Source organism: Scyliorhinus canicula, chromosome 19, assembly GCF_902713615.1.
Source record: "Scyliorhinus canicula chromosome 19, sScyCan1.1, whole genome shotgun sequence".
NCBI classification, from domain to species: Eukaryota; Metazoa; Chordata; class Chondrichthyes; order Carcharhiniformes; family Scyliorhinidae; genus Scyliorhinus; species Scyliorhinus canicula.
Genome location: NC_052164.1, coordinates 3,654,026 through 3,725,488, shown reverse-complemented (window position 1 = coordinate 3,725,488; position 71,463 = coordinate 3,654,026). Strand labels below are relative to the sequence as shown.

Here is a 71,463-nt window from a genome sequence, read left to right as displayed (position 1 = left end):
ATCCCTCAACCAACCTCACTAAAAATATTATCTGGTCATTAACACATTGCTGTTCATGGTGATTTACTGTGAGTAAATTGGTTGCTGTGTTTCCTCCATTACAGCAGTGACTGACCTTAAGTGGCTGCAAAACACTTAGACTGTCCTGAGGCTGTGAACAATTCTATAAAGATGCACATTCTTTTCCTTCACACTTTGTTGGGCAGATTGGGTGATGTCAAGGTTAGCCGTCATGGTCTGGTCTGGTCATTGGAGCAGGATGATTAACCCTGGGTCCAGTGCTCCTGAACTGGAGAGGGAGACCTTTCTGCTCTTGAGATGGTTGTCTCCTCACCTGTTTGCCTGGGTATTGGTGAGGATAGTCGCTATGATTCCCTCCTTGGTTGAACAGCCTGCCATCATTCACTGCTCACCACATGGGCAATGGCCAAATTGTGATATAGCAAACGATATCAGAACTTCAGCTCCAAGAAAAGTCAAGAGATGGGGGTAGTCATGAACAGTATCACCCTCAACAACACCAACTTGCATTTGTATAGCACCTTTAATTTTTAAAAATAAATTTAGAGTACCCAATTCATTTTTTTACAATTAAGGGGCAATTTATTGTGGCCAATCCACCTAGCCTGCACATCTTTGTGTTGTGGGGGCGAAACCCACTCAAACACAGGGCGAATGTGCAAACTCCACACGGACAGTGACCCAGAATCGAACCTGGGACCTCGGCGGCATGAGGCAGCAGTGCTAACCACTGTGCCACCGTGCTGCCCCCCCTATAGCACCTTTAATGTAGTAAAGCATCCCACAGGAGCAGTATTGAACAAATATTTGACACGTTACAAGGTAATAGGACCTGTGGCCAAAACCTTGGTCAAAGAGACAGATTTTCAGGATCATCAAGGGGGAGAGGGAGGCAGTGGGATTAAGAGATGGAATTTCAGTTTAGTCCCTTGAGCTGCAGGTGCAATGATAGCAATGTGGAAAAGGCAAGATATCATCATGTGAACCTTGATCCCTATCATGAGTGTGCTTTGTGGGGTGGGGTGGAGGAAGGGCAGAGTTTTGTCTTTCAATCCAACCTCTTTCTTATTGGGGGAAATCACAGCTGCAGGATGAACTCTGCTCTTTCATTAACGAGAGATTTCCAGAGTTTTTCCAGGATCTTCCCTTTCTGTTTTCCAGCTCCTATTTTTGCTTTCTTGCTCTTCCTTCTCATTCAGAATAATTCTCAGGACTCTGGGAGCTCCGAAGATAAAACTGGGAATGTGGAGAGTTATTTAAAGTTGATTGTGAGTTTAAAGGAAGATACAATTATTAGACAGAGTGACCAACTTAAGTTTTGATTCACCTGATTTGACAATCTTTTACCAGTTTCTCGACTTCAATGAAGATGTAATTTTAGAGTTTTAAAAATATATATATAATTTTTACGGGATGTGGGCTCGGCCTGCATTTATTGTCCATCCCTAATTGCCCTTGAGAAGGTGGTGGTGAGCTGTCGTCTTGAACTGTTGCAACCTATGTGGTGTAGGTACACCCATAGTGCTGTTAGGGAGGGCTTTCCACGATTTTGACCAGGAACAGTGAAAGAGCGGCCGATATATTTCCAAGACAGGATAGTGAAGGACATGCTGGGGAATTTCCAGGTGGTGGGGTTCCCATGTGGCTGCAGCCCTTGTCCTTCTAGATGGTAGTGATCGTGGGTTTGGAAAGCGCTGCGTAAGGAGTCTTGGTGAGTTCTTGCCATGCATCTTGTGGATGGTACACACGGCTGGTGTGATGTGAGAAGAAACGCTTTGTCCTTATGTGCTTTCCCAGGGATCAGTTACGGGTTATTTCCTAGTCATGATTGTAACCTCTTTTCTGACTTCTTATTTCATAAGAGACCAGAACTTGGGAATGAAATGAAATGAAAATGAAAATTGCTTATTGTCACAAGTAGGCTTCAAATGAAGTTACTGTGAAAAGCCCCTAGTCGCCACATTCTGGCGCCTGTTCGGGGAGGCTGGCACAGGAATTGAACCGTGCTGCTGGCCTGCCTTGGTCTGCTTTCAAAGCCAGCTATTTAGCCCTGTGCTAAACCAGCCCCCGAAGAATGGTCTTCGGTTCAGTGAAGAAAACGATTTTTGCACTATTGGCATTTGCCTTCATTACCTCATCCCGAGCTGAGCTGTTTCCTGAGTTTGGCTGACTCTCTCTTTCTTGCTGTTGCTTCTTCAGCACCTTATCTGTGATTAGCCTGATTCCTGGCTCACAGCACTCAGATTATTAAATGCATTAATTACAAAGAACACCATGATCCCTATTCTTTCCTGTTGCTTCTTTTCTCTTAGTTTCTGCCCAGACATGGTTTACAAAATACACGGCCGTTTGATTTTACTTGTGTGAAAAACAATACATTCATTTTAATAGCATTGTACTGTTTTATGACACAAACACACACACAGATAAACACACATTAATATACACTGAATCAGACACAGAGACAAGAAACAATATGTTTAAATGTAGGGAACCAGACCTTTAATGTGAAACATCCTGAGATGTTTACTCACAATGCAAATGTTTGCTCATTAATAATAATCGCTTATTGTCCAAGTAGGCTTCAATTAAGTTACTGTGAAAAGCCCCTATGTACTGATCGTTTATTGAGGGAACTGGCAAGATTTAAGATCTTGTTGCCACCCTGTTCCCTACCTCCTGCAACGGGTCACTTTTGTTCCCCTAGCAGTCAAGTTGGGTGGAAAGGAGGCAGGAGCTGAGATCGGGAGATATCGCCCCTGGTTAGATAGACTTGGCAGTAATTCATTTCCACCTAAATCTCCTCCCTTTACCCCAGTTTTCTCCGCTTGTCGCCTGAAGCTGGCAACACTGATATCTTCAGAAATTCTTCCCAAATGACCATCTTTTGTCCATGAGCATTCGACAGTGAGTGTTGGCAAGGCACTTGACCCTAGGTGAAAAATTGTCAGAGGAAAGATTGATACCAAACCACACAGAAATATTAGGTTAGGTGATTAAAAGCCAAATGCTAATTGTTAAGCAGCTTATTTTAAAGCGGGAATGGGGGGTGGGGTAGAGAAGTGGAGAGGTTTAGGGAAGGAATTCCAGAGTTTACAGACCATGCAGCTGAAGGCATGGCTGTTGATGAAGGTGCAATGAAAATTGGAGGCTGACAAGAAGCCGGAACCAAAAGAACACAGAGATGATGGAGGGTTGGATTGGAGAGATGGGGAGGGGATGAGGCCATGGAGAGATTGAACACAACAATGAGAATTTTAAAAGCGGAGCTATGATGGACCAGGAAGTTATGTAGGTCAGTGTGTACAAGGTGAGTGAATGGGTCTTGGTGGGAGTGAGGATGCAAGCAACAGAGTTTGAACGATGTTACAAAATATATCTAAATACCCGCTCCACACATTGCCTACTTTAATATACTTCTTCCAATTACAATTCACCAAATCTGTTAGCTTAATAACCAGTCCTGACAGACTGTCGCAAAGGTCAAAAACAGGGTGCTTTATATTCAGGGTAGCAAGTACTTTAATTTAATTGAAAATTGATTGTCGGGGGGAAGTTATTAAGGGTGATTACTGTCTTGAGAGTGTGGTGATTGGATTTATGCAAATGAGTGAGTTCTCCAGGTCTATACTGCACAGTAGAGAGACCTGTGTAATTAGGCAGTAGGTATAACCAGTTACCTTGGTTACTTTGTAATTTAATGTTGCACATTGCAGTATAACACTGCTGGGAAACATTAACTGTTGGGGATGTCAGAATGAGTTTTACTACTTTGAACTCAGGTGGCTGTGAATTTCTTCTTTATTAATTATGATTGTGGTCGGAGCATTTTGGTTTAAGATTTTGGAATGTTATTCCAGGCAGCAACACATTTCTGAGGACCTGGGTGGGTGTTCGGGGGTGGGTGGGTTGCTGTATCAATGCAATTTAATTTTGCATAAGCCTCCAATCTGATGGTCAGTGCTTACCCAGGGAGTAAGTCTGACAGCGCAGGAAGATCCCCCCAGGTTCAATCCCCTCGATCTGAGTTAGTTCATTACATACCAGCTCACAATGCCGGCAGCTCCATTTGGCTTCAGTAGATGGTAGAAAGAAAGTCTCACATTTCTACAGCACCTTTCTAAATTGTGCACAGCAAGATCTAACAACCAGCAATGTAATTAATCACCAAAACATTAGTTCTGATGTTGGTTTAATGTTAACTATCAGCTGGAACTCCCCTGCTCTTGACAAAGCGCCACAAGATATTTTACATCCTTATAGAATGGGCGGGGCCTCAGGTTAACATCACATTCTTACATTCCCGTAACAGCCTGCCAGAACAGGCGCCGGAATGTGGCGACTAGGGGCTTTTCACAGTAACTTCATTTGAAGCCTACTCGTGACAATAAGCGATTTTCACTTCACATCCCTTTTGCAATGCTGCACTCACTCATGTGGCCACTGGGAGTGTCTGCCTGCTTTCTGCTCACGTTTCTGGAAGGGAGTTGCTGAATCAGATCTGAGAGTCCATTGACTAATGCACAGCTGATAACTGATAATAACAGCAACAGTGATGCCCCTGGAGTGGAATAGGCTCACACATCAGGAACTGGGCGGGATTCTCTGATCCTGCGGCTAAGTGTTGACGCCATCGTAAACGCCATTGCGTTTCCCGACGGCGTCAACATGGCCTCAGGATCAGCAATTCTGGATGGGGGCCTACAGGGGGCCAGCACGGGCACTGGAGCGACCCACGCAGCTCCAGCTGCTGATCCCGGCGTCAATTGGGCAGTGACACCGGCTCCAACGCGCGCATGCGCAGTGGCTCCCTTCCCTGCGCCGGCCCCGAACATGGCGCAGGGCTACAGGGGCCACATGGAAGAAAGGAGGCTCCCAGCCCGAGAGGCCGGCCCGCCGATCAGTAGGCCCCGATCGCTGGCCAGGCCACAGCGGAAGCCTCCCCCCCCGGTGTGGCCCCCCCCCCCCCCCCCCACCTCCCACCCCACCAGGCTGCCCTCAGATACATTCATGCCGGAAGTCCTTCCAGCTAAGAGCAGGTGTCAATGCCGGTGGAACTTGGCTGTTTTAGCGTGGCCGCTCAGCCCATCCCGGACCGAGAATCGCCAGGGGGCCCCATAGAGCGGCTCCAGCAGCGTGGCACGATTCGCGCCGATCCCGCCGATTCACTGGCCTGGCCCCGGGGTGAGTGAATCCCACCCAGGGATTTGGGCTCAGTACCGTTGGCTGCTTCTTGACAGACTGAGGCAGCAAGGTGGGTAAACCTGGAATCAGATTATGCGCGAATCTCATGCATTCCTGTCCACTTGTTTTATCTTCCATTTCACAAACAACGCCTCACACACAGCCAGAATACGTCAACAGACATTTTACCTCTCAACACCCTGAGCAAATTCCTGAAACTCTGTCAATCGCGGCCAGACTTGATCAAACAAATATTGAGCGCAATGACCAAGCTGATACTCCAACACAGCACCAATGGTCCACTGCACTGTCAGAGGGTCAGTACTGAGGGAGTGCTGCACTGTCAGAGGGTCAGTACTGAGGGAGTGCCGCACTGTCAGAGGGTCAGTACTGAGGGAGTGCTGCACTGTCACAGGGTCAGTATTGAGGGAGTGCCGCACTGTCAGAGGGTCAGTACTGAGGGAGTGCTGCGCTGTCAGAGGGTCAGTACTGAGGGAGTGCCGCACTGTCAGAGGGTCAGTACTGAGGGAGTACCGCACTGTCAGAGGGTCAGTACTGAGGGAGTGCTGCACTGTCAGAGGGTCAGTACTAAGGGTGCGCCGCACTGTCAGAGGGCCAGTACTGAGGGAGTGCTGCACTGTCAGAGGGTCAGTACTGAGGGAGTGCCACACTGTCAGAGGGTCAGTACTGAGGGAGTGCTGCACTGTGGGAGGGTCAGTACTGAGGGAGTGCTGCACTGTCAGAGGGTCAGTACTGAGGGAGTGCTGCACTGTCAGAGGGTCAGTACTGAGGGAGTGCTGCACTGTCAGAGGGTCAGTACTGAGGGAGTGCCGCACTGTCAGAGGGTCAGTACTGAGGGAGTGCTGCACTGTCACAGGGTCAGTATTGAGGGAGTGCCGCACTGTCAGAGGGTCAGTACTGAGGGAGTGCTGCGCTGTCAGAGGGTCAGTACTGAGGGAGTGCCGCACTGTCAGAGGGTCAGTACTGAGGGAGTACCGCACTGTCAGAGGGTCAGTACTGAGGGAGTGCTGCACTGTCAGAGGGTCAGTACTAAGGGTGCGCCGCACTGTCAGAGGGTCAGTACTGAGGGAGTGCTGCACTGTCAGAGGGTCAGTACTGAGGGAGTGCCGCACTGTCAGAGGGTCAGTACTAAGGGAGCGCCGCACTGTCAGAGGGTCAGTACTGAGGGAGTGCTGCACTGTCAGAGGGTCAGTACTGAGGGAGTGCCGCACTGTCAGAGGGTCAGTACTAAGGGAGCGCCGCACTGTCAGAGGGTCAGTACTGAGGGAATGCTGCGCTGTCACAGGGTCAATACTGAGGGAGTGCTGCACTGTCAGAGGGTCAGTACTAAGGGAGCGCCGCACTGTCAGAGGGTCAGTACTGAGGGAGTGCCGCACTGTCAGAGGGTCAGTACTGAGGGAGTGCTGCACTGTCAGAGGGTCAGTACTGAGGGAATGCTGCGCTGTCACAGGGTCAATACTGAGGGAGTGCTGCACTGTCAGAGGGTCAGTACTAAGGGAGCGCCGCACTGTCAGAGGGTCAGTACTGAGGGAGTGCCGCACTGTCAGAGGGTCAGTACTGAGGGAGTGCCGCACTGTCAGAGGGTCAGTACTGAGGGAGTGCTGCACTGTCAAGGGGTCAGTACTGAGGGAGTGCTGCACTGTCACAGGGTCAGTACTGAGGGAGTGCCGCACTGTCAGAGGGCCAATACTGAGGGAGTGCTGCACTGTCAGAGGGTCAGTACTGAGGGAGTGCCGCACTGTCAGAGGGTCAGTACTGAGGGAATGCTGCGCTGTCACAGGGTCAATACTGAGGGAGTGCCGCACTGTCAGAGGGTCAGTACTGAGGGAGTGCTGCACTGTCAAAGGGTCAGTACTGAGGGAGTGCTGCACTGTCAGAGGGTCAGTACTGAGGGAGTGCTGCACTGTCAGAGGGTCAGTACTGAGGGAGTGCTGCACTGTCAGAGGGTCAGTACTGAGGGAGTGCCGCACTGTCAGAGGGTCAGTACTGAGGGAGTGCTGCACTGTCAGAGGGTCAGTACTGAGGGAGTGCCGCACTGTCAGAGGGCCAGTACTGAGGGAGTGCTGCACTGTCAGAGGGTCAGTACTGAGGGAGTGCTGCACTGTCAGAGGGTCAGTACTGAGGGAGTGCCGCACTGTCAGAGGGTCAGTACTGAGGGAGTGCTGCTCTGTCAGAGGGTCAGTACTGAGGGAGTGCTGCACTGTCAGAGGGTCAGTACTGAGGGAGTGCCGCACTGTCAGAGGGTCAGTACTGAGGGAGTGCTGCACTGTCACAGGGTCAGTATTGAGAGAGTGCCGCACTGTCAGAGGGTCAGTACTGAGGGAGTGCTGCGCTGTCAGAGGGTCAGTATTGAGGGAGTGCCGCACTGTCAGAGGGTCAGTACTGAGGGAGTGCTGCGCTGTCAGAGGGTCAGTACTGAGGGAGTGCCGCACTGTCAGAGGGTCAGTACTGAGGGAGTGCCGCACTGTCAGAGGGTCAGTACTGAGGGAGTGCTGCACTGTCAGAGGGTCAGTACTGAGGGAGTGCTGCACTGTCAGAGGGTCAGTACTGAGGGAGTGCCGCACTGTCAGAGGGTCAGTACTGAGGGAGTGCTGCACTGTCAGGGGGTCAGTACTGAGGGAGTGCTGCACTGTCACAGGGTCAGTACTGAGGGAGTGCCGCACTGTCAGAGGGCCAATACTGAGGGAGTGCTGCGCTGTCAGAGGGTCAGTACTGAGGGAGTGCCGCACTGTAAGAGGGTCAGTACTGAGGGAATGCTGCGCTGTCACAGGGTCAATACTGAGGGAGTGCCGCACTGTCAGAGGGTCAGTACTGAGGGAGTGCTGCACTGTCAAAGGGTCAGTACTGAGGGAGTGCTGCACTGTCTGAGGGTCAGTACTGAGGGAGTACTGCACTGTCAGAGGGTCAGTACTGAGGGAGTGCTGCACTGTCAGAGGGTCAGTACTGAGGGAGTGCTGCACTGTCAGAGGGTCAGTACTGAGGGAGTGCCGCACTGTCAGAGGGTCAGTTCTGAGGGAGTGCTGCACTGTCAGAGGGTCAGTACTGAGGGAGTTCCGCACAGTCAGAGGGTCAGTACTGAGGGAGCTGTCACCACCTGGAATGGGTAACCGCACAGTAACTTCATTGCAGTGTTAATGTAAGTCTACTTGTGACAATGAAGATTATTATTATGAAAGTTGTTAAAGGCGATTCAATGGTAATTGAGTAAATACTTGAAAGGGAAACATTTTGCAGGGTTGTGGGGAAAGTGGGGGTAACCTGGTGAATCTCCCAAAGCAGCAGCACAGGATCAATGAGCCGAATAGATTCCCTCTGCTGGATCATTCTATGAAGTCCCATATGTAGAGCTGGGTGGGGTGTGTGAGGGGAGGACAATTCCGGCCTCCTGGAAACCATTCCTTAGCAACAAGCTTTGGAGAGGTACAGCCCAAAGAAACCGACATGATGAAGGTGGGGAGATTGAATTGTTACAGGACATGGTAAGATGACAAGTGTTGTAGCCCAGAGACACAGAATGACAAGGTCTTTGTTACAATGTATGAATGGGTTCAACCTTTAACTGGGAAAAGGAACACACTGTAACTTCCACTGTCAATGCATGGTGCTGAGGCTGACAGCAGTGATTCCCTGAAAGGGATGTAACTCTCAGGATTGCAGAGTCTCACATTCCTTAGCTGTTGCCATGCCAGCCTGCAGTGCATTTAGCAGCTAGTGAGTTAAAGTATTTGTTGAGACAGAATCACAGTGGCCTCACCCTGTGAGGGTTGAAGCTATACACAGTGACCTCAGAATCAATCCACGATGAAAGGAAACCAACTCTTCCCCTGTTCAATTGCTGAATCTATCTCAGTCAACATGCCCTGGTCAGTGATAAGACTCAATAAAAACTCCCAATAGGCAAATAATATTATTTAAATATTAGAGTAACAACTTCATTCAATGAGGTAGAAAGGATTTGCATTTCTGTAGCACCTTTCATCAGCTCAGGATACCCAACGTGCTTTTCAGCAAAGTGAGTACTTTTTGAAGGGTACGCTTTTATTGTAATGGGGGGCAGGGAGGGGGGACATGACAGCCAATTTTGGGATCAGCAAGATCCCACAAACAGCAACGTTGTAAATGTAGGAGTGGCCCTCTGATATTGCAGCATCTCAGCACAGTGTAGATTCGATAAATACGCAACCTTCAGACCAGAAGAAGTGTTTTCTGATAAATGCCAACTTTTGACTCATTGCTAAGCACTGAGAACAAACATATGAGCAATGAGCAGGCCATTCAGCCCCTCGAGCGTGTTCTGTTATTAAATAAGATCATGGCTAATCTGATAGTAACTTCAGATCTGCATCCCGCCTACCCCCCAATAACCTTTCACTCTGCTTCCACTGCCTTTTCAGGAAGAGGTCCCACCCTTGAAGGGAAAAAATCTGCCTCGTGTCTGTTTTTAATGGGTGACTCCTTATTTTAAACACTAACCCCCGAATTCTAGATTCTCCCACAAGCGGAAACATCCTGTCCACGCCCACCCTTTCAATACTCCTCAGGATCTTCTAAGTTTCAATGAAGTCGCCTCTTACTCCTCTAAACTCACGGTTATTAACTATGGGCTCTTACTGTGCAGCAGTGCTCATGTGTTCGTATGAGTCATATTTTAAGCTATCAATGTTCAAAATACAGGCCGCCGTTTTCTTCTGGCTCGTTGCCAACACTGATTGGGCTTTTCCCTGGAGGTTTCATCACAGGGTCTCCTGCTTCAAACCGCTCCCTCCCACCCCCTCGCCTTCCTCCCGCTCACCCCCCCACCCCACCCCCTCACCTTCCCCTCCCCTCACCTTTCCCCCTCACCCCCCCACCTCACCTTCCCCTCCCCTCACCTTTCCCCCTCACCCCCCACCTCACCTTCCACCCCCACCTTCCACCCCCCATCTCACCTTCCACCCCCATCTCACCTTCCACCCCCCACCTCACCTTCCACCCCCACCTTCCACCCCCCCATCTCACCTTCCACCCCCATCTCACCTTCCACCCCCCACCTCACCTTCCACCCCACCTCACCTTCCACCCCCACCTCACCTTCCACTCCCCACCTCACCTTCCACTCCCCCCACCTCACCTTCCACTGCCCCACCTCACCTTCCACCCCCCACCTCACTTTCCACTCCCCCCACCTCACCTTCCACCCCCCACCTCACTTTCCACTCCCCCCCACCTCACCTTCCCCTCCCCTCACCTTCCACCCCCCACCTCAACTTCCACCCCCCACCTCACCTTCCACTCCCCACCTCACCTTCCACTCCCCCCCTCACCTTCCACTCCCCCCACCTCACCTTCCACTCCCCCCACCTCACCTTCCACCCCCCACCTCACCTTCCACCCCCCACCTCACCTTCCACTCCCCCCACCTCACCTTCCCCTCCCCTCACCTTCCACTCCCCCCGCCTCACCTTCCACTCCCCCCACCTCACCTTCCCCTCCCCTCACCTTCCACTCCCCCCCTCACCTTCCACTCCCCCCCTCACCTTCCACTCCCCCCCTCACCTTCCACTCCCCCCCTCACCTTCCACTCCCCCCACCTCACCTTCCACTCCCCCCACCTCACCTTCCACCCCCCACCTCACCTTCCACCCCCCACCTCACCTTCCACTCCCCCCACCTCACCTTCCCCTCCCCTCACCTTCCACTCCCCCCACCTCACCTTCCACTCCCCCCACCTCACCTTCCACTCCCCCCACCTCACCTTCCCCTCCCCTCACCTTCCCCTCCCTCACCTTCCACCCCCTACCCCATCTTCCACCCCCCACCTCACCTTCCACTCCCCCCACCTCACCTTCCCCTCCCCTCACCTTCCACTCCCCACCTCACCTTCCACTCCCCCCACCTCACCTTCCCCTCCCCTCACCTTCCACCCCCCACCCCACCTTCCACCCCCCCACCTCACCTTCCACTCCCCCACCTCACCTTCCACTCCCCCACCTCACCTTCCACTCCCCCCACCCCACCTTCCACCCCCCCCACCTCACTGCCCCTCACCCCACTCATCTTTCCCCCTTACCCCACCCCACTCCTCACCTCTCCCCCCCCCCCCCCCCACCCACCACCCAAACAGCAAATTATTTAAACAGAGAATCACATAACTCTCCAGTGGGGAGGTAATCTGATGTCTCAGTTACTGTTTGGGCTGTAGGTGCTGCAAGAGATTAGGATGGTTGCAAGGAGGAGAGTATAAAAGTTGGCACGTTTAGTTACAATTGTATAGGGTGTTGAGGCCACTTCTGGAAAACTGTTAAAAGGTTTTGTATCCTTACTTAACGATATAATTAGAAGCAGCTCCAGGAAGGCTCACGTGACTGATGAAGGGGTTATCATGAGGAAAGGTTGAAGCAGTTTGGGTCTAAAATCTTTGGAGTTCAGGAGGAGTAACCTCATTGAAACATGTAAGAGTCTGAGGGGATTTGACAAGGTGGATAGCAGAGTGGCGGGCGGGTGGGTGGGGGGGGGTGATGTTCCTGAGTTATAAAAATAGAGGTCGCCCATTTAGGACCAAAATAAGGTGAAACCCTTTTTCTCAGTAGGTCATTAATCTGTGGAATTCCCTTTCCCGAAAGCAATGGAGGCTCTGAAGGGAGTGGAGGGTTCTGGGGGGGGGCAGACAGGAAAGGGGAGGCCACATTCAGGTCAGCCACCACCTTACCGATTGGCAGCGCTGGCTCACGGGGTCTCATTCCTATCTGTTCATATCCTAACCAACATTAAAACTAATTCTCTAAGCACTGATGCTCACTGGCCTACACTTCTTACGGAAGGGCACTGGCTCCAGATCTGACTGTGCAGCATGGTGGTGCAGTGGTTAGCACAACTGCCTCACGGCGCTGAGGACCCAGGTTCGATCCCGGCTCTGGGTCACTGTCCGTGTGGAGTTTGCACATTCTCCCCGTGTCTGCGTGGGTTTCACCCCCACAACCCAAAGATGTGCAGGGTGGGTGGATTGGCCACGCTAAATTGCCCCTTAATTGGAAAAAATTATTGGGTAATCTAAATATTAAAAAAATAAAGATTCTCATCCTTAGATGTTTCCATGCCTCGTTCTCTCCCCAGCTCTCTAACCTCCTCCAGCTTTATAAGTCTTCAAAACACCTACACTCCTCTCCATCTGGCCCCGCTTAAGTTTCCCTGATTTTAATCCATTAGCAGCCTTGACCCGAAACTCTGGGAATCCTCTGCAAACCTCTTCTCCTTTAAACTTTGCATACAGTGTACCTCACTGTCCTAATACCGCCTTTCAGCCAGCTCAGTGTCAAAACTGTTTTTATTGACAATACTCACATTAAACACGTTTGAGTTTTGCTATGTTAAAGGTCTTATTTAAACACAAGTTGTAGTATGCCTTTGAGCACAAAAGATTAAAGGTGATCTAACTGGTGTTTAAGAATGATGTTTAGAAGATTACGTAAGTGGTCGGGAAATTATTGGAGAGAATTCTTCGAGACAGGATCTACTCCCATTTGGAAGCAAATGGACGTATTAGTGAGAGGCAGCATGGTTTTGTGAAGGGGAGGTCGTGTCTCACTAACTTGATAGAGATTTTCAAAGCGGTCACAAAGATGATTGATGCAGGTAGGGCAGTGGATGTTGTCTATATGGACTTCAGTAAGGCCTTTGACAAGGTCCCTCATGGCAGACTGGTACAAAAGGTGAAGTCACACGGGATCAGGGGTGAGCTGGCAAGGTGGATACAGAACTGGCTAGGTCATAGAAGGCAGAGAGTAGCAATGGAAGGGTGCTTTTCTAATTGGAGGGCTGTGACTAGTGGTGTTCCGCACGGATCAGTGCTGGGACCTTTGCTGTTCGTAGTATATATAAATGATTTGGAGGAAAATGTAACTGGTCTGATTAGTAAGTTTGCAGACCACACAAAGGTTGGTGGAATTGCGGATAGTGATGAGGACTGTCAGAGGATACAGCAGGATTTAGATTGTTTGGAGACTTGGGTGGAGAGATGGCAGATGGAGTTTAATCCGGACAAATGTGAGGTAATGCATTTTGGAAGGTCTAATGCAGGTAGGGAATATACAGTGAATGGTAGAACCCTCAAGAGTATTGAAAGTCAGAGAGAGCTAGGTGTACAGGTCCACAGGTCACTGAAAGGGGCAACATAGGTGGAGAAGGTAGTCAAGAAGGCATACGGCATGCTTGCCTTCATTGGCCGGGGCATTGAGTGTAAGAATTGGCAAGTCATGTTGCAGCCGTATAGAACCTTAGTTAGGCCACACTTGGAGTATCGTGTTCAATTCTGGTCGCCACACTACCAGAAGGATGAGGAGGCTTTAGAGAGGGTGCAGAAGAGATTTACCAGGATGTTGCCTGGTATGGAGGGCATTAGCTATGAGGAGCGGTTGAATAAACTCGGTTTGTTCTCACTGGAACGACGGAGATTGAGGGGCCACCTGATAGAGGTCTACAAAATTATGAGGGGCATAGACAGGGTGGATAGTCAGAGGCTTTTCCCCAGGGTAGAGGGGTCAATTACTAGGGGGCATAGGTTTAAATTGCGAGGGGCAGGGTTTAGAGATGTACCAGGCAAGTTTTTTTTATACAGAGGGTAGTGGGTGCCTGGAACTCGCTGCCGGAGGAGGTGGTGGAAGCAGGGACGATAGTGACATTTAAGGGGCATCTTGACAAATACATGAATACGATGGGAATAGAGGGATACAGACCCAGGAAATGTAGAAGATTTTAGTTTAGTCGGGCAGCATGGTCGGCACGGGCTTGGAGGGCCGAAGGGCCTGTTCCTGTGCTGTACTTTTCTTTGTTCTTTGATTTGATAAGCAGAGGCAGCAGGAGGGGTTGGCGTTGCCGAACTTGCTTCATTATTATTGGGCGGTGAATGTGGACAAGGTGAGCGGTGTTGGGAAGGAGAAGGGATAGAGTGGGTTAGGGAGGAGGAGGAATCTTGTAAACGGTCTAGTTTGAGGGCTATGGTGACGGCAATGTTGCCAATGGCTCCGGGTAGGTATTCAGGGAGCCCAGTGGTGCAGTCCACGGTGAAGATATGGAATCAGCTGAGGAGGCATTTTAGCGTGGAAGGGATGTTGGTGCTAATAAGAATCATGGGTTTGAGCTGGGGGGGATGGATAGTGTATACAGGAGGTGGAGGGAAGTGGGGCTGGTCCAGGTGATGCATCTGTATTTGGAGGAGGGGTTTGTCAGTCTGGAGGAGCTAAGGGAGAGGGTAGAGCTACCGAGGGGTAGTGAGTTCAGGTATCTGCAGGTTGGGGACAAAAGTCTGGAGGGGGTTACCTAGGTTGCAGGGATACACCCTGCTGGAGTGACTGCTGCTTCCGGATGTGGAAGGGGAGGGAAGAATTGGGGATATATATAAGTGGCTGGGGGAGCAGGGAGGTGAGCGGGTGGTGAAGATCAAGGAGAAATGGGAAGCGGAGTTGGGAATGGAGATCAATTGCGGAGTATGGAGTGAGGCACTGCGAAGGGTAAACGGGACCTCCTCGGGCGAGAATGAATGGGTTCTTTCAGGAGGTAGCAGATGAGCGTGAGGTGTGGGTGGGGCCAATGAATCATGCGCACATGTTTTGGGGTTGTGAAAAATTGGGAAGATTCTGGGCGGGAGTGTTCACGGTCTGAGCCAGGATTGTGGAGGAGGGTGTGGACCCGGACCCTTTGGTGGCGATATTTGGGGTTTCAGAGAAGCCGGAGCTCATGGAGAGGAGGAAGGCCGATGTCTTGGACTTCGCCTCTCTGACTGCATGGCGGCGAATTCTGCTGGAGTGGCGGTCGGCATCACCATCGGGGGTAGCAACTTGGTTGGGTGACCTGTACGACTTCCTGCAGTTGAAGAAGATAAAGTATGAGTTAAGGGGCTCAGCAGGGAGGGGGGGTGTGTGTGTGTGTGTGTGTGTGAGAAAAGGTGGGGGATGTTTGTGACCGTGTTTGAGGAGCTGTTCGCGCGTGGGGGTGGGGGCGTGAAAAAGGGATTTGTATAGTTGATTGTTGGGAATATGTTCCCCGAGGTGTTTATTTGCCGTAACCTGTTTTGATACACATTTGTAATAAAATAAAAAATTTTTAAAAAGAGATTTGATAGGGTAGGGAGAAGTTATTTCCTATACATGGGCGGGGGTGGTTCCAGAATAGTGTGGGGTGACCTTAAAATTCGAACTCTGCCTTTGAGGGGCAATTTCAGGAAGCATCTATACAGCAGATCACAAGAGGGGAGAGACAGAGAAACCAAAGGCCACATCCGTCACTAAACCAGCTTTGCCCTCTCTTAACTAATATCCTCTGCTGTATACACCATCAGCTGTGAATACACAATCCTCTGCTGTATACACCATCAGCTGTGAATACACAATCCTCTGCTGTATACACCATCAGCTGTGAATACACAATCCTCTGCTGTATACACCCTCAGCTGTGAATACACAATCCTCTGCTGTATACACCATCAGCTGTGAATACACAATCCTCTGCTGTATACACCATCAGCTGTGAATACACAATCCTCTGCTGTATACACCATCAGCTGTGAATACACAATCCTCTGCTGTATACACCCTCAGCTGTGAATACACAATCCTCTTCTGTATACACCATCAGCTGTGAATACACAATCCTCTGCTGTATGCACCATCAGATGTGAATACACAATCTGTTTACGAGCACATGATGCTGGCATGATGTTGACTTGGTGAAAGATCAACCTGAAGTCAGTCGATTCTAATATTTGCATAAGACTATAAAACGGAGGAACAGAGGCAAAGTCACTGGGCCCTTTGAGTCTGCCCACCATCAGTGAGATCACGGCTGATCTGATATAATCATCAATCCACTTTCCTGCCGTACCTCCATAACCCTCGATTCCCTTACTGATTAAAAATCTGTCTATCTCAGCCTTGAACATGAACTGTGTAATTGTTCAATCATCCCCTCAAATTGCCCTTTACAATGACTGACCTATGAGACCTGTACTGTATTCTGATGGCACACACAATTCTCCCAATGGACAAAGCACAGGTTTGCTGACTGCGTTCACAGTTTACGAGATGTGGTGCAAACATGTCACTTACAGGCATGTGGAATCACTGAGACATCAATGAACCCTGTATGGAAAGCATTGCATCATCTGATGCACCATAAGCAGGAAGTATGCTCACTGTGTGCATTTACCACTGATGCACATCTTGTACCCACCACACAAGATGATATGTACACAAGATGCAGTAACAATGAGGGAGGAGTTGGCACAATGTAAATATTTTACTGTTGGGTTTAATAATTAGGGATTTTGCCTGTGTGAGGCAGAGTACAGAACAACAAAAAACTCTACCACATGTGTCCCTGAACATGTGTGACTGCTTGTGCATGTCAGTAGTCAGCATGCAACTGTTTCTGCATGTGTGTGAGTAAAATCCACATATGTTGACTGCGTATCCGGGTACAAACAGCTTCACATTGTTAACTGTGGAATGAGGCATTCAGATGTGTCCCAATTGGGTTTAATTTTTCTAACACGAGTCGAGGCCTGAGTTAAGTATTGACTAGTGATAGTCGTTGGAATCTGCAGCTTTACTCAGTAACCCACTCAGTCAAACAGTTCGTCCTCATGGGGTAGAAAATACAATTTATTTAGTTATAAAATGTTAACAGATTGCCCCCCCCAGTGGTTTCAAGAGTTGCTGTCTGCACAGATGGGGGTCACAAAGCAAATTCAAGAGATTTGAGCCTCCATTCTATTCTTCTTCTGTTAAACCCTTGACAAAACCATCCGTCTTCAGGGTGAACTTCTTGTGGACTGGTGTGTGCAGTGGGGTGGGTCAGATATGCCAGGGCACTGAACCACTGAACAGCGAGTCAGACGATGACACCCATCAGATTTACCCGGCGGTTCTGATACCGTTTGGAGATATCGGCCTCGATCTGAAAGAGGTAACGGAGCAAAATGAACTTTTTACATGCCTGCCACACTTTGTTTCAGACACCAATGGTCACATGCTCATACTCGAGCACCAATCCTGGAGTACAGTCAGAAAACGACCTGCGTTTATATAGAATCTTAAAATGACCAGATGCCCCACGGCCAATTAAATGCTTTCAAAGGGTAGTCACGGTGTTAAATGTAAGAAATTTGCAGCCCATTTATGCACAGCAAGCTCCCACAAATTGCAATGTGACGATGATCAGACAATCTGTTTTGGTGATATGGACTGAGGGTTAAATATTGGTCAGGACACTGGGGAGAACTCCCCTGGGTTCTTCTTCCAAATAGTGTTGTGGGATCTTTTACATGGTCCTCAAAAGGGCAGGCAAAAGCTTTGACATCCGATCGCAAAGACAGCACCTCTGGCCGTACAGCCCTCCTCCAGACCTGGCACTGGGGGTTTCAGACTGAAGGTGTGCTCAAGTCCCGAGGTGGGGCTTAATGCACAATCTTGTAACTCAGAGGCAGCAACACGGAGCCATCACTGACACACCGTATAATAATAATAATCTTTATTATTGTCACAAGTAGGCTTACATTAACACTGCAATGAAGTTACTGTGAAAAGTGACTTTCTCACTCGTAAGTGCAGTCTGCAGTCAGTTTCGACTGTCAGGGTTACTGGGCACTGCAGCCGCTGAACCTCTATAAAGAACATAATGAGGTGTTCCCTGGGTCCTCTTTGTCAATAATTCCACACAATTTCCCAATTTCTCATCTGGGATACCCATGTATTGAACACATGTAATCCAAAGGGAAAACTGGGAAAAACAACATTCATATCTGCACTCTCAGAGGGAGGACTGAGAGGTTCAGGACCAGTCAGTCATGTGCAGCCTGCAAGCATAAACAGGGGAGCAGATGGAGTAAGAAAATCAGAACAGGGGCCGGTTTTGGTTGTAAACATGTTAATTATGCATCAAGTTGTTTCTATCTAATGAGTGAGAAATATTAAATATCCTCTCTTAAACACTCTCGGATTGGAACAGTCACAATATTTAAAATTTGCCACACTCTGCATCACTCACAGTGGAAAGAAAAACTTACATTTATATAGAACCTTTCAGGTTCGCAGGATGCCCCAAAGTGTTTTATACTTTAGTGAAGTACTTTTTAAACTGTAGTCAATCTTGTAATGTAAGAAATGCAATAGCCAAAAGCAAGCTCCCACAAACAATGTGATAATGAACAGAGAATCTGTGCTAATGATGTTGATTGAAGGTTAATAATTGGCCAGGACATGGGGTAACTCTACTAGTTTTCTTCGAAACGGAGCCATGGGATCTTTTACTGAAGCACGAGGGGGCACTGGTTTAACAGCCCATCCAGAAGACAGCAGATTGTTGTTTGTGTGGGTAGCATTCTCTCAGCTCAGGGTCAGAAGCCTGCGGTTTGAAATCCCACTCCAGAGACTCCAACACACAACCCAAGCTGATACTCCCAGTGTAGGACTGAGGGGGGCCGGTTAGCTCAGTTGGCTGGTTGATGATGTGGAGCAAGGCCAACAGCATTGATTCAATTCCCGTGCCGGCTGAAGGCTCTGCCTTCTCAACCTTGTACCTCGCTTGGGGAGTGGTGACCCTCAGGTTAAATCACCACCATTCAGCTCGCTCTCTCTCTCTCTCTGTCACACACAAAGCGAAAGCAGCTTATGGTCCTCAGACTAAGGGAGCACTTCACTGTTTAAGGAAGGTGCCATGTTTTCGACGAAACATTAAACCAAGGCCCCATCTGTCCTCTCAGATGGCAAGAGCACTACTGCATGAAGAACAGGAGATTTCTTCGCAATCTCTCCCAGTCAACAGCATTAGAATAGGTTATCTGACCTGTTATGTATTGTATGTTTTGTCTTGATTGCCATACTTTGCAACCAGTGCATTGCGCGATCACAGGATAGATGTTTACTCATTAGTTTGACTGAGACAGCAATAATGAGCAGTTACGACGTTGCTCCCCTCCTGCGTGTACATCTGTGTTGATGGATCTTGAAAGATACCAGCACCAGGGCAGCACGGTGGCGCAGTGGTTAGCATTGCTGCCTCACGGCCCCGAGGTCCCAGGGCAGCACAGTGGCGCAGTGGGTTAGCCCTGCTGCCTCACGGCGCCGAGGTCCCAGGGCAGCACGGTGACGCAGTGGTTAGCCCTGCTGCCTCACGGCGCCGAGGTCCCAGGGCAGCACGGTGACGCAGTGGGTTAGCCCTGCTGCCTCACGGCGCTGAGGGTCCCAGGTTCGGTCCCGGCTCTGGGTCACTGTCCGTGTGGAGTTTGCACATTCTTCCCGTGTTTGCGTGGGTTTCACCCCCACAACCCAAAGATGTGCAGGTAGGTGGATTGGCCACGCTAAATTGCCCCTTAATTGGAAAAAATGAATTGGGTACTCTAAATTTATTTTATTTTTTAAAAAAAGATACCAGCACCAAAATCAGAACACGACCATTTTCACTTTGCTACTTCAGGGAGCTTGCTGTGTGCAAATTGCCTGCTGCATTTCCTACGTTGGAACAGTGACTACACATCATTGGCGATAAAGCACTTTGGGACATCCGGAGGCTTTGCATACAGAAATACAAATCTGCTCCTCGTTGATGACACCCAATGGTAGGAATAGGGACTGCAACAGAAAAGTTCATTTCTAATTTGAAACCTGCTCATTGAAATTTCTAATAACTTTAAGCCTGCACATGTACCAAAATAAGTAACTTGCCAGCTTCCGAAGCTCTTTGGTTCTCTGAATTAGAAGGTCTAGTTTGGGTTCGAGGGCAGCCTGTTCGTCCAGAGACTGCTGTTGTTTCTTCACCATCAGGTGCTTCTTTTCTCCCACTGCTTCTGCCTGCTTCAGCTTCTGTTGCAGGAGCTCAGTCACACGGTCTATGTATCTGAGACAGTGAAACAACTGCATCATTAAATGTGTCCTCATTTTTACCAAGTGTGATTTCCCATCTCCTCCCCCCCCCCCCCAGAAAGTGTGATTGGCAGTGGGGCGGTGTGGGGAGGGGTGAATGGTCGATTCACAATGTCAAGACTGAATTCTAGAACTTTCAAAGATTATGGAACCCAAACACAGATCTAACTGAATAGAAGAGCCGGTTTAAGGAGCTGAATTGCCTCCTCCTGCACCTACGCAAACCTCAGAGGGAGCAAACTAAAATTGCCAAGATGAAATTCAATTGATAAGACATAATAGGTCTGCACAGTAGCACAGTGGTTAGCAGGGTTGCTTCACAGCTCCAGGGTCCCAGGTTCAATTCCCAGCTTGGGTCACTGTCTGTGCGGAGTCTGCACGTTCTCTCCGTGTCTGCGTGGGTTTCCTCTGGGTGCTCCGGTTTCCTCCCACAGTCCAAAGATGTGCGGGTTAGGTGGATTGGCCATGATAAATTGCCCTTAGTGTCCAAAAGGTTAGGTGGGGTTACTGGGTTACAGGGATAGGGTGGCGGTGTGGGCTTGGGCAGGGTGCTCTTTCCAAAAGCCGGTGCAGACTCGATGGGCCGAATGGCCTTCTGCACTGTAAATTCTTTAATTCTATGATAATTAGCATCAAACCTGGGAGAGGCATGGATCATGAACAAATGCCTCATCTTCACGTTGGTCAATCTCTGGACGAGGTCCCTGACGACAGACATCATGGTGACAACTTTAGCTACATCCTGACTCTGGACAATGGCCGGGGCTGTTTGAAATTGGTTGATGGAGAGGATGTCTGCCTCCTCCTTCATCTCGGTGAGTCGCTGGCTCAGGAAGTCCTGTAACTGGAAGGGATGATAAAAATATTTCAATTGGGAAATCAGCCGCCAACCATGTCTATGTATTTACATTGTGTATTTATCGTATGTCCTCGGTTTTTCATGTATGGAGCAATCTGCCTGGGCTGTACGCAGAACAATACTTTTCACGGTACCTCGGTACACATGAACAATAAATCTAAATGGCAACAAACAAGGTCACTAACAGTCTCAGAACATAAAGTCAGCCAGATGTTTGCCCAACAGTGACTTTTGGAAATGTTCGATGATACATCACGGGGTTGGGGTTTGCTCCTCAGATTCGCCGACAGGTCAAGCGTTTCCCAAACAGAAGCAATAACCAATTAGATTATCCGCGCGATGGCCTCCTTCTGCACTGTCAATTCTATAATTCAATGCTCCTCAATAGGATGAATTAAATTGTGCCTCTTGGCGACTGTGCAAGGACTGGGTGAGCCAAGCTTTCAAACATCATTTCAGACTTTGCTAGGATTGGCTCGGAAAGCTGAATTGTATCTCAGAACAGGCTCGTGGGCCTGCAGGGAACACTAAACCAGTGTGTCAAGCTCATCAGCTGCAGTGATACTGGGCCAGGAAATGAAGACAGTCGGCATAGGGGCACAGACAGAGTGGATAGTCAGAGACTTTCCCCCGGGGTAGAGGGGTCAATTACTCGGGGGTATAGGTTTAAGGTGCAAGAGACAAGGATTAGAGTAGATGTACGAGGCAAGTTTTTTTTTTTTTTACACAGAGGGTAGTGGGTGCCTGGAACCCGCTGCTGGAGGAGGTGGTGGAAGCAGGGACGATAGTGATGTTTAAGGGGCATCTTGACAAATACATGAATAGGATGGGAATACAGGGATACGGACCCCGGAAGTGTAGAAGATTTTAGTTTAGACGGGCAGCATGGTCGGCACAGGCTTGGAGGGCCGAAAGGCCTGTTCCTGTGTTGTACTTTTCTTTGTTCTTTGTTTGTTCTTTGGCAGCCTCTCTCCCTGCTCTGTGCCGCGCAGTCAATTCTGCAGGTGATGTGTTGGAATCTTTGGCTCAGAATGAGAACAAACCTCAATCAGTCAAGGCCTCCTCCTCCCCTCCTGAGCCCTTGCTGTGAAGTATAGAAAAGTTATATTGAAATTCATGCTTATAGTGTTTGAAGTGTTACACCCACTTATGGCCACATGTTGATTCAGTACAAGCAGCTCCACAGGATATCTGACAAGGGGCAACATGGGAGAAAGTGGGGGTGGGCTGGAGAAAAGACAGATATAGTAACTTTGAAAAGTAATTTACTCTGGAACCCCTCAAGATTGCCTGCGTCACATTGTAACTGCAGGCACTCACTTACCCCTATGTGAACAAACGGTCAGCAGACCATTTAGCCCCTCATATCTGTTGTCATTCAGTCAGGTCGTAACTGAACTGTATACGCTGCAGGAAAGGATGTCCCGAAGCGTGGTACATTGGCGAGACCATGCAAACGCTGCGACAACGGATGAACGAACATCGCGCGACAATCGCCAGGCAGGAATGTTCCCTTCCAGTCGGGGAACACCAGCAGTCGAGGGCATTCAGCTTCTGATCTCCGGGTAAGCGTTCTCCAAGGCGGCCTTCAGGACGCACGACAACGCAGAATCGCTGAGCAGAAACTTATAGCCAAGTTCCGCACACGAGTACGGCCTCAACCGGGACCTTGGATTCATGTCGCATTACATTCACCCCCCCACCATCTGGTCTGGGCTTGCAAAATCCTACCAACTGTCCCGGCTTGAGACAATTCACACCTCTTTAACCTGGGGTTACCCCTATCTCTGGATCTGTAAAAGATGTAATTACCTGCAAATGCTCGTATTCAAAGCACTGTCTTGCATCTTTGACTTTGTCTATATATATGTTTATGGAACATACCTCTTCATTCACCTGAGGAAGGAGCTGCACTCCGAAAGCTAGTGTTTGAAACAAACTTGTTGGACTTTAACCTGGTGTTGGAAGACTTCTTACTGAACTTTATACCAACAATGTATTTGCTCACTGGCACCACACTGTGGCCGGCAGTTGCTCGTGCACCCTACTAAAGTTCAGCAAACACCACAGCCATACATTTCATTTCTGATCGGCGTATTTTGAGCATTTTCCCAGTCTTTTTATATTTCTAGCTGAAAAGTACCTCCATGAGCTCATTCACAAACTGGTTTCTGGTTTCTGTATTCTCCAGGATTGTCAGAGCATCGTTCTCCTTTGCCACTCCGTCATCACCTAAAATCACAAAAGAGACTTTCACCGAACAGAGAATGAGTCAGCCTGTGATTGTAAAGTCATTGATCAGCAATGGATTTGATTAGCCTGTCTGAATCCAAACATTTTATTCAGACGTCTCCAAAATATAACATTCATATATTTGATATTTTGGAATGGAGACTCAGAAAATGAATACAGGTCAGTGATCTCGTCACCAAGAAACTTCCTTTCACAAATAACCCAAATAGCATGAATCGTGCACGCAGAGGGAGTGAGTGGGAAAGTCACGGTGTAAACTGCAGTACAGATTCCCACCGAAGCACAATTCCATGAGCAACACTGCCACCTACTGTCCAAAGAGTAAATGCTTCCTATTTAAAAAGAGATTGTTCTTTTCAACACAATCCCATATTTATATTGCACTATTTTGCTGTTGGAGCACTTCTCGCTTCCTCAGGATTCCACACAATGCTTCATAGCCACACACAGCAATAAACGACCGGTTGATCTGTTTTTAGATGTCGATTAAGGGACATCGATGTCGATCAGGATACTGGGAAGAACTCACCGGCTCCTCTTTGAAACTGTGTCACGGAACCTTTTATATCTATCCAAGGAGAAAGACTGAGCCTCAGTTTAACATCTCCACTGATAGGCAGGGGCTGGTTTAGCACAGGGATAAATAGCTGGCTTTTAAAGCAGATCAGCAGCGCGGGTTCAGTTCCCGTACCAGCCTCCCCGAACAGGTGCCGGAATGTAGGGAATCGGGGCTTTTCACAGTAACTTCATTTGAAGCCTACTTGTGACAACAAGCGATTTTCATTTCATTTGATTTTTCATTTCACCGCCGGCAGTGCGAGTGTCAGCCTAGCTGGGGTGGGACTTGAACCCACAACCGTCTGACCCTGAGGCCAACGTGTTGCTTACTGAGACTGACAACCTATCGAGAGAACCAAAGCCAGGTTGAGAGATGTACTGGTAGATTATGTGTTGAAGTTGACTAAGGATTTATCACCAAATATCACCGGACAGGTAATTTTGCAATTTTTTGCATCAACAGGTATTGAGTATCAAAATTATTGAAACCATCCAAACTAATATTGATCCCAGGGTACCCATTACCGTACATCCATCAGAATCATTATATTAAAGAGTTTAAACTTTACAAGACAGCAAGGTGCCCATGTGTGAGTTACAGGCTGCAATCTACTCAAAGGTTTGGGTGGGGTTTACACATAAAATAAGATACCTGGAGCGAGTTGCAAGCTAGACTCTATCAAGCTAACCTCAAAGACCTTTCAAATCCACAAGATTAGATGAGCAAACTACAGCTCAATCCCATTCTCATATATGTCCCCTGATCAGTAGCAGGTATGTAAAAGACTACCTTGAGCCCCAGACTCTAACACATTGATTTCCACTGCAGCACTTGTGTTATCTCCCCAGTCAATCACATCGGCTCCTTGTTTCTCGCCATTCACCTTGGAGAAAATACAAAGTAAAATGACCAAAAACCGCAGAAAGCAATATCAGGACAGGAGAATGTGAAAGTTGAACATTAAGTGGGTTTGGTGATATACCTCGGTACTTTCTTCCACTGTGATTCCCCAATCAATCCCACCGGACTGGTCTATTCCAGCCGTGGCATCATCTCCCCAGTCAATCTGGAACACAGATTAAAATGCACGGAGTTAACTGAAAAAGTCCAGAAAATGCAGCAAAGAACAGCTTAGGCACTCAAACCCCTTAACTGGTTCGGACAAGTCAGGGTGTAGCCAAGACACGATGTGCAGTGTGACGAATGGAGGATTTTAGAAATATAGACTTCTAAATATTGGGACAATTTAAGGGTTAAAAGCCTGGTGTTGTAGTGTGTTTGACTGCAGTGGTCATGTTTTTTTAGAAAAGGATTTTGTTTTGCTTCTGGGAAATAGCGGGTGAAATTGACCAGAGGAATGTGTTTTGACTGGGGGAGTCCCTGGGAAGTTATTGTGCTTTTGCAGGCTGCAGGGTTTGGGGAGTTGAGGGCATTGCTGGGTGGAGCCCGGGAATGCAGAGAGGCAGTTTAGTTTTTGGAGAAGCTTTGGGAGAGAGAAGAGGTGAATTCCGATCTGCTTGAAACTGAGTCCACAATTCTCTCATAGTCAGATAGTAGTAAATTAGTAATAACATGTAAAGCAGAGCAGTCTTGCCTGGGGACAAGGAAGAAGCTGGGGACAAGGTGAGTCAGCCTGCTGAAGATATTCAGCCAGTCTGAAAGGGTTCTAACAGGCTTCAAATCTGTTTCATAAAGCATGCATTGCTCCAGGCCCTGCTGATTTTAAGGTAGATTGAGAGCTCTCTGTTTCTTTTCTTATTGTTTAAGGGGTAATTGTAAGCAGTTCTTTTTGGGTGTGAAGTTAAAAAAGTTTAATATCATATTCATAATAAAGTTTTGTTTTAGAATAGCAAAGCTCTATTTTTTCATGCAATCACTCATGGAGCGAATCTATATTTCCGCAGTCTTACAAATAAACTGAAATATTGGGGTTTTGGCCCAGTATCCAAGCCATTGTGGGGGTCAGGTCTGATGGAGTGCATCTTGGACCCTGACAAACACCTGGCATGTGCCCCCCACAGCACCAAATGGCCAGGAAGTAAAGCAAGCTCCTATTCAATCTCAGTGATGTTGGCTCTCCAGCACCATCTGAACTAAATCTCGAGCAAGATTGATGGTGCACACTCCAGAGCTTTGCATTACAGGGTAAAGTAGTCTCACGATTACAGGAAAACCGCGCACATTCGGCAGCTCCCGCTGAAAACGGACTTTGGGGCTCTTTTCAGGGCCCCCAACGGAGCTGTGTCGGCAAATCCCGACGTGGGAAGAGGACAGGAGTCGACCCCAATGGTCCTATGGTCCAGACCAGGAGTGGGGTAAGGAGAAAACCGGAGAAAGCACCCCTGAAAAAGCGGGGGAAGGAAGACAAAATGGCGGCCGGCGGAGGCCTTGAGGAGCTGAGGCAGTGGGTTCAGGAGCAGCAGCCGACTCTGCTGCGCTGCTTCCAGGAGCTTAAGTTGGAGCTGCTGGAGTCCATCAAGGTAACCAACAGGGAACTGATGGAGACCCAGACAGCCCAGGGGGCTGCGATCCGGGAGCTGCAGCAGCAGGCCTCCGAAAGGGAGGACGAGGTCGCGGCCGTGGTCGGGAAGGTGGAGATGCACTAGGCGCTCCATAAAAGATGGCAGGAGCGGTTCGAGGAGCTGGATAACCGGTCGAGGAGGAAGAATTTGCGGATCCTGGGCCTCACGGAGGGGCTGGAGGGGTCGGACCTAGCGGCCTACGTGGCGGTTATGTTAAACTCGCTGATGGGGGCTGGGTCCTTCCAGGGGCCCCTGAAGTTAGAGGGGGCCCACAGAATTCTGGCTAGGAGGCCCAAGCCGAACGGGCCACCGCGGTTTCATCGGTTCGTGGATCGTGAGTGTGTGCTCCGGTAGGCCAAGAAGGAGCGGAGCAGCAAGTGGGAGAACACGGAGGTGCGGATCTTCCAGGACTAGAGTGCGGAGGTGGCGAAGCGGAGGGCCGGGTTTAACCGGACGAAGGCGGTGCTCCATAGACGAAGTGTGAAGTTTGGCATGTTGCAGCCGGCGCGTCTGTGGGTCACCTATAAGGATCGGCACCACTACTTTGAGTCCCCGGAGGAGGCGTGGGCCTTTGTGCAGGCCGAGAAATTGGACTCAAACTGAGGGTCTAAGATGGGGAATGCTGTATAATACTGTATTTGTATTTGCTTGGTTTAATGTAAGATGTGGGTTGGCCTTAGGGTGGGTGGGGTGATGTCGATTTGTCTTTTCTATATGGATTTTTCTGCAGGGGTCGGGTGGACGAGTTCGGGCAAGGGGGTAAACAGGGAGTTTGGGGAGCTGGTGGGGGGTCTGACAATGGGAGTGGCCCTGGAGGGGGCGGGGCCGGGTAGGGCGAAAGCGCAGGCTTTTCTCGGGTTTCCCGCGCTGGGAGATGGTGGGGGCGGGGTCGGGGCTGAGAAGCGCGGGTCGTTGCTGGAAGTTTTCTTTTCCTTTTCCAAGAGCGGGGGGGGGGGGGGGGGGGGGGATGGGCAGTCCCACGTGGGGAGGAGTCGGAGGTAGGGCGGGAGTCGCCGGGGTCAGCAGAAGTTAGCTGGCTCACGGGAGTGCTATAGAGGGAGGGGCGCGGTTAGGAGGGGTCCTAGCCTGGGGAGGGGGTGGGGGGGGGCGGGGTACCGGGTTGCTGCTGAAACGGTCAGGAAGGAGCTGGAGGACGCAGGGGGTGCTGGAGGGGGGGGGGGGGAGATGCCGCCGTGGGGAACAGGCAGAGCGTGGGACGCTGGCCGGTGGTGGGCAAGGGATGGGGTATGGCTAATCGGCAGGGGAAGGGGGCAGGGAGCCCTCGGATCCGGCTGATAACCTGGAATGTGAGGGGGCTGAATGGGCCGGTCAAACGGGCCCGGGTAGTTGCGCACCTGAAGGCGGATGTGGCCATGCTCCAGGAGACACCCCTGAGAGTGGTGGACCAGGTCCGGCTGAGAAAGGGGTGGGTGGGCCAAGTATTCCACTCAGGGCTGGATGAGAAGAGTAGGGGGGTGGCGATCCTGGTGGGGAAGAAGGTATCGTTTGAGGCGTTAAATGTGGTGGCTGACAGTGGCGGGAGATAGGGTGATGGTGAGTGGTAAGCTGCAGGGGGAGCGGGTGGTGTTGGTGAATGTTTACGCCCCAAATTGGGACGATGCGGGGTTTATGCGGCGTATGTTGGGCCGCATTCTGGACCTGGAGGTGGGGGGCCTGATCATGGGGGGGGACTTCAACACGGTACTGGATCCCCCATTGGATCGATCCAAGTCCCGGACGGGTAGGAGGCCGGCGGCGGCTAAGGTGTTGAGGGGATTTATGGACCAGATGGGGGGGGAGGGGGGGGGGGGGGGGGGGATGGATCCCTGGAGGTTTGCGAGGCCAAGGGCCAGGGAATACTCGTTTTTCTCCCACGTGCATAAGGCTTACTCAAGGATTGATTTTTTTGGTCCTGAGCAGGGGGTTGGTTTCGAGGGTGGAGGATGTGGATTACTCCGCCATTGCCATTTCAGATCATGCCCCGCACTGGGTGGACCTCGGGCTGGGGGAAGAGAGGGACCAACGTCCGCTCTGGCGCATGGAGGTGGGGCTGCTGGCAGATGAGGAGGTGGCCGAGAGGGTTCGGGGGTGTATCGAGAGGTACCTTGAGGCCAATGACAACGGGGAGGTCCGAGTGGGGACGGTCTGGGAGGCATTGAAGGCGGTGATGAGGGGGGAATTGATCTCCATCCGAACCCATAGGGAGATGGGGGAGCAGAGAGAGAGGGAGAGACTGATAGGGGAGATGGTGCAGGTGAATAGGAGATATGCGGAGGCTCCAGAGGAGGGATTGCTGGGGGAGAGGCGTAGCCTTCAGGCCAGATTCGACCTATTGACTACCAGAAAGGAAAGCACAGGGGGCGGTGTATGAATATGGGGAGAAGGCGAGCAGGATGCTGGCACACCAGCTCCGAAAGCGGGACGCAGCCAGGGAGATTGGGGGAGTGACGGATAAGACTGGGAAGGTGGTGCGGAGGGGAGTAGATGTTAATGGGGTCTTCAGAGACTTCTATGGGGAACTGTACCGGTCGGAACCCCCGGTGGAGGGGGGTGGAATGGGGCGCTTCTTGGACAAGCTGCGATTCCCGAGGGTGGAGGAGGAGCAGGTGGAGGGACTAGGGGTGCCGATCGAGCTGGAGGAGGTGGTCAAAGGGATAGGGAGCATGCAGTCGGGGAAGGCGCCAGGGCCGGACGGGTTTCTGGCTGAATTCTATAAAAGGTATTTGGACCTGTTGGGCCCCCTGTTGGTCCAGACCTTTAACGGGGGGGGGGGGGGGGGGGGGGGGGGGGGGGCTTTGCCCCCAACTATGTCACGGGCGCTGATTTCCCTGATCCTGAAGCGGGACAAGGACCCTCTGCAGTGCGGGTCATATAGGCCGATTATGCTGCTAAACGCCGACGCTAAGCTGCTGGCAAAGATCCTGGCCACTAGAATAGAGGATTGCGTGCCCGGGGTCATTCATGAGGACCAGACGGGGTTTGTGAAGGGAAGGCAGTTGAATACGAACGTGCGAAGGTTCCTCAATGTCATTATGATGACGGCCATGGAAGGGGAGGCGGAGATAGTGGTGGCGTTAGACGCGGAGAAGGCCTTCGATAGGGTTGAGTGGGAGTATCTGTGGGAGGTGCTGGAGAGGTTTGGGGAGGGGTTTATCCGGTGGGTGAGGCTGCTCTACGAGGCCCCGATGGCGAGTGTAGCCACAAATAGGAGGAGGTCGGAGTACTTTCGGCTGTACCGGGGGATGAGACAGGGGTGCCCTCTGTCCCCCTTGCTCTTCGCGTTGGCGATTGAGCCCCTGGCCATGGCACTGAGGGAGTCAGGGAACTGGAGGGGCCTGGTGCGGGGTGGGGAGGAGCATCGAGTGTCGCTGTACGCGGACGACCTGTTGCTGTATGTGGCGGACTCAGTGGGGGAGATGCCGGAGGTGATGAGAATTCTTAGTGAATTCGGGGGTTGAACCTGGGCAAGAGTGAGTTGTTTGTGGTGCATCCGGGGGATCAAGAGGAAGGGATTGGTAGGCTCCCACTGAAGCAGGCAGGGAAGAGCTTCAGGTACCTAGGGGTCCAGGTGGCTGGGAGCTGGGGGGCCCTGCACAAGCTCAACCTCACAAGGTTGGTGGAGCAGATGGAGGAGGAGTTTAAGAGGTGGGATATGTTACCGCTGTCACTGGCGGGGAGGGTGCAGTCCGTTAAGATGACGGTGCTCCCGAGGTTTTTGTTCCTGTTCCAGTGCCTCCCCATCCTTATCCTAAAGGCCTTTTTTAGGAGGGTCAACAGGAGTATCACGGGATTTGGGTGGGCGCATGGGACTCCGAGGGTGAGAAGAGTGTTCCTGGAACGGGGCAGGGATGGGGGGTGTTGGCGTTGCCCAACCTCTGTGAGTACTATTGGGCTGCCAACGCAGCAATGGTGCATAAGTGGGTAATGGACGAGGAAGGGGCAGCATGGAAGAGGATGGAGGGTGGCGTCATGTGTGGGCACGAGCCTGGAGGCGCTGGTAACGGCGCCATTGCCGCTCCCTCCAACGAGTTACAACACGAGCCCGGTGGTGGTGGCTACCCTCAAAATTTGGGGGCAATGGAGACGGCATAGGGGAGAAGTGGGGGGTTCGATGGAGGCCCCGATACGGGGGAACCATCGGTTTGTCCCAGGGAGCATTGATGGCGGATTTCTAGGCTGGCACAGGGTAGGGGTTAGGAGGTTGAGGGACCTGTTTGTGGAGGGAGGTTCGCAGGCTTGGGGGAGTTAGAGGGGAAGTTTGGGCTCCCCCCGGGGAACATGTTTAGATACATGCAGGTTAGGGCGTTTGCCAGGCAGCAGGTGGAGGGGTTCCCCTTGCTGCCCCCATGAGGGGTGTGGGATCGGTTGCTCTCGGGGGTGTGGGTTGGAGGAGGGAGGGTTTCGGACATATATCGGGTAATGCAGGAGGTAGACGAGGCCTCGGTGGAGGAGCTGAAGGGTAAATGGGAAGAGGAGCTGGGTGAGGAGATTGAGGAGGGGACTTGGGCGGATGCCCTGGAGAGAGTGAATTCCTCCTCTTCCTGTACGAGTCTTAGCCTCATACAGTTCAAGGTGCTGCATAGGGCCCACATGACTTGGACGAGGATGAGTAGGTTTTTCGGGGGCGAGGACAGGTGTGCTAGGTGTTCGGGGAGCCCAGCGAACCACGCCCATATGTTTTGGGTGTGCCCAGCGCTTGTGGAGTTTTGGAAGGGGGTAGCAAGGACGGTGTCGAGGGTGGTGGGATCCAGGGTCAAGCCAGGCTGGGGACTCGCAATTTTTGGGGTTGCAGTGGAGCCGGGAGTGCAGGAGGCGAAAGAGGCCGGTGTTCTGGCCTTTGCGTCCCTAGTAGCCCGGCGGAGGATCTTGCTCCAATGGAAGGATGCAAAGCCCCCAAGTGTGGAGGCCTGGATCAATGATATGGCGGGGTTCATTAAATTGGAGACGGTGAAATTTGCCCCGAGGGGATCAGTACAAGGGTTCTTCAGGCGGTGGCAGCCTTTCCTGGACTTCCTGGCAGAACGGTAGGGAAATAGGCCGGCTGTTTGTAGTTGCTTTTGAAGTTGGGTGGGTATTGTTCTTGGGGTGTTACCGCGGTTGTTTTGTTAACAGAGTTGAGATGTTTATATTTTGTAAAAATTTCAATACAAATTATTATTTTTTTTAAATAACAGGAAGACCAGAAGTCATCAAACTTTGAGCTATGACATATTCAAAAATATCTATTTTAAAACTCAGTAAACACAATTTATCCCTTTCCTTCTCTCTCATATGTTTGTCCAGCTCTCCTTAAATACACCTGTGTGATTCACTACAACTACAGAAAAAGTAAATCTACTTGGCCATTTACTGATTGGTACCCCAGCATGTCCTGAACTGCTTCCTGATGCCCCACGACGCTGAGCATCAGGGAGAAGTGCAGTAGTGGATGCTTAATCAACAAGAAAGGTATTTCTCAAAGATTCAGCGTTGAAGGGGTGAAGAGATTCATCACGGATGAAGGGGCTCACCGTGTCTGCAGGCTCTGCCGGTTGTTGAGTCAACACATTCTTCAAGCCAACTGGGCGCTCAATGTTCAACGGTGTCTGTCCAGTTCTCCATTCATAGACAGTCGTGTTTCCTTTGATTTGAACATGTTTGAGTAACGGAGTAATGGGCTCGGAGACGCTGTCAGCCACAACACATCGGAATTAGTCAGCAGCAAAACACAAGGGAGCACAGAGTGGAGGGAGAGTGGGGGGGGGGGGGGGGGGGGGGGGAGAGAACGTGTGCAGAAACCCTCAGGCCTGTGAGGCTGGGTTGATGAACCAGCTGGTCTTTTCCTAATCCTCAATTTACGACAAAACAAAACTCTCCGTTAGCAGAAGTGTCTAACAGCCCTCCTTTGGATCAATGAAACAATAGCCAACAGCAAGGCTGGCAAATTTTTACGATTCAGTGAATTTATTTTGTTTCTCACACTGCTGTCATGCTCCTTTCCCCTACCTCCCCTCCTGCCCTCAATCATCTCAACATCAAGAGACAGAACAGATGCTCTGTACTGCTGACTCTATCGACAGCTACAAGATGAGCTACTAGCCCCAGGCTGACTCACTGGATCCAATACAGCACAGAAGCAGGCCATTCAGCCCAACCAGTCCATGCTGGTCTTTATGCTCCAATCAAGTCTCCTCCCATCTTTTATCACCTAAATCGATCAGAGTAACCATCCCTTTCCTTCTCTCTCATATGCTTGTCCAGCTCTCCTTAAATACACCTGTGTGATTCACTACAACTACTCCCAAGGGTAGTGAGTTTCACATTCTCACCATTCCTAGCATACTCCACAAACAACACATCTACAACAGTGGAGCAGAACAAGGGGTCAAACACGAGCAGTGTTCCAGCACTACAGCAACCATACAGGAACAAGAGGAGGCCATTTAACGGCAAGAATTTAAAAAAATTAGAGTACCTAATTCTTTTTTTTCCAATTAAGGGCCAATTTAGCGTGGCCAATTCACCTACCCTGCACATCTTTGGGTTGTGTGGGGTGAGGCCCACGCAGACATGGGCAGAATGTGAAAACTCCACACGGACGGAGATCTGGGGCTGGGATCGAACCCGGGTCCTCGGTGCCGTGAGGCAGCAGTGCTAACCACTGCGCCGATCTGCCGCCCAAGATTATTTCAGTACAGGACTGCAATTGTATAGAGCCCTGGTGAGAACGCACCTGGAGTATTGTGAATAGTTTTAGTTCCCTTGCCTAAGGAAGAATGTACTTTCCAGCGGTGGGGGGGATCTCATTCAAACATACACATTTCTTACTGGGCTCAACAGGGTAGGTGCAGGATGGATATTTCCTCTGGCTGAGGGGATCTAGAACTAGAGATATAGCCACAGGCTAAGGGATAGGCCATTTAGGACTGCGATGAGGAGGACACTCAAAGGGTGGTGAATCTATGGAATTCTCTGCACTCGAGGGCTGTGAAAGCTCAGTCATTGAGACAGAGATCAAAAGATTTATACAGGTAGACACTAAAGATAGTAAAGGATATGGGGACAGTGCAGGAAAATGGTGTTGAGGTGGAAGATCAGTTATGATCTAACTGAATGGTGCAGCAGGCTCCAGGGGCAATCCATCCTCCTGCTTTTGTTTCTATTTCCTATGCTCTGATTCAATGCCGTGAGTGTGTTGCACCATTCGATCTGTATTTTAATTTCCATCCACCCACTTTGGTTCTAGAAGCCTCAAGAGTCTCTGTCTAGCAAAAAAAAACATCAACTTGTTTGGAATTTCCAGTCCTTGAACACTCCGACATTACGCCCCAACTCCCTAGCTCTCAATTTAAGGTTATGCCCCCTTGTTCTGAACTCTTCCCACACCCCCAGCCTCCACCGCCCCTCTCATCCCCCACCCCACTGCCACCACCCCCCCTCCCCCTCCCCCCCACATCCCCCTCCCACCCCACCCCTTTCCAAAATATGCACACTGTGCCAAAGGTGGAGTAAACATTATCACGGAACGATTCTTGTTAATCCATTTTGATCGAAACCTGGTGGGTACATTCAAATCAAACGCCTCGTGCCACATCCTTACCTGCCACACACAAACTCCACACAGGCTCCGTACAACTCAAGGGCCTCTGTAAGATGTCCAGTTCCCTCAGCAATACCATCAAGGCCAGATGGGAGGTCATTACACAGGGATAGCAGCTCCTGTTGGACATCATTTCCCTGCACAGTGACATAGAAACTTCAGTCACTTATAACCCAGGAATAATGTTCCACAGCCTTTGTAATATTTTTGGAAGGGAAGTTTCTTTCCTTTAAAGGGGAAGCAGGAACACAGACAGCTGAGGTTCACAGATATAAATGTTGAAGGTGGCACAACAGGTTGGTAAAATTATTTTTAAAAATACATATAGTCTGCTCTATTCTACATTACGATGCAGAGTCTACGGCACAGAAAGAGGCCACATATCTCGTGTCCAGATTGGTGTTTATGTTCCAGGCTCCCACCTTATCAATATCCGTTTCTATTCCTTTTTCACTCATCTGTTTATCTAGCTTCACCTTCAATGTAGCGACGCTGTTAACCCCAACCAGTAGCGTGTTCCCCATTCTAACCGGTCTCTGGATAAAGGGTTTTATAAATGCAGTAGATGCATAAATCACAAAAACAAGTTAGCTATGCTAAAACTTCAGAAATGACTGGTTAGCCCAGCTGGAGTACGGAATACAATACTGGGCACCATGCTTCAGAAAAGATGTTGAAGGTCATGGAGGGGGTACACGAGGCGAGCCAGAATGGTACCAGGGTCTTGGGTTGTGGCGGGACTGGAGAAGCTGGAATTTCTCTCCTTAGAGCACAGATGGCCAAGAGGAGATTTTGATGGAGACATTCAAAATCATGAAGGTTTTTGATAGATTCTCCTTATTTATTCTGTTTCCACTGGCAGGAGCAGTGATAACCAGAAAGACAGGAGTCAGACTTGGCATAAACGGAGCAGCACCAGAGCTAACCTCACAGCGGGTTATCATCACTCCCCTGCCTTGTATATTGACACAATAACCGTGCCAACGCAGGTCCATCCCCCTGGGGTGATGTTACACAGACCCACAGAGAGTGGGACAGGGCAGTTGGGGAGGGGGTGGAGAGGGAAGAAGGGATGGGGGAGAGTTGGCTGGCAGACAAAGCCAGGTGAGAACGAGGGCCTTTAGGTCTTCCGGGCATGACAAACCCTTGCCGCCGCCTGTTCTTCATCTTCCAGCTCCTCCTGGGTGGTACAGTGGTTAGCACTGCTGTCTCACAGCTCCAGGGTCCCGGGTTCAATTCTGGCCTCGGGTCACTGTCTGTGTGGTGTTTGTACTTTCTCCCTGTGTCTGCATGGGATTCTTCCGGGTGCTCCGGTTTCCTCCCACAGTCCAAAGATGTGCAGGTTAGGTGGACTGGCCATGATAAATTACCCTTAGTGTCCAAAAGGTTGGGTTCGGTTATTGGGTTACGGGGATAGAGTGGAGGTGTGGGCTTAAGTGGGGTGCTCTTTCCAAGGGCCGGTGCAGACCCGATGGGCCAAATGGCCTCCTTCTGCACTGTAAATTCTATGATTCCTGTGGGTCCTTCCTGGGCTCGACCTCCATTCCCTCCTGGTCCACCTCCTTCTCCTCCTCAGTCAAGACTGCATGTCCGTCCTCCTCCTTTAGCCTGTCGCTCTGCTGCTGTGCCAGGTTGTGGAGGGCACAGCAGACTACCACAAAGCAGGAGGCCAGAGCGGTTAAGGCATCGGACCTGTACTTTAAGCTGTCCGATGCACCCCTCAATGACAGCATGGGTGGTAGCATGAGCCTCGTTATATCGGGTCTCTGCCTCCAGCTCGTATCATCCGACCGGTGCAGTTTGCCGATTGGATAGCTCCGGTAGTCCCAGTACTAAAACCTGACAAAACCAGACACCTGTGCGGAGACTACAAGTTGACCATAAACAAGGCCTCCCGTCGGGACAGGTACCCAATGCCGTGGATGGAGGACCTATACATGAAGTTAGATGGGGGACATTCCTTTTCCAAGCTTGACAAGAGCCACGCCTATCTCCAGCTGGAGCCTGATTCCAGGCTAACCATTAACACCCAGAGGTGCTCTAGGAGTACACTAGGCTGCCATTGGAGTGTTGTTGACTTGCGCAATATTTCAGCGTGTTGTGGAGCACATCCTGAGAGGGGTACCGTGTGTGGCGATCTGCCTGGCTGACGTCCTGGTCACCGAAGCCATGGAAAGGGAGCACCTGAGCAACCTGGAGGATATCCTCCGCCGGCTTTCCGAGCCGGGGCGCCCCTCTCAAGATGGGAAAGTGCATTTTCTACGCCAAGGAAGTTACATACTTGGGTTACCATGTGGATCGGAATTGGTTACACCCAGTTGTGGAGAAGGCGGGGGGCAATAAAGCAAGCCCCCACTCTGGAAAACGTGACAGAGTTACGGTCATTCTTAGGTCTCAGAAATTACTGCATGAAATTTATTCCTGGCCCAACGCCCATTTTCGTCCCTCCACACGCATTGCTGAAGAAGCACCAAGAATGGACGTAGAGAGCGCCTCAGGAGGAGGCCTTTGCCTGCTGGTCATTGAGATTATCGACACATTACGACTCCTCAAAGTCCCTCTTGGTGAAATGTTGTCCTAACGTGCGTCTGACGGTAGAGAAAGGCCGATGGCACACACGTCAAGGATTCTGGCTGCTGCGGAGTGCAATTACACCCACATTGAAAAAGAAGGTTTGGCCGTCATATTTGCGGTGAAGAAATTTCATCAATGCGTATATGGGCATTAATTCACCATTGTGTCGGATCATAAGCCATTGCTAGGGCTTTTTAAAGAGGACAAGGCTATCCCGTCAATAGCGTCCATCTGGATTCAGCGATGGGCTCGGTTGCCAGCCGCGTACGAGGGTGGGGGGAGGGGGGGGTTGTTGGGTTACAGGTATAGGGTGGATATGTGGGTTTGAGTAGGGTGATCATTGCTCGGCACAACATCGAGGGCCGAAGGGCCTGTTCTGTGCTGTACTGTTCTATAAAGTTGTTTCAACCATTAACTTTATGGACGCCTTACCGGTCATTGCCGCCCAGATACACGACTGGACACAAAAGGACTCAATACTGGCGAAAGCTTCACCACATCGTCTTACACGGGGACCAGAAAGTGAAGCTGCCCGAGGACCTCTGGGCCTTTGATGCCAAGATACCGGAGCTCAGTGTGGAAGCCGGCATCCTCCTGTGTGGGGTTCATGATGGTTCAGACGGGCGATTCTGCAGGATCTGTACAACGGGCACCCAGGGATGTGGAGAATGAAGATGCTGGCCAGAGGTTACGTGTGGTGACCAGGCCTGGATGGCGCAATCGAACGACTGGTGCAACAATGCTCACGCCAGGAGCAGCAGAAGCTCCCAGCAGCCACCCCGTTACGTCCATGGGACTGGCCACGCCACCTGCGTGCCGGACCCTTCCAAGGGTCAATGTTTTTAGATCCCCACTTGAAGTGGCTGAAAGTCCATTGGATGTCATACACCACATCAAAGGCCACGGTTGAGAAGCTACGACTCTCTTTCAGCACCCACGGCATCCCAGAGGTGCTAGTGACAGACAACCTCACCCCGTTCACCAGTTACAAGTTTGAACGCTTTATGAATACAAACAGTGCGCGACACATCCGCACGGCCAGTATCTTCCTTCCTCGAACGGGCTGGACGAGCGAGTGGTACAGACCTTCAAGAGAGGGGTGAAGAAACAGACTAGTGGGTCCGTGGAGACGCAACTGGCACGATCGTGCAGCGACGAGGCCAAAAGGCAGACGTGCACCAGGAGTTTCAAACCAGGGGATACGGTGTACATCTGAAACATTGGGCACGGTGCCTGTTGGATTCCAGCGACAGACCGGACCAATTTCATAACACGTCACGACAGACGGTGCAGAAGCACCTTGACCACCTCAGGTCCAAAGGGCCAGAGCTAGGTCACACCCTACCAGAAGAACCGTACACAGAACAATACCTTTCACTGTATCTCAGTATGTGACAATAAATCGAAATCTATACCCACAAATCACACGCATTCTGCAACAGAATGCAGTGTTAAGATCGCACAGGAAGGAAAAGACAGAACTTGCATTTCTGTAACACCTTTCTCAACCTCAGGATCTTTAAAAGTTCTTTACTCAATAAAATACTTTTGAAGCGGAGTCACTGTTGTAATATAAGGAAACTTAGTGGCCAAACTGCACAGCAAGATCCCAAAAACTTCAATAAGGTCACCCAGGGTTTCAGACATTCTGGCCCCTCTGTCACATGGCTACTTGTTGCATTTATGATTTTTTTAAAAAATTAAATACACAGAGAAATTAGCAGTTTAACATTTGACTAGATCAGAGAAAACTTGACAGGTGGAAAGTGTGGGTTAGACAAACCATTTTATGTTACATACACTAGTTGACCTCCCAACAAGTTGTGTTTACATAGCACATTTAACATACTAAAAAATCCCAAAGCACTTCACAGGAATTTTAACACAAATATTTGACACCATGCCGCCCTAAGACAGAAGATTGAAAGGTGTCTTAGAAGGTACAGGATGAGAAGTAGGAAATTCCAGAGCTCAATGCCGGCAGTTAAAGGTATGGGCACTATTTAGGGAAGGATAGGGGGCTGGAATTGTAGCAGTGCAGAGATTTTGAGAGTCTAAAGGCTGCATGAAGCTAAAGCGATTGGGGGCAGGTAGTGGTGGCTTAGGAGGGGTTTCAACACAAGGATGGAAACTTAAAAATTGGAACATTGCCAGGTTGAAAGTCAGCACAGTTCAGGGAGCACACGGGTGATGTATGAATGGGACTCGGGCGATATGGGCAGAAGAGTTTTGAAAGAGCTGAAGTGTACCGATGGTGTAAAGCGGCTAGCGGATCAATGGAAGAGATGACTTAGGATGTAAAAGAGTTTCAACAGAAGATGATGATGGGCTGAGGCTACAGGCGTTTTAACGAGAGCTACTCTGAAGTTGTTGCTGGCCACTCAGGCGATACTTTATTTAATGAGGAACATTATCACATGCCATTCCTTATTCTGATGCACCTGTCACATTGGTTTTTACATTTTATACCTCTTACACTGGGCTCACTTTGAGAGAGAGAGAGAGGATATGCTCGAGAGCTGCCTTCTTCTAAATTAACTTGTCAAACAAGCAAAGTCAACATTCTATTCTGCAGCCGAGCCCCCGAATGCAGTTGTAACTCGTTTCGAAGAGGCTGAACAATTATAGCTGCCTGCGTTAAAGGGACGGGCACCTACATTCGGGCTTTCCAGTGTCTGGTTCCGGTCATTAATTGTTTTGCTAGAATTATAAAATTTATTAAGAGCACAGACAAGGACCCACCGTTATTCCAAACTGTTTACAGGAGGTGAAGAACTTTTCCCGTAAGGCAGCTGCATTGTTGATATAATCGAGCTCCTTGCGGCTGTACTCCTGTTGCAGTTGCTGGCACTTACTGATCTGCTTCTTCAGCGACGGCACTTCATAGTTCACATTTCTCACCAGGAAACTGGAGAGTTCAGCTGTTGTAAACAAAAAACAGAACAGAGAGCATGTCTGTGAGGAACGAGGGGGATCAAAACCACAGGCACAGACGGAGATAATTCCTCATATTCCCATTGCATTTAAGGGGAAGCTGTATAAATCCACGAAAGGGAAAATGCTGGAAAATCTCAGCAAGTCTGGCAGCATCTGTAGGGAGAGAAAAGAGCTAACGTTTTGAGTCCGATGACTCTTTGTCAAAGCTCTTGTCATCAATGTATCGGTAAAGGAGTTTGGGAGGGGGCCCGGATAGGCCTGGAACAAGGAATGTTCCACATACCCCATAAAAAGGCAATAAAAGGTATAAATACACAACAGAGTAAAATATACCCATCAGCGAAGACTGAACCGGCTGCGTTCTTTTCTCTAGAATAAAAACTAAGGGGTGACCTGATAAAGGGTCTTTAAAATTCCAAAATTAAAACTTTTGATAGGGCTGACAAAGATGTTTCCACTTGTGGAGGAAACCAAAACTAAAAAACTAAAGAGTCATGAATATAAGACAGGCACCAGTAAATCCAAGGAACCCTTGGAGGAAGCACCATTCTCCAAAGTGGCGAGGATGTGGAGTTGACTAGCAGAGGGAGCTGTTAAGGTGAATGGCACACTGGAGAGGAGGTTGGATAAACACATGGGGGAGAAAGGAACAGAATGAGATTAGATGAAGAGATGAAGAATTTTCTCTTAGCTGTAAAAATGTGCAGCAATCTCGAATGTATGGTTTACAAGGAACATGTTTTATCCCGGCTGGGGATGCTCCCTCTCCTCAACTCCCCCTTCATGTCTGCCACCCTGCCCTCTCCTATTTCATTCTCGGACAGAAGCTATCCTACAGCACCGGAAGCAGCAGCATCAGAAACACCGGAACCTCCTTCCTCATCAAGTCCCGAACCTGCAGATACCTGAACCCATTCGCCTTTGGCAACCGGTGCACCCCCTCCAGCTCCTCCAAGTCCGCAAAACTCCCTCCAACAAACAAATTCCTAAAATATTCTATCCCTACCTGCCGCCACCCCCGGAACCTCGCATCCAACCCCGCCGATCCAAACATACGATTATCGCAAATCGGCAGCCACAGAGACCCTTCCAGTCCAAAGTTCTGGCGACACGGATTCCAAACCCTCAGTGTTGACACCACCACTCGCATCGTGGAGCGCCTGGCCGGCGAGAACGGAGTGGGGGCGCCAACAACTGTGCCCTCAAACTGGTCAGCTTACAGCCTGCCCCATACCAACCACTCCTCCACCGCCCATTTCCTGCAATATTCACTGTCCAGTAGTAGTTCAATAAGCTTAGCAATGCTATCTCCGCCAATCGATTGCTCCCTTGCCAAGAGCACCCTCTAACCTGCAGAGCCTCCCCCCCCCCCCCCCCCCCCCCCCCCCCCACCCCCTCAAACCCTTAAGCACCATCGCCAGCGGCTCAATCGCCAGGGCAAAGAGCAGCGGGGAGAGCGGTCATCCCTGCCTGGTCCCACGGTGTGACCCAAAATAATCTGTAAGAAGTCTTACAACACCAGGTTAAAGTCCAACAGGTTTGTTTCAAACACGAGCTTTCGGAGCACGGCTCCTTCTTCAGGTGAAAATAATCTGAGCTAACCTTGTTCATCCAAATACTGGCCTTAGGTGACTCATACAGCAGTCAAACCCAATCCACAAACCCCAGCCCAAACCCATACCGCCCCAACACCTCGAGCAAATACGCCCACTCGACCTGGTGAAACGTCTTCTCTGCATCCATCGCCACAACTGCTTCCACTTCACGGCCCTCCGGGGTCATCACGATAACATTAAGCAATCTCTGCACAATCACCGACAACTACCCTCCCTTGACAAACCCTGTCTGGTCCTCGCCTAATCACTCCCTGGCACACAATCCTCTATCCGTGTTTCCAGCGACTTCGGCAACAACTTTGCGGCATATTCAACAGCGAGATTGGGCGGTAAGATCCACACTGCTCCGGGTCCTTGTCCCTCTTTAAATTAGTGATATCAAAGCCAGAGACAATGTGGGGGGAACTCCCCCCTCACCATCAACTCATTGTACATCTCAACGATCAGGGACCCCAGCTCCAACCCGAAAAACTTGACTGGGAACCCACCCGGACTAGAACCTTCCCCGCCATGCAGTCCATCACCTCTCTCAGCCCGACCAGGGCCCCAGTTCCTGCACCTTCGCCTCCTCCCCTTGGAAACTCCAACCTGGCCAAATTCCACCTCATCCCTTCATCCCCTCCCGGAGGCTCAAGGCCACATTCTACCCCCCCATCCCCAGCCGGTCTTCACCCACAATTCTCTAAAAACAGTAAAACACACTTAGCCACTTCATACCCAGACGCAGTAAATCACCAAACCGCCCGGTGTGCAGACTCAAATTCCCCACATTGATCCAAAGGTCAGTGTCCTCACACACCTCCCAGTCCATGATGTCTTATAAATTCACTCGCCTCCTCCGGCTCTCGATTCTGGTGTGTGACCCACAGACGAGCCGGATACAACACTCCAAACTTCACTCCTTCCTTGTAGAGGGCAGCCTTGATCAGATTATAACCGGCCTGTCGCTTGGCCAACTCCACACCCAGGTCCTGGCAGATCCTCAGCACGTTCACTTCCCAGGGGCACTTTCACGTTTCCTTCGTCCATCTCAGTATCTTCTCCTTGTCGAGGAAATGATGCAGCCGCACCACCATCGCCCTCGGTGGCTCCCCTGCCTTCGGCATCCTCCTCAGTGCACTGTGTGCTCGATCCACCTAGAGGTGTGGATGATCAAAGTCCCGCCTCCTCCACCTACTTCTCCAAAATAGAACATAGAACATAGAACAGTACAGCACAGAACAGGCCCTTCGGCCCTCGATGTTGTGCCGAGCAATGATCACCCTACTTAAACCCACGTAACCCGTATACCCGTAACCCAACAATCCCCCCATTAACCTTACACTACGGGCAATTTAGCATGGCCAATCCACCTAACCCGCACATCTTTGGACTGTGGGAGGAAACCGGAGCACCCGGAGGAAACCCACGCACACACGGGGAGGACGTGCAGACTCCACACAGACAGTGACCCAGCCGGGAATCGAACCTGGGACCCTGGAGCTGTGAAGCATTGATGCTAACCACCAACTCGCCACATATCTTGTGGCCTGCGTTCCCTCGAACCCCTCAGGCAGCTCCGCGATCCAGAGATTTTGCCTCCTGGAACGATTCTCCAAGTCCTCCACTTTCTCCCTCAACCTCTTCTGGCTCTCTCCCACGAGCACCATCTCTCCCTCAACCTCTTCTGGCTCTCTCCCACGAGCACCATCTCTCCCTCAACCTCTTCGGGCTCTCTCCCACGAACACCATCTCTCCCTCCAACGAGGCCAGCTGGCCCTCTTGCTCTCCCATCGACTCCTCCACCTTCTGGAGTGCGAGACTCTGGACCTCCAGCCTCTTCTCCACTCTCTCGATAGCCGCCCTAAGCTGCTCCACCATCTTTGCCGGGTCCTCTGAGGCCTCCTGTCTCTGCTGCTGGAACTTTGCGTTCAAAATGTCCACCAGTTGCTCAGTAAACCACTGAATGGGCAACAACGCTCAGCCCCCTCCGCCATCTTTTCCTCTGTCACACCTCGAGTAATCTCTTGCCCAGGCTGCTGCTTCTTAGTCGTTACACTCCTCGTCTGGTAAGCCATAAACCGGCCCCACCGATAGAATACTTCACTTCCTCAGAGCTCATGCATCTCACATCAGCAAAACTCCCGAAAAATAAACCCCCCGATCGGCCACATGCCCGACCCTGTCCGCCCACAAACATTCCCCTGCCCTGCGATCGGCCCGCCCCTGACCAGGGAGGCCGCGGACTGAGTCCACAGCCACCACGTGAATATCCCGACTGGCTGGGCCACATTTGTTCCAAGCCATCGGGGCTTTGGCCGGTCGGGGGTGGAGCACGGTGGAGCAGGCTTCTGGCAATGGCCCCAGGTACGTCCTAGGCGGTGCGGCGTTCTCACCCGGAGAATCAGGGAAACCGCACCGGTCCTGATTCCTTGCGGGAAAATGGATTCTCCACCCCCACGCCGGCCACGATTTCGGTGTCGGGGTGTGGAGAATCCAGCCCAGTGCCTCCAACAAGCGCAGTGCTCCCTCAGTACTGCACTGGAGTGTCACCTGAGCTGATGGGCTCAAGTCCCTGGAGTGATTCAGAGATCAGTGTGTTACTCACAGCTCAGCTCCAGGCTCCAGGCTGGTTTTGAATTTAATGAATTTATTGTAAGATAAAAGCAAACTAGCTTCCTTACCTAGATAGATGTTGTCTTTTTCATATAGAGACACTATCTCCTGCCAATCCTGCAGTAACAAGAAGAAGAAAGGGGCCAACTTTAAATTGTTAAACAGAAAAAGGGCCAGCAGGGACTGTGTCAAATTTGGAATAAATTTACCTTCATTCGCTGAGAGGAGTAGCCTCCAAAAATATTCTTTGTGGAAACCTCTGTCCTTCTGAGGATCTCTACAATTCTCAAGCAATGGAAATAATGGATATCTGCAGGAGAGGGAAAATTATCAGTTCACAGAAAAGGAATATTGAATCAATACAAAAAGTTGTGGTTTTGTATTGATTTCAAACAAACTCTGATGCATTTACAGCATCTGTAACATGGTAACATGGCCAAAGGCACCTCACAGGGATGCTACTGACAATGAAACAGAGAAGGATATTTGGGACTGCTGAACCCAGGAGATGGTAGAAAGATAGGAACAGGACAGTAGCACGGTACCATGGTGGTTAGCATACATGCTTCACAGCTCCAGGGTCCCAGGTTCGGTTCCCGACTGGGTCACTGTCTGTGCGGAGTCTGCACGTCCTCCCCGTGTCTGCGTGGGTTTCCTCCGGGCGCTCCGGTTTCCTCCCACAGTCCAAAGATGTGCGGGTTAGGTGGATTGGCCATGATAAATTGCCCGTAGTGTCCTTAAAAGTAAGGTTAAGGGGGGAGGGTTGTTGGGTTATGGGTATAGGTTGGATACGTGGGTTTGAGTAGGGTGATCATTGCTCGGCACAACATCGAGAGCCGGAGGGCCTGTTCTGTGCTGTACTGTTCTATGTTCTAGGAGCAGGCCATTCAGCCCCTCGAGCCTGTCCTGCCATTCATTGAGCTCATGGCTGATCTGAGACCGAACTCCATATACCTGCCTTGGACCATATCCCTTAATATCTTTTATTAACAAAAAGTAACAACTGTCCTAGCTTTAACTGTTATTTGTGGGAGAGTTTGAAATCTCTACCACCCTTTTATTCATTATGTGGGTGTCACTGGTTAGGCCAGCATTTATTGCCCATCCCTTCAGAAGGTGTTGGTGAGTTGCCCGTTTGAATCGCTGCAGTCCCCAAGGTGTAGGTAGGTTTGAGTGAAGAAGTGCTTCCTGACATCTCTCCTGAACGGTCTGGCCCTGAATCTGCCTGTAATCCAGGTATCATTCTTGCAAACCTACATTGCACTCCTTCCAAGGCCAAAATATCCTTCCTGAGATGGGGTTCCCAGAACTGCTGACAGTGACTCTATTTGGGGTCTAACCAAGGTTTTGTAAAGCTGCAGCATAACCCCTGTGTCTTTATATTCCAATCCTCTGGATATAAAGGCCAACATTCCATCAGCCTTTTTGATGGAAGAGGATTGGAGAGGAAATTTTAGTCCAGGGCCAAGGCAGATAAACGTACGGCCACAAATGATGAGGCGATTAAACTGGGGATGCACAAAGGGGTTGAATTCCAAGAATTGCAGAGATCTCAGAGGGTTGGAAGGCAGGAGGAGGTCACAGAGATAGGGAGGGGTGAAACCATGGAAGGATCCGAAAACAAGGGTGAGAATATTAAAATCGTGGTGTTGTTGGACCAGGGGCCAATGTGGTTTCAATAAGCTCAAGGGTGATGGGTGTACCGAATCCTCAAAAATTTAGATGTTTTAATGCAGGATCCCCTTAAATTCACAAGGGAGGAAGGAATAGAAAGATATGGGGTGAGATGAAGTAAATGGGGAAGATGCTGGTGTGGGACATAAACACGAGGATGGATCTGTCGAACCATATTTCTGTGCTGCAGACTCAATGTAAAGAATGTAACAGATTCTTCTGCTCAAGGTGCACTGCTCCTGGACTATTGCAAAGTTTTTTAAAAATTTAGAGTACCCAATTATTTTTTCCAATTAAGGGGCAATTTAGCGTGGCCAATTCACCTAGTCTGCACATCTTTGGGTTGTGGGGGTGAAACCCACGCAGGCCCAGGTCCTCAGCGCCATAGGCAGCAATGCTTTTTTTTTATAATTTAGATTACCCAATTATTTTTTCCAATTAAGGGGCAATTTAGCGTGGCCAATCCACCTACTCTGCACATTTTTGGGTTGTGGGGGCGAAACCCACGCAGACACGGGGAGAATGTGCAAACTCCACACGGACAGTGACCCAGAGCCGGGATCGAACCTGGCACCTCAGTGCCGTGAGGCGGTTGTGCTAACCACTAGGCCACCGTGCTGCCCTTAGGCAGCAATGCTAACCACTGTGCCACCGTGCTGCCAGACTATTGCAAAGTTAACTACGAATCCTCTTTACACACACAGGCTTCCAGGATGAGATACGGCAGAAATGGCACTGACATGATCCTGACAGGAGCAGTTTGATTTCCTCATTCTCTGGCATATCCTGGATTGCCCGGTTTATTTTCTCACGAATTGCCAGCACCGAATTCTGCCACTTCAGCTTGCAATGCCGCCTATCCACCAGCCAGTCTGTAAGAGACAGGGGACAATGTGAGGCATGTGATACTGAACATTCAGCAAACAGCACAATTACAGGGGTTTCGGGTTTTCTTTGCAATGCACACAGACGTACCCTGCCTACCTTCTACTCTGGGCTACACATTGTTTTCTGACCAGGTACCCGATACATCTCAAGCTGACACTCCAGTAGCAGGGGCTGGTTTAGCACACTGGGCTAAATCGCTGGCTTTGAAAGCAGACCAAGGCAGGCCAGCAGCACGGGTTCAATTCCCGTACCAGCTTCCCCGAACAGGCGCCGGAATGTGGCGACTAGGGGCTTTTCACAGTAACTTCATTTGAAGCCTACTTGTGACAATAAGCGATTTTCATTTTTCATTTCATTTCAGTGTAACGCTCCCTCAATCCTGCACTGCTAACTTTCAGCTCAGACTTTAAACTGGGGCCACACCTGCCCTCTCAGGTGGGCCAAAAAGATTCTGTGGATTTGTTTCGAATAAGAGCAGAGTTCTCCCCAGTCACCTGGCCAATATTTATCCTTTAATCAATACCACTAAAAAACAGATGATCTCATTGGTGTTTGTGGGACCTTACTGTGGGTGAATTGACTGCAGTGTTCCTTATATTGCAACAATGATAGTGACACCAGACACCCAAAGTAACTGCGCTACCCAGAACTCAGTCTCAGCAGGAGACTCCCAGGTAGACAGCGGAAACACTTCAGGGGTGTCCTCAAAGCATCCATGAACAATTCAACCATCCCCAACGACTCATGGGAAACATGTCTTGTAACTGACCAAAATGGAGAAGTTTTATTCAGGAAGGCACCAAACACACCGAGCGATATCGTCGGGGACATTGGAGATAGCAAAACCCTCGAAACAACCCATTTTGCCAACTTTTCTAACACCACCTGCCCCACGTGTGGCATAGTCTGCAGATACTGCATTGGCTTATCAGCCATCTCAGAACCCATCGCACCAGAGTGGAAGCAAGTCATACTCAATCCTGAGTGATTACCCAAGAGTGAGATTTGGAATCACTAGCTTTCGGAGTGTCGCTCCTTTATCAGGCAAGTCACCTGATGAAGGAGCGACGCTCCGATAGCTAGTGATTCAAAACAAACTTGTTGGACTTTAACCTGGTGTTGTAAGACTTCTTACTGTGCTCACCCCCGTCCAACGTCGGCATGCCCACATCACGAGAGAGATAACAGAGACTGCATTTCAACAAGTACTTCATTGGCTGTATCACAATTTAGGATGTCCTGAGGTTGTGAAAAGTGCTATATAAATGCAAATCCTGCTTCCAGACTGTTCTCAGTGTGCCTATCAACCAACTGGCAGGCAGCAGGAGTGAGCAGGTTGAGAGTGACCTCCACCCTTGTCCACTTCAACCCACTGATGCCAGGTCCACCCTGACCCACAGTATACATTTCACAAGAGTCTGGGAAGAGGGAGGTAAATCACTGGGTAGTGCAATGGGTTAGCACCTAACGTAATGTAATTTTAAAAATAAAACAAACTTAATAATTGTCCCATTTAGGTAAAAGAATGATCAAGTTATTTCCAACCTTCTGGCGTCTGTGGAGAGAGAAGGGAGCTAACGTTTCGAGTCTGGATGACTCTTTGTCAAACGTTCTCTCCCTTCTCTCTCCACAGACGCTGTCAGAGCTGCTGAGATTGTCCAGTATTTTCTATTTCAGATTCCAGCATCCGCAGTAATTTGCTTTTATATCCACCCTTTTAAAAAGAACTGTTTTGGGAGAATTAGTGCCGTGAAACAGACTCATTGCAACAGAAAAAAAACGAAAGTAAAGTGGCCATAGTCACAGGTGACCATCGGCTGCTTTCCCCTATGAGGGGGAGAGCTGACTGGTGGTGATTTAACCCGAGGGTCACCACACCTCACTGAGGGTCAAGGTTGAGAAGACAGGGCCTTCATGAATAACCTCAAGCCGGTAAGGGAGTTGAACGCACGCTGCTGGCCTCGCTCCATCACCAACCAGCTATCCAGCTGACAGGTGTTCACTCCTACATTCCAAGGAGCATTTTACCTGATTATAGTGACTTTTCTGAGCATCCTTTTCGAACAGCAAGGACAGCATTTGGGACTGTCATTCTTAGATTTTATGGCATCGGAGAAACTGAAGAAATAGCCTCTTCATTTTTATTCCCTCATGTGCTTATTTGATTTCCCTCAAATACACCTAAAATTTATATTAATTTTCTCTGCATCTTTATTCTTTACCGCAGTAGTACCAATGAAAAGTCCTGTTCACCCAGCACCCACTGCGCTCATATTGACTCCTAAGTTGGCAAAACCTGCTGTTTATACCGTCGCTCCAGAGTGGGGTTCGAACCCACAACCTTCTGACCCTGCGAAGAGGTGCAGTTTGACTCAGGATAGCAGGTACCTCAGGGGAATGGGCTTTCTCAACTGACTCTGAGCAATGCTACATGCAACTTAAAAACTTTAGGGACCTTGACTGCAGCTCGTGTTACAGTCCTTAGCTGCTGAAGTTAAAAATCTCCAAATAGATTTAAGATTACTGGCAAAAGTGGCAGAGGTGAGATGAGGAGAATTATATTTTTGAGTAAGTTTTGGAAAGCATCACCTGAAAGGGCAGAGGGGACAGCCAATGATAACTTTGAAATAAAATTGGATAAATATTTGAAAACATTTGCAGGAATGTGGAGAATAGCAGAGGGACTGAAGCTAATTGGAGTGCTCTTAGAAAACAGGCGCGATCGGCCGAATGACCTAATTCCAGTTTGAAAACAATTCACCAGTAACAGAGATTTACCCAAGAGCTTGCTGGTCTGTATGTCAATTGGCCATTTCCTTTGTTCCTGTGAAGAAAATAAGACTCAATGAAAGCTAAAACTGACTGAAAATTGGAACAACACGTTTCTGCAGTAGCAAAAGAGGCAGAGGGATCAAACACAGCAGAAGTAAAAGAAAAGGGTTTTGAAGAAAGGCAACTATGTTCAAAGGGACAATGCAAAAAGCAGATTATGCAGCAGGGACTGATGCGGCTGATGCAGGAATAAAGTGCAAAATAGGTGGAGCTGGGAGCAAGGAGAGGTTAACGTGGGGGATCCAGACTAAGAGAAGGAAAGGCATGCAGGGGAAATTCACCGAGCAAGGAGGGGTTTGCTGAATATGGGTGTGACAGGAGCCCAGGCCAGGACACAGACTGTAGAGATTCTGGATTACATTCTGTTTTGTGGACAAACTTTCAGCAGCAGAATCTCAGCCAACAGTCCCTTCCCCAGGGCACAGCTCACACCAAACAGAAGGCACGCCTGCCCACTTGGATATCCAGATGTTGAGCATCTGTCACGTGGTCAGTCCTCGGATGCTGTCGCTCGGAGAGTACCACCTCCAGCTCGGGCAGAGACCCCTCCCCACTCGATTAGGACCTTGTTGCTCGGGCAGTGTCGCCCCGCTCCCCGTGGCTCAGACCTCGTCACTCAGAATGCCCCCTCTGGGCTCGGACTCTGCCAGTCTGACAGTGCCCCCTGGCCACACACCCTGGCTCACAACCCGTCACCTGGACAGCGCGGCCCCATTTGGACAGTACTCACTCGCCACCTCTAGTCCAGACCCTGTCACTGGGACAGTGCTCCCTTGCATCCCCGGCGCAGACCCGGTCACTCAGAGTGTCCCCTCTGGACTTGGACATTGCCAACTGGACCTCAGACACTGTCACATGGACCATGCCCCTTCCCAGCTTCAAACCTGTCACTCTGAGGGCAGCATGGTGGCGCAGTGGTTAGAACTGCTGCCTCATGGCGCTGAGGTCCCAGGTTCGATCCCGGCTCTGGGTCACAGTCCGTGTGGAGTTTGCACATTCTCCCCGTGTCTGCGTGGGTTTCGCCCCCACAACCCAAAGGTGTGCAGGGCTTACTCTAAATTTATTTTTTTTAAACTGTTGCTCTGAGAGTGCCCCGACCCCATGCCGCCTAGATGCTGGTATCAGACAATGACGCTCGGCCAGTGCCCCCTCGCAGCATTGTGCCGAACTGTGTCACTCGGAAAACGCCAACTCTAATCCAGCCACAGACACTGTCGCCCAGGCAGTGACCCCTGCCGGTTCGGACCGTTGCTCAGACAGTGGCCACTCGCACCGCCAGCTCGACACTGTCACTTGAGCAGTGCCAACTCGACCTTGGATGCCGTTACTTTGATACTGCTTCTCAGCCCCACTCCTGGCTCAGAGACGGTCGCCTGGACAGTAACTTCTGGCAACCACTGCCCCCCCCACCCAACTCCCCCCTCCCAAACACCAACCCCCCCCAACTCCCACCCACCCCTCCCCCCCCAACTCCATCCGCCCAATACCAACACCCCCAACTCTACCCCCCCCAAACACCAATCCCCCCCAACACCACCATCTGCCCCCCCCCCCCCCCCCCCCCGACTCCACCACCCTCCATTCAGGCACTCGGTCAGTGTCCCCTCACATCATTGGCTCAAACTGTGCTGCGCGGACAAAGCCACCTCTAATCCGGCCTTGGATGTTGTTGCTTGGACAGTGCCTGCCCCCAGCTCGGACACAGTCACTCCACTCGGACAGTGCCCCCTCAGAGCTCGGACCCTGTCACTCGGTCAGTACCCCCTCAGAGCTCGGACCCTGTCGCTCGGTCAGTACCTGCCCCCAGCTCGGACCCTGTTACTCGGTCAGTACCCCCTCAGAGCTCGGACCCTGTTATTCGGTCAGTACCTGCCCCCAGCTCGGACCCTGTCACTCCACTCGGTCAGTGCCCCCTCAGAGCTCGGACCCTGTCACTCGGACAGTGCCCCCTCAGAGCTCGGACCCTGTCACTCGGTCAGTACCTGCCCCCAGCTCGGACCCTGTCGCTCGGTCAGTACCTGCCCTCAGCTCGGACCCTGTCGCTCGGTCAGTACCTGCCCTCAGCTCGGACACAGTCACTCCACTCGGACAGTGCCACCTGGCAGCTTGGACCCTATCACTCGGACAGTGCCCCCTCAGAGGGACCCATGTCAATCGGGACAGTGCCCCATCAGAGCTCGGACCCTGTCGCTCGGTAAGTATCTGCCCCCACTTGGACCCTGTCGCTCGGTCAGTGCCCCTCAGAGCTCGGCCCTGTCGCTCGGTTAGTGCCCATCAGAGCCGGACCCTGTCGCTCGTCAGTGCACCCTAAGAGCTTCGGACCCTGTCGCTCGGTCAGTGCCCCCCAATCTCGGACCTGTCGCTCGGTTAGTGCACCCTCAGAGCTCGGAACCTTCGCTCGGTCAGTGCCCCCTCAGAGCTCGGATTCCTGTCGCTCGGCAGTGCCCTCAGAGCTCGGGGACCCTGTAGCTCGGTCATACCTGCCCAGCTCGGACCCTGTCGCTCGGTCAGTGGCCCCCTCAGAGCTCGGACCTGTCGTCGGTCAGTGCCCCCTACAGAGCTCGGATCTGTCGCTAGGCCTAGTGCACCTCCCTGGACAGCCGGAACCCTGTCGCTCGACCCGTCGCTCGGACCATGTCAGCTCGGACCGTGTCGCTCGGACCGTGTCGCCCGGACCCTATCGCTCGGACCCTGTCGCTCGGACAGTGCCACCTGACAGCTCGGACCGTGTCGCTCGGACCGTGTCGCCCGGACCCTGTCGCTCGGACACCGTCGCTCGGACCCTGTCGCTCGGACCCTGTCGCTCGGACCGTGTCGCACGGACCCTGTCGCACGGACCCTGCCGCTCGGACCCTGCCGCTCGGACCCTGTCGCTCGGACCCTGTCGCTCGGACCCTGTCGCTCGGACAGTGCCACCTGACAGCTCGGACCGTGTCGCCCGGACCCTGTCGCCCGGACCCTGTCGCCCGGACCCTGTCGCCCGGACCCTGTCGCCCGGACCCTGTCGCCCGGACCCTGTCGCCCGGACCCTGTCGCCCGGACCCTGTCGCCCGGACCCTGTCGCTCGGACCCTGTCGCTCGGATCCTGTCGCTCGGACCCTGTCGCTCGGACCCTGTCGCTCGGACCCTGTCGCTCGGACCCTGTCGCTCGGACCCTGACAGCTCGGACCCTGTCGCCCGGACCCTGTCGCCCGGACCCTGTCGCTCGGCCCTGTGCAGGCCCGGACCTGTCGCCCGGACCCTGTCGCCGGGACCGTGTCGCCCGGACCGCGTCGCTCGGACGCGTCGCTCGGACCGCGTCGCCCGGACCTGCCGCTCGGGACCCTGTCGCTCGGACCTGTCGCTCGGACCGTGTCGCACGGACCCGCCAGCTCGCTGCCGCTCGGACCGTGTGCACGGACCCTGTCGCTCGGACGTGTGCTCGGACCCTGTCGCTCGGACCCTGTCGCTCGGACCGTGTCGCTCGGACCTGTCTCTCGGACCCTGTCGCCCGGACCCTGTCGCCCGGACCCGTCGCCCGGACCGTGTGCCGGACCGCGCTCGGACCGCGTCGCTCGGACCCTGTCGCCCGGACCCTGTCGCCCGGACCGTGTCGCCCGGACCGCGTCGCTCGGACCCTGTCGCCCGGACCCTGTCGCGGACCGCGTCGCTCGGACCCTGTCGCCCGGACCCTGTCGCCCGGACCGCGTCGCTCGGACCCTGTCGCCCGGACCCTGTCGCCCGGACCCTGTCGCACGGACCCTGTCGCCCGGACCCTGTCGCCCGGACCCTGTCGCACGGACCCTGTCGCCCGGACCGCGTCGCTCGGACCGCGTCGCTCGGACCCTGTCGCTCGGACCGCGTCGCTCGGACCCTGTCGCTCGGACCCTGTCGCCCGGATCCTGGAGCCCGGGACGGTGCCTCTCGCGGGCTCTGGTCTCAGCGCCCCCGGGGGGGGGGGGGGGGGGGGTCTCACCGGAACCTCAGCCCACCCTCCCCCCGCGCGCTCCCGCCGCCTCCCCCCGCGCGCTCCCGCTTCCTCCCCCCCCCCTCGCGCGCTCCCGCTTCCTCCCCCCCCTCGCGCGCTCCCGCTTCCTCCCCCCCCTCGCGCGCTCCCGCTTCCTCCCCCCCTCGCGCGCTCCCGCCTCTAACCTCCATCTTGCTCAGGCCCCGCCTTTCTGGCTGAAGCCAATGGGGAGGCGGATTCGTCGGAGCTCTGGCATTTAATCAGCTGCCGGCAGCCAATGGACGTCCGCCCCGTCATAGCCCGAGAACCAATCAGAGCTCCGGCCAATCAACGACCGGCCAATCAGCAGCCGGCCAATCAGGAACCGGCCAAGCAGGAACCGGCCAATCAGAGGCCGCGGTACCGGCTCCAGCCAATCCGCCGCCTCCCCTAAGTGACCCGGGGCCGGGCAGAGGGTCGCCTTGGACAGCAGTGACAGGGCCTGGGGGGCCGCATGGACAGCAGTGAGGGGGCCCGGGGGGGCCGCATGGACAGCAGTGAGGGGGCGGCAGCAGTGAGGGGGCGGGGCAGCAGTGAGGGGGCGGGGGGGGGGCAGCAGTGAGGGGGCCTGGGGGGCAGCATGGACAGCAGTGAGGGGGCCCGGGGGGGTCGCCTTGGACAGCAGTGAGGGGGTCCGGGGGGGTCGCCTTGGACAGCAGTGAGGGGGCCCGGGGGGGCCGCATGGACAGCAGTGAGGGGGCCGGGGGGGGGGGCCGCATGGACAGCAGTGAGGGGGCCTGGGGGGGGGCCGCATGGACAGCAGTGAGGGGGCGGGGGGGGCAGCATGGACAGCAGTGAGGGGGCGGGGGGCCGCATGGACAGCAGTGAGGGGCCGGGGGGGGGGCCGCATGGACAGCAGTGAGGGGGCGGGGGGCCGCATGGACAGCAGTGAGGGGGCGGGGGGGCCGCATGGACAGCAGTGAGGGGGCCCGGGGGGGCCGCATGGACAGCAGTGAGGGGGCCTGGGGGGCAGCATGGACAGCAGTGAGGGGGCGGGGGGCCGCATGGACAGCAGTGAGGGGCCGGGGGGGGCCGCATGGACAGCAGTGAGGGGGCGGGGGGCCGCATGGACAGCAGTGAGGGGGCGGGGGGCCGCATGGACAGCAGTGAGGGGGCCCGGGGGGGCCGCATGGACAGCAGTGAGGGGGCCTGGGGGGCAGCATGGACAGCAGTGAGGGGGCCGGGGGGCCGCATGGACAGCAGTGACGGGGCCTGGGGGGCAGCATGGACAGCAGTGAGGGGGCGGGGGGCCGCATGGACAGCAGTGACGGGGCCTGGGGGGCAGCATGGACAGCAGTGAGGGGGCGGGGGGCCGCATGGACAGCAGTGAGGGGGCGGGGGGCCGCATGGACAGCAGTGAGGGGGCCAGGGGGCCGCGTGGACAGCAGTGAGGGGGCCAGGGGGCCGCATGGACAGCAGTGAGGGGGCCCGGGGGGGGGGCGCATGGACAGCAGTGAGGGGGCCCGGGGGGGGGGCTGCATGGACAGCAGTGAGGGGGCCTGGGGGCCGCATGGACAGCAGTGAGGGGGCCTGGGGGCTGCATGGACAGCAGTGGGGGGGCCGGGGGGGCCGCATGGACAGCAGTGAGGGGGCCCGGGGGGGGCCGCATGGACAGCAGTGAGGGGGCCGCATGGACAGCAGTGAGGGGGCCCGGGGGCCGCATGGACAGCAGTGAGGGGGCGGGGGGGGGGCCGCATGGACAGAAGTGAGGGGGGCCGGGGGGGGCCGCATGGACAGCAGTGAGGGGGCCTGGGGGGGGCCGCATGGACAGCAGTGAGGGGGTCCGGGGGGGCCGCATGGACAGCAGTGAGGGGGTCCGGGGGGGGCCGCATGGACAGCAGTGAGGAGGCCGGGGGCCGCATGGACAGCAGTGAGGGGGCCGGGGGCCGCATGGACAGCAGTGAGGGGGCCCGGGGGGGCCGCATGGACAGCAGTGAGGGGGCCGCATGGACAGCAGTGAGGGGGGGCTGCATGGACAGCAGTGAGGGGGCCTGGGGGGGCCGCATGGACAGCAGTGAGGGGGCCGGGGGGGGGGGCCGCATGGACAGCAGTGAGGGGGCCGGGGGGGGCCGCATGGACAGCAGTGAGGGGCCGCATGGACAGCAGTGAGGGGGCCGGGGGGGGGGCCTCATGGACAGCAGTGAGGGGGCCTGGTGGGGGGGGGGGGGGGGGGGGCCCGCATGGACAGCAGTGAGGGGGCTGCATGGACAGCAGTGAGGGGGCTGGGGGGGGGCCGCGTGGACAGCAGCGAGGGAGCCGCATGGACAGCAGTGAGGGGGGCCGCATGGACAGTCGGGGGGCCGCGTGGACAGCAGTGAGGGGGCCGCATGGACAGTCGGGGGGCCGCGTGGACAGCAGTGAGGGGGCCGCATGGACAGTCGGGGGGGCCGCGTGGACAGCAGTGAGGGGGCCGCATGGACAGTCGGGGGGCCGCGTGGACAGCAGTGAGGGGGCAGGGGCACCCATTCAAAATGACTTCCCGGTCTGGGAGTAGCCAGTCTGACTGGCAGGTTCACCCACTGATGGGGCACGATTCCCCCAAAAGGGAACAAAGTCCCGCGGTGACTGCGTTTTGCTGCGTGTCTCCGGGAACTCGGATATTCCAAGCGACTGGTGTTGTGGGGTCTGAACCGGGAACGTGGGGCTGAGGCCGCACATGGTCACTACCTGGACAGTGGGCAGCTCTGCTCACCAGAACTCCCCATTGAGGGAGTGAGGGGGCCCGGGGGACGCTAGCAACCTGGACCCAGCCAGACGCAACCACCTACCTTCTACAAGGGCTGCTGTCTCCCATCGGATCCCAGGATCATCCAGCAGCAGCCGCCGACCGTGAAAGCGAGGGAAACGCAGCGGTTTTCAGGTTAGACTGAAGCAACGCAGTTTCAAGACCCCTCTCCCCATACTCCTGGCAAATGTCCAAGCAATTGAAAACAAGCTGGATGAACTTAACGCCAGACTTACCTCTCAGAGGGAAGTAAGAGACTGCTGTGTGCTCTGTTTCACAGAGACATGGCTCACCCCCGCTTCACAGGACTGTGCCATACATCCTGAAGGCTTCTCTATTCACTGGGCGGACCGCACGGCATCTTCAGGCAAAGCGAAGGGTGGAGGGGTTTGCCTCCTCATCAACTCCTCCTGGTGCTTGGATGTGGTGACCCTGGCGACCTACTGCTCCCCAGACCTGGAATACTTGACCGTAAAGCGCCGCCCATACTATCTTCCACGTGAGTTCACTTCAGCCATTATCACAGCGGTCTACATCCCACCCCAGGCAGAAGTGAGGAAGGCGCTGGACGAACTGTACACAGTTATAAACAACTACGAAACAGAACACCCGAAGGCCTTGTTCATCGTGGCCGGAGACTTCAACAAAGCCAACCTCAAGAGTGTACTGCCAAAATTCCACCAGCACATCTCCTGTCCCACCAGGGGCGACAACACTCTTGACCACTGCTACTCAAAAATCAAGGGCGCCTACCGTTCCATCCCCGACCGCACTTTGGGAAATCAGACAATAAGACGGTGCTCCTTCTCCCGGCTTACAAGCAGAAACTCAAGCAGGAGAATCCAGCTAAGAAGGTTGTGCAGTGCTGGTCCGAGGAGACAAAAGAGCTCTTAAGTGACTGCTTAGAGACAGTGGACTGGTCCATATTTAAGAACTCAGCGACTAACTTAAATGAGTATGTCACCACCGTCACAGACTTCATCAGCAAATGTGTGGACGACTGCGTGCCAAAGAAAGCAGTACGTACGTTCCCCAACCGGAAACCATGGCTCAACCGCGAGATTGACTCCCTACTGAAGGACAGATCTGAGGCGTTCAAGGCAGACGACCCTGTCCTATACAAGAAATCCAGGTACGACCTCCGCAAAGTCATCCGAGATGCCAAGAGAGAATATCAAACTAAGCTAGAGTCACAGACAGACTCTCGGCGGTTGTGGCAAGGACTAAACAACATAACGGGCTACAAAGCGAAGCCGAGCAGTATCTCTGGCAGCAGCGCACCCCTCCCCGATGAACCCAATGCATTCTATGCTCGGTTTGAGCAGGTAACCAACAATCCGCTGTCGAGTGCCCCAGCAGCCCATAATTCACCCATACCCACCATCACAGTTTCCGAAGTCAGATCGGCCTTCCTGAAAGTGAACCCACGGAAGGCGATGGGTCCGGACGGGATCCCTGGTCGTGCACTCAGAGCCTGCACATACCAGCTGGCAGAGGTATTCACAGACATCGTTAACCTGTCCCTACTCCACTCCAAGGTCCCCACCTGCTTCAAGAAGACCACCATCATACCGGTACCAAAGAAGAACCAGGCAACATGCCTCAATGACTACCGCCCGGTGGCCCTGACGTCAGTTGTAATGAAGTGCTTCGAGAGGCTGATCATGAAGCGCATCACCTCCATACTCCCGGAATGCCTTGACCCACTTCAATTCGCATACCGTCGCAACCGGTCTACATCAGAAGCCATTTCCCTGGCCCTACACTCATCCCTAGAGCATCTCGAAAATAAGGACTCCTACATCAGACTCCTATTTATTGCCTACAGCTCCGCCTTCAACACCATAATCCCAGCCAAGCTCATATCAAAGCTCCAAAACCTAGGACTTGGCTCTCCACTCTGCAACTGGATCCTTGACTTTCTGACCAACAGACCACAAACAGTAAGAATGAACACCAACACCTCCTCCACAATAGTCCTCAATACCGGTGCCCCGCAAGGCTGTGTACTTAGCCCCCTACTCTACTCCCTGTACACACACGACTGCGTGGCAAAACTTAGTTCCATCTACAAGTTTGCTGACGATACGACCATAGTGGGCCGGATATCGAATAACGACGAGTCCGAATACAGGAGGGAGATAGAGAACCTAGTGGAGTGGTGTAACGACAACAATCTCTCCCTCAATGCCAGCAAAACTAAAGAGCTGGTCATCGACTTCAGGAAGCAAAGTAGTGTACACACCCCTGTCAGCATCAACGGAGCCGAGGTGGAGATGGTTAGCAATTTCAAATTCCTAGGGGTGCACATCACCAAAAATCTATCCTGGTCCACTCACGTCGACGCTATCACCAAGAAAGCACAACAGTGCCTATACTTCCTCAGGAAACTAAGGAAATTCGGCGTGTCCACATTAACCCTTACCAACTTTACAGATGCACTATAGAAAGCATCCTATCGGGCTGCATCACAGCCTGGTATGGCAACTGCTCGGCCCAGGACCGCAAGGAACTTCAGAGAGTCGTGAATACCGCCCAGTCCATCACACGAACCTGCCTCCCATCCATTGATTCCATCTACACCTCCCGCTGCCGGGGAAAGCGGGCAGCATAATCAAGGATCCCTCCCACCCGGCTTACTCACTTTTCCAACTTCTTCCATCGGGCAGGAGATTCAGAAATCTGAGAACACGCACGAACAGACTCAAAAACAGCTTCTTCTCCACTGTCACCAGACTCCTAAATGACCCTCTTATTGACTGACCTCATTAACACTACACCCTGTATGCTTCAACCGATGCCAATGCTTATGTAGTTACATTGTATGTCTTGTGTTGCCCTATTATGTATTCTCATGTATTTTCTTGAATTTTGTTTAATTCCCTTTTCTTCCATGTACTGAATGATCTGTTGAGCTGCTTGCAGAAAACTCCTTTTCACTGTACCTCGGTACACGTGACAATAAACAAATCCAATCCAATCCAATCCATTGTAACGAGAGGCCCCCAAAACAATCCCCGACCTCCAGCCCAACACCCACACCAGGCAGCCCCGGTCCAATTCCACACTTACAGAAATGCCAACGAGACCCCCACGAATGTCGTTCCTTCTGATCTCCATTTGTGGGACCAGTGCTGAACGGCGCTTGCCCAAGGTCTGGGAGGTGAAGGGACTGAATCCCAAAGCCTCAGGTATCTCAGCAATTTGCACATTAGAGTGAGGCTAACTGGAATATTCACATCGTAGCAGATTGCGAGACTGAATCTCGCAAGGCGTTCCAAGCCAGCTAGATTCCGGGAGCGGGGTCTCCCAGCTTTCCATAGCCAGTCTGCGCCACAGTGAGTTGCTTTTTCTGGCATAGCGGGTCGTTGGATCATGCCCTAAGTGTGGGCTAGACCAGGGAGAAATTCCCACGGCCCAGTAAAATGACTTCAGTGTGGGTGAATCCAGGTCTGGATCTCACCCATAAAGCTGCTGTAAAGCACTTGACACACAATCTACCGGCCTCCTCTTACCCAACCTGGTGACAAGGCCATTAAATCGCGCTAGAGGCCTGTTGTGAAATTTACGATCTTCGTTACGCCTTGCGAGATTTAACAAGATCTCACGAGGCATCCCGATTTGGATCCCGCCTTCATATTCAAGTGAGTAGTTCTCCCTTGAATTTGTCTATGCTGGAGTTACTCATGGTGTGAAATCAAATGGCCTCTCCTAGGAGACCCTGCCCTGGCGCCGTTTAGCACTGGCTTCCACAAAGGTGAACCCGATGTAATGACATTTGGGGGAGTCTCTCAGGCGATTAGAGGCCCCCAGGTGATCGGGCTCTGGGCAGGGAGGTACCCTGGCACTCCCAATGCCATGTGGGCACCTTGGCACTTCCCACCTGGCACCCTGGCAATGCTGCCCAGCCTCACAGTACCAAGGTGCCCATGTGCCAGGCTACCAGTGTCGGGGAGCGGGCCTGGGTATGCCCTTCCTTTATGTCGTGGGGTGCGAGGGGCTTGAGCACCCCCTGATTGGTAAGTTGGGGGTGGGTCCGGAGGCTGTGATATCGAGAGATTTAAAAAAGGTGCCCTGATCGCCTCCTGCACTTGCGAGCTGAGAACGTCCATGCAGGAAATGAGTCTTAAGTGCGGTTCAGCGGATGTTCCTCGCTGAGGCCTGAAAAAGAAAGAGTCCTGCTCAATGGTGGGGTCATTCTCGGCACTGCGAGAGCCAGGAAACACCCTGCTAAACACACCCAAAATAGGACTCTGTTTTCATTAAATTGTGCCCTGAGTCATTATTTGGATGAATTACACCCAAGGTTCTTAATTGGTTGAAAAGGATGATGGAAAGACGAGGAGTTCCATAAACGCAAGTCTTGCCTTTCTTTCTTTCAAATATTGCAAAATAAATTTCCTATGGGTGAGCAATGTGGAAACCTGAGTCAAGTGGATTCTGAACAACCTGATTTGCAGCCAAGAATAATAAGACTAGATGAGTGCTGGAGGAAATGGGGACACATGAAAAGCAATATGCAGGGCAGTAAGGTAGCACAGTGTTAGCACTGTTGCTTCACAGCACCAGGGACCTGGGTTCAATTCCCGGCTTGGGTAGCTGTCTGTGCATCTTCTCCCCGTGTCTGTATGGGTTTCCTCCGGGTGGTCTGGTTTCTTCCCACAGTCCAAAGATGTGCAGGTTAGGTGGGTTGGCCATGCTAAATTGCCCCACAGTGTCCAGAATTTAGGTTGGGTTATGGGGATAGGGTGGAGGTGTGGGCTTAGATAGGGTGCTCTTTCAGGGGCCAGTGTAGACTTGATGGGCTGAATGTCCTCTACTGTAAATTCTATGATCTTTGGAAATTGCTCCAATGCTGGTTTTCCTGACTCTAGGGAGCATGTTTTCTCACTAATGCAGATGAACTAACCTCCGATCCAGTATAAGCATCAGGGGTTTTAACCACTGCATTCAGGACAAAAACAAATGGACTAGTCTGTGGACTGCAACCTTCCCAACAGCTGTAGGCAATTGTTAAATGCACAATATCCAGCAGGTGTCATCCCAATCACTGTCAGCATAACCTTAAACTGAAATACGTAGCAACTTTGTCATAACAGGTTAAACACTTTAGTATTTCTGTAAAACATTTTCGGTGCTTTAATGTAAGGTTGGATTGTCCTCCCACCCGATGTTTTGTGGTCAGAAGAAAGTGGGACCATAAAGTCAGAGTGGCTCCCATGGTGGAGCAGAACGGCTGCTACGTGCAATCATGCAGGTCCGCGTCATTATTTCTGCAAGCACGCTGATGCACGATCAATTGCACAGAGATAAGGAATTGGTAGGCTCCCACTTAGGCGGGCAGGGGAGAGCTTTAGGTACCTGGGGGTGCAAGTGGCCAGGGACTGGGGGACTCTCCACAAGCATAACTTTACCAGGCTGGTAGATCAGATGGAGGAGGAGTTCAGGAGGTGGGACATGCTGCCATTGTCGTTGGCGGGGAGGGTGCAGTCCGTCAAAATGACAGTGCTTCCGAGGTTCTTGTTCCTTTTTCAGTGCCTGCCCATATTTATCCCCAGGGCCTTCTTTAGGAGAGTGACTAGCAGTATTCTGAGTTTTGTGTGGGCACATGGGACTCCGAGAGTGAGGAGGGTGTTCCTGGAGCGAGGAAGGGATGGAGGTGGGCTGGCACTGCCCAACCTTCTGGGGTACTATTGGGCAGCCAATGTGTCAATGGTGCGTAAATGGGTGATGGAGGGGGAGGGGCGGCGTGGAAAAGAATGGAGATGGCGTCATGTAGAGGTACGAGCCTGGGTGCCATGGTAACGGCACCGTTGCCGCTCTCCCCTAAGAGGTTTACCACGAGCCCGGTGGTAGCGGCGACCCTAAGAATCTGGGAACAATGGAGACGGCATCGGGGGGAAACAGGGGACTCGATGGAGGCTCCACTGGGTGGCAACCATCGGTTCATCCCGGGGAACACGGATGGGGGATTCAGGGGGTGGCAAAGGGCGGGCATCAGCAAATTGAGGGACCTGTTTATTGGCGGGAGGTTTGCGGGCCTGGGGGAACTGGAAGATAAATTTGGCCTTCCCCAGGGGAACATGTTCAGATACCTGCAGGTAAAGGCGTTTGCTAGGCGACAGGTAGAGGGATTCCCTTTGCTGCCCTCGCAGGGGGCGATGGACAGAGTGCTTTCGGGGGTGTGGGTAGGAGAGGGGAAGGTGTCTGACATCTATAAGGTAATGCAGGAGGTGGAGGAGTCGTCAGTGGAGGAGCTGAAGGCTAAATGGGAGGAGGAACTCGGGGAGCAGATAGAGGACGGGACTTGGGCGGATGCCTTGGAGAGAGTCAACTCTTCCTCCTCCTGTGCGAGGCTTAGTCTCATCCAATTTAAGTTGCTGCACCGGGCCCACATGTCCGGGACTAGGATGAGCAGGTTCTTCGGGGGTGAGGACAGGTGCCCCAGATGTTCGGGGAGTCCTGCGAACCACGCCCATATGTTCTGGGCATGCCCAGCACTGGAAGAATTCTGGAAGGGGGTGGCGGGGACGGTGTCGAGGGTGGTTGGATCCAGGGTCAAACCAGGGTGGGGACTCGCGATTTTTGGAGTTGCGGTAGAGCCGGGAGTGCAGGAGGCGAAAGAGGCCGGTGTCCTGGCCTTTGCGTCCCTAGTAGCCCGTCGAAGGATTCTGTTACAATGGAAGGATGCAAGGCCCCCAAGCGTGGAGACCTGGATCAGTGACATGGCGGGATTTATAAAATTGGAAAAGGTCAAATTTGCCCTGAGAGGGTCAATACAAGGGTTCTATAAACGATGGCAGCCTTTTTTGGACTTCCTGGCTCAGAGATGGGCAACTGGGTCAATAGCAGCAGCAACCCGGGGGGGGGGGGGGGGGGGGTGCATTATTGCAGTGTTTATTCTGTAACTTTATAGTGTGTTAATATGCGTTGTTGTTAAAATGCTGGGTTGTTCATGGGGATGGGGCGAATGTATATGATTGTTAATATTATTGTTATTTTCGGTATTTTACTAAGGTGCGTCAATGTTGTATAAAATCAAAATTTCTCAATAAAAATTATTTTAAAAAAAAAAAATTGCACAGAGATGAGAGTTGAATACAACTGAGGCTTTATTAGTCGAAGATGTGTGGCCTTCTACATCAGCTGGCGAAGTGGCTGCTGTACTGGGAGCACACATATTTATACTCCGCCTACTGGGCGGAGCCAGCACTGAGTACCCCCGTACCTGCAGTACAGGGTCTTACCATACATCTTCTAATATACACAACAGTGGTGATTACCACACACGAGATTCATGCCAAGTCTCATGGCGCAGTGGTTAGCACTGCTGACTCAGTGCGCCAAGGACTCGGGTTCAATCCCGGGTCACAGTCCGTGAGGAATTTGCACATTCTCCCAGTGTCTGCGTGGGTCTCACCCCGACAACCCAAATATGTGTGAGACAGGCGGATTGGCCACGCTAAATTCCTCAATTGGAATTTGTTTTTTAAAGTCTTGTGGCGGGGTAGGCGGTAACTCCACCACCAGATGCCAGATTTTAAATGCTCACAGACAGCCAATCTGTAATGGCGCCAGGATCCTGAATCAAAGTTGTGCAGATGAAGGCAGCAAGCCCACGGTTTAGTAATCCTTCCCTGGAGCAACTACTCCAGGCCATCAAGGAAAAGATGAGAAGCCCTGTTCCCAAGGGACGGTGGGCGATAGGAGGCCCACATGATTGACCACAGTGACCGGGAGGAGGTGGCCAGGGTGGTTCAGCGTCACTGGGTTCCAGGGGAGGACTGCCCGGCAGCGCAGGAAACATGTCTGATCTCATCTCATTTCTGTTGCCCATCTCTAAATTGCCTTGAGAAGATAGTAGGTCGCTGCCTTACTGAACCACTGCAGTCCATGTGCTGTGCTGTGCTGTTAGCGAGGCAATTGCAGGACTTTGTTTTCAGCCATAGTGAAAGACACAGCCATGGGTTGGAGTACAGGGCAACTTGCAAGTGCTTCTGCTCCCATGCATCTGTTCTCCTTGGCCTTCTAGCTTGTGGGGCTGGAAGATGCTGTTGAAGGAGCCTTGGTGAGTTGGTACAGTACCTGATACACACTGGTTGTCACTGTGTGTCATGTAGAAGTCCTTTCTGTTTATTTCCTTTGTTCCCATCTCTTTTATTTTATTATTTTTGGTCTGTGGACTCATGATCGGAATGTATCTTTAAGCAGAAGAGTGCTTGCCAGGACAGTGTGTTCCTAGGTTTTATTTGTCGAAGAGGAGAAACCAGACTTGTCGGCGCTGAATGAGTCTTAGGAACCAGTTTTGGAGGATGTTGATTCGATTGGCAAACTGCCAACCGGTGGATTGGCCAAGGATGGTATTCTGCCTGACAACAGTCAGCGATTGGTTCCTGTTTTCTTTTTCAGAGAGAACTTGTCAGCAGCCTTTAGACATTCGAAGGAAGAGGAGCCGTGTTTTCTGCCACTCTCTGCTGCCAGTTTCCTGCTGTCTATGAGTCTGCAGTAGATCATTACGTACATGGGAAGAAAAGGGAATAAAAGAAAATACATAATAGGGCAACACAAGGTATACAGTGTAACTACATAAGCACCGGCATCAGATGAAGCATGCAGGGTGTAGTGTTAATGAGGTCAGTCCATGAGAGGGTCATTTAGGAGTTTGGTGACAGCGGGGAAGAAGCTGTTTTTGAGTCTGTCCGTGCGTGTTCTCAGACTTCTGTATTTCCTGCCCGATGGAAGAAGTTGGAAGAGTGAGTAAGCCGGGTGGGAGGGGTCTTTGATTATGCTGCCCGCTTTCCCCAGGCAGTGGGAGGTGTAGATGGAGTCAATGGATGGGAGGCAGGTTCGTGTGATGGACTGAGCTGTGTTCACGACTCTCTGAAGTTTCTTGCGGTCCTGGGCCAAACAGTTGCCATGCAGCCCATGTGATGCAGCCCGATAGGATGCTTTCTATAGTGCATCTGTAAAAGTTGGTAAGAGTTAATGTGGACATGCCGAATTTCCTTAGTTTCCTGAGGAAGTATAGGCACTGTTGTGCTTTCTTGGTGATAGCGTCGACGTGAGTGGACCAGGACAGATTTTTGGAGATGTGCACCCCTAGGAATTTGAAACTGCTAACCATCTCCACCTCGGCCCCGTTGATGCTGACAGGGGTGTGTACAGTACTTTGCTTCCTGAAGTCAATGACCAGGAAACTCCCTGACATTCCTGTCACAAATGAACTTGGAAATATTTCCGCTGAATCGCGCCCTATGACTCTAAAATAAAATGCACCATTTACTAAAACTCTGGATTTTCAGGAGTTTGTTTCTAGATTTAAGGGACAGTAGTGCTGATATTAATGCAATACAACGGCAAGTGATCAAAAAGAGGTTTAGAATCAGGCAGCATGAACAGAGCAATAGGGCAACACGGTAATTAGCACTGTGGCTTCACAGTTCCAGGGTCCCAGGTTCAATTCCCCGCAGGGTCACTGTCTGTGCGGAGTCTGCATGTTCTCCCCGTGTGTGCGTGGGTTTCCTCCGGGTGCTCCGGTTTCCTCCCACAGTCCAAAGATGTGCAGGTTAGGTGGATTGGCTATGATAAATTGCCCTTAGTGACCAAAAAAAAGGTTAGATGGGGTTACTGGGTTACGGGGATAGGGTGGAAGTGAGGGCTTAAGTAGGTCGGTGCAGACTCGATGGGCCGAATGGCCTCCTTCTGCACTGTATGTGCTCTGTTTCAATATTTAAGGACTTTTTTTCTCTTTGGGCTTGACTGTTCCAACACGCTCCTAGCAGGTTTCTCACATCAACCCTCTGTAAACCTGCAGGCATTCAAAGCTCTGTTGTCTCTGTCCTAACTCATGCCATTACCGCTGTACTTGCTGATTAACATTGGCTCCCTACTATACAGAAGCTCAACGTAAACATTTTCTTCCTTGTTCCCCGGCCTCGCCCTTGTTTTTTCTGTTATCTCCTCCATCCCTGCAACCCTCCAAGATCCATGAACCCCTCCAATTCTGGTCGCTAACCATCCCTAATGCTAATCATGTCCATCATGGACAGAAATTCCTTCAGTTGCCTGGGCTCGAAGATTCTCCACCTCTCTTTCCACCTTTACGATATTCTTTCAAACCTATTGCTTTGACCAAGTTTTTGTCATCTGTCCGAATATCTTTGTCAGCTTTTGATTGATAATGAACCTGTGAGGCACCTTAATAATAATCTTTATTGTCACAAGGAGGCTTACATTAACACTGCAATGAAGTTACTGTGAAAAGCCCCTAGTCACCACATTCCGGCGCCTGTTCGGGTACACAGAGGGAGAATTCAGAATATCCAATTCACCTAACAGCACGTCTTTCAGGACTTGTGGGAGGAAACCGGAGCACCCGGAGGAAACCGACGCAGACACGGGGAGAACGTGCAGACTCCGCACAGACAGTGACCCAAGCCAGGAATTGAATCTGGGACCCTGGAGCTGTGAAGCAACAGTGCTAACCACTGTGCTACCGCGCCACCGTAATGTTTTACTATATAAACAGGTGCTGTATAAATGCAAATTCTTCTTGTTATGTGTCAGACAGCTGCCACACCTGGTACAGTTACCTGGCTGATTTAGGGCAAAATAGTCTTGTCACTCCTCTGTAAGCAGGTTGGGAGAAGAAGGCCTCTGAATGCAAAGTTTATTTAGCAAACAAAGACCTGATTTACCAGTACTGAGGATTTGAATGGGATCCATATTATTAACCTCATTTCAAGAATCAATAGCCAGAACTGTGGGAATAATCTATTAAACCTGAGCTCACAGCTCCATTATTCACACTTGGCGTCAGATGTGACTCTCTTCTAATAAATCTAATTGATGATACAAGTTCCCACTGTGAATAAGTTCTCAATCAGCCTCAAGTTTCACAATCTGGGGTGGGGTTGGACAGCTGTTTTCCAACAACACCTTTATAAATATTTAACAACTCTCACCTTCTCACCATCCTGAGCGGTTTAATATGTTTAATTTTAAGGCCAGTTTTGGTGTTCCATGTTGCAGCATTCTGGAATCTTCCATTATGCACATCAAATGGTGAGAAACCTGTTTGCGCCATGTGTTTTACTGGTGTAAGAATGTCCATTGTGGTGGATGGAGTGGGCTTATTCACCCCCATATTGGTAAAGGCTGAAGTATAGGTGCCCATGGCTCATGCCTGAAACATGAGCTCAGGGCTTTTCATAATAATAATAATAAAGTTTATTAGTGACACAAGTGGGCAGCACGGTGGCACAGTGGTTAGCATTGCTGCCTACGGCGCTGAGGACCCGGGTTCGAATCCCGGCCCTGGGTCACTGTCCGTGAGGAGTTTGCACATTCTCCCCGTGTCTGCGTGGGTTTCACCCCCACAACCCAAAGATGTGCAGGGTAGGTGGATTGGCCATGCTAAATTGCCCCTTAATTGGAAAAAATAATTGGGTACTCTAAATTTATTTTAAAAAATAAAAAATTAGTGACACAAGTAGGCTTACATTAACACTGCAATGACGTTACTGTGAAAATCCCCGAGTCGCCGCATTCCGGCGCCTGTTCGGGTACACAGAGAGAGAGAATTCAGAATGTCCAATTCACCTAACAGCACGTCTTTCGGGACTTGTGGGAGGAAACCGGGGCACCCGGAGGAAACCCACACAGACACGGGGAGAATATGCAGACTCCGCACAGACAGTGACCCAAGCGGGAATCGAACCCGGGTCCCGGGCGCTGTGAAGCAACAGTGCTAACCACTGTGCTACATCATGTCCAAACAAAGGCCTAAGCACATGCTCCAGATCCCTTCCCTGAGCACTCGGCTGCAGAGAATGTAGTCCGCATCTGGCTCACTTAAATCAGGTCTATCTGCCACCCAATCTATGGTTTAATTTTTTTTTTAAATAATCTTTACTGTCACAAGTAGGCTTACATTAACACTGCAGTGAAAAGGGCAGCACGGTGGCGCAGTGGTTAGCACTGCTGTCTCATGGTCCAAGGTCCCAGGTTCGGTCCCGGCTCTGGGTCACTGTACATATGGAGTTTGAACTCCCAGTGTTTGCGTGGGTTTCGCCGCCACAAGCCAAAAATGGGCAGGATAGGCGGATTGTTCATGCTAAATTGCCCCTTAATTGGAAAAAATGCATTGGGTACTCTTAAAAAAAAAATTTTTTTTTTAAAAACACTGCAATGAAGTTACTTTGAAAAGCCCCTAGTCGCCACATTCCAGAGCCTCTTCGAAAGGAAAGCTGTTTGCTAACTTGTTGACTGCCATTCAGCCCACAATGAACTGCCTCCTCTCGTCTGATACTTCCCTCCCTCCTGATTGCACTCCCTCTCAATTACCTCCTCCCCCAGAACGTTCCCTTTCCCCAATTGTCTACTCCCTCCCCACTGACCCGGCCCAACCTCCCTCCCTCTTGATCACCCCACTGATTCTCAACTTGCCTCCCCCGCCTCTCAATCATTCTGCAGGAGGGCTGAAGCTATCCAATCTACAAGTGAACCCCCATCGGCATTGCTTTTTTTTTATAAATTTAGATTACCCAATTATTTTTTCCAATTAAGGGGCAATTTAACATGGCCAATCCACCTACTCTGCACATTTTTGGGTTGTGGGGGCGAAACCCACGCAGGCACGGGGAGAATGTGCAAACTCCACACGGACAGTGACCCAGAGCCGGGATCGAACCTGGGACCTCAGCGCCGTGAAGCGGTTGTGCTAACCACTAGGCCACCGTGCTGCCCACCCATCGGCATTGCTCATAGAAAAGAATGGAACTCACCGCATGGGGGCAGGTTAAGTTTTATGGTGCTTGATTGTTGAATGATTTTGTAACTTACTTTCACAATTTCCATGAGAAAGCATATTTGGGGAAAATAGGTACTGGATGAGAGGGAGGCCTGCACCTTCAGTTCACACTGTGTACTGAAAGTAAACCTCATTCATTTTACAGACATCAAATCAGGAGTTGATTATCTCCCCATGTCCGCGTGGGTTTCCTCCGGGTGCTCCGGTAACCTTATTGATTCTAACCTGGTGCCCCCCCCCCATCTCTTGTCCTTGTCTGTGCCAGTGTTTGCCCTTGTAGCTTTTGCTCTAAAATTCACTCCTGCCATCCAATGCACCCAGTGCTCTCGGGCTCCAGAATTAATGATTAACTCATAGTAGAGGAAGGAAGCGGGGCAGTTTGGTGAGAAAAATGTTTAACGTGTCAGCTCCTCTGCAAGTTGTAAACTTGCTGTGGATATCCTGGTGCCCTGTGGCTGCCGTTTGTACTTTGTCAAGGTGCAGCACAGCCCCACCCTGTGCTGTGGCCTTCATTGTTGAGCAGAACGGGAACAGCAATGTCAAGGGAACGCCCTCTATTCCTCGTTAGAATCACTGAATCTTACAGCACAAACATGGGTACATCAGGGGCAGCACGGTAGCATTGTGGATAGCACAATTGCTTCACAGATCCAGGGTCCCAGGTTCGATTCCGGCTTGGGTCACTGTCTGTGCGGAGTCTGCACGTTCTCCCTGTGTGTGCGTGGGTTTCCTCCGGGTGCTCCGGTTTCCTCCCACAGTCCAAAGATGTGCAGGTTAGGTGGATTGGCCATGATAAATTGCCCTTAGTGTCTAAAATTGCCCTTAGTGTTGGGTGGGGTTACTGGGTTATGGGGATAGCGTGGAGGTGTTGACCTTGGGTAGGGTTCTCTTTCCAAGAGCCGGTGCAGACTCGATGGGCCGAATGGCCTCCTTCTACACTGTAAATTCTATGATAATCAGAACAGGAGGGAGCGTGTTCAGCCGTTAAGGCTGTTCCACCATTTAATATAAGAACGGCTTATCTGTGACCTAACTCCATACACCTGCCTTTGCCCCATATCCCTTTGAATAATAAAAATCTATCAATTCTAGATTTAAACTTTGCAACTGATCTAGTATTAATTACCAAATTACCATTGACAGAAGAGCGTTTCAAATGACTACTACTTCCTGTGTTGAAGATTTCCTGAAAGATCTGATCCTAAAGTTCTTGACGGCCTCGAAATCTGTGCTTGAAAGAGCGTCTTACTATCCACCCTATCTGTTCCATTTGTTTTAATATCTTGAAAATTTATATCAAGTCACCTCCAAAATTCCAGGGAATAAAATCGCAGTCTCTCCTCCTTGGACTCCTGAAGATGCCATTTGGCCCATCCTACACATGTCAGCTCTTTGAAAGAGTTAACGAGCGGTTAGTTTCACGCCTTTTTCCTACACCTCCCCTTGTCATACCCCAACCTGTTTGGATACGTATCCACATTCCTTCATTATCTCTGAGTCACTGTCCTCTAATCAGGCAGAGTCAACACGGTTTTGTAAAAGGGAACTTGTGCTGGCAAATTTATTAGAGTTCTTTGAAGATGTAACAAGCAGGGCAGCACGGTGGCACAGTGGTTAGCATTGTTGCCTAGGGCGCTGAGGACCCGGGTTCGAATCCCGGCCCTGGGTCACAGCTGTATGGAGTTTGCACATTCTCCCCGTGTCTGCGTGGGTTTTGCCCCCACAACCCAAAGGTGTGCAGGATAGGTGGATTGGCCACGCTAAATTGCCCCTTAATTGGAAAAAATAATTGGGTACTCTAAATTTTTAAAAAAAGATGTAACAAGCAGGCTGAATAAAGGGGAACCTGTAGATGGATTTACCGGCCTCGTAGAGCCTGACTTGGTGAAACGATGAGGCCGTTGAATCCCGCGAGGAGCCTCTCACGAGATTCACGATGCTCAAAACGTCTCGGGAGACAATGGAATCTCGTAAGGCGTCACGATGTGGATCTCGCCTCGCTGCGGATATTTAAATGAGCCATTAAGTGCATTTAAATATGTCTGCGCTGGATTCTCCCAGTGCCAGGACGCGTTTAGTACTGCTCCACAAAACATAACAACACCTGGGGGGGGGGGGGGGGGGGATCACCCAAACCGTTAGAGAGCACTGGGTGATTGGGTAGGGTGGCACCCTGGCACGCCTGCTGGCACCTGGGCACTGCCAGCATGGCACCTCCACACTGCTACTTGGGCACCCTGCCAAGTGCCAGGTTGCCCATACCAGGAGTCGAGCCCGGGGTGCCTTGCCCATGAGAGGCAGAGTGAGGCGGGGCGGGGTGTTCAAAGACCCTGGAAGAGGTCAGTTGAGTGCAGTGGAGTGGGGGGGGGGGGGGGGGGGGGGGGGTTCGCTCAGGAGGGTTAAAGGTCGGGGGTCAAAAGGTCCCGCCCTGGAAAATCCTGTCCATAGAATCTTGCAGGACAGAAGGAATCCATTTGACGCGAGCTGAGCTTGTCAGTGCAGGAAATGATGTAAATGCGGCCTCGATGGAGCCTTTCTCGCCGAGGACAAAAAAGACAGCAGCGCCGGGAAACATCCCACTCAGCGCTCCCCAAACCAGACTCTGTTTTCTCCCGGTTGAACCGCTCCCCTACTGTATTCAGATTTCCAAAAGGCATTCAAAAAGGTGCCACTCTAAAGGTTAGCGCGGAAGCTATGAGCTTAAGGCAAATAAAAGGAACATATTGCGCATGCTGGAATCTGAAACAAAGCAGAAAATGCTGGAAAAACCCAGCGGATCTGGCAGCATCTCTGGGGAGAGAAACAGAGTTACTGCTTTGAGTCCATATGATTCTTCTTCAGATATCATAAATATCCTGAAATGTACCAACTTATGTCTTGAACATGTCCAGTGGCCGAATTTCATCAGCTCTTTAGGGTAGAGAACTCCAATGTTTC

The 71,463-nt window shown here is 51.6% G+C and overlaps 1 protein-coding gene across 1 annotated transcript; it reads right to left on the bottom strand.

The window, feature by feature from the left end:
- Positions 1–16,831: 16,831 nt before the first annotated feature.
- On the bottom strand, positions 16,832–53,201 carry cdk5rap3 (CDK5 regulatory subunit associated protein 3). The gene is made up of 14 exons (XM_038779034.1): positions 53,137–53,201; positions 48,952–48,997; positions 46,026–46,157; positions 43,821–43,921; positions 43,680–43,728; positions 39,206–39,384; positions 33,890–34,026; positions 31,821–31,977; positions 24,771–24,854; positions 24,578–24,671; positions 23,120–23,208; positions 20,756–20,961; positions 19,920–20,091; positions 16,832–17,154 (listed from the first exon to the last, which is right to left on the bottom strand). Exons 1-14 carry the CDS (start codon positions 53,140–53,142, stop codon positions 17,089–17,091), a joined length of 1,518 nt encoding a protein of 505 aa, XP_038634962.1. The 5' UTR covers positions 53,143–53,201; the 3' UTR covers positions 16,832–17,088.
- Positions 53,202–71,463: the final 18,262 nt, after the last annotated feature.

Bases quoted from the DNA above. Each gene is read 5' to 3' on its own strand.
- cdk5rap3 (XM_038779034.1), bottom strand. The intron at 43,922-46,025 runs GTCAGTGCCATT...CCTCTCCTGCAG, and splicing joins ACTGCTCCTGTCAGGATCAT to ATATCCATTATTTCCATTGC. The intron at 24,855-31,820 runs GTGAGCCCCTTC...TCTGTGTTCCAG, and splicing joins CGGCAGAGCCTGCAGACACG to ATTGACTGGGGAGATGATGC.